The 60,948-nt window shown below is 42.5% G+C and overlaps 1 protein-coding gene across 1 annotated transcript; it reads left to right on the forward strand.

Annotated features, from left to right (window-relative positions):
- The first annotated feature begins 32,676 nt into the window (after positions 1–32,676).
- Positions 32,677–48,213, forward strand: LOC139275553 (uncharacterized). Its single transcript, XM_070892722.1, has 7 exons — positions 32,677–32,762; positions 32,899–33,044; positions 34,250–34,330; positions 41,121–41,210; positions 41,906–41,995; positions 47,385–47,474; positions 48,068–48,213. The coding sequence occupies exons 1-7, from the start codon at positions 32,677–32,679 to the stop codon at positions 48,211–48,213; spliced, it is 729 nt and encodes a 242-aa protein (XP_070748823.1).
- Positions 48,214–60,948: the final 12,735 nt, after the last annotated feature.

Consider the following 60,948-nt stretch of genomic DNA (forward strand, 5'->3'; position numbering starts at 1 on the left):
CTGATTATAGCTTGTTGCTCTGCTAAAGTCAGGGGTTGAATCTCAGCCACGATCCTCACAGTTTCTGTTGCATTTCTGATATTATTAGGTGGGTTATTCTGCAGAAAAAGAACATAATTTTGCCAATAGAATTTTAAGTGCACATTCAAAATGTAGAATATTTCACTTGGACTTTGGAGGGAGATTGCCACTTCTTCAGATAGTTCATGGCATCATTTTTCGCGACTAGTTAACCAGGTAGTTCATCTAATAAGACAATTTTCAATCTGACAATTGCCCTTTGATACAGAATCTTTGGCTGTTAGAAGGGGGGAATTTTAACTCCACCACAATTGGAGGGAGAAAGGCAGGTACTGGGGGGGGGCGGTGGTGAGGTGGTTAAAATTTCAAAAATCGGAAACCCGATCCCAACCTGCCTCCAACACAACTCCAACGCACCTACTTGTGGTTTTAACAGAGGCAGGTGTCTATCTCCGCCTTAAATATATTCAATGACCCAGCCTCCACAGCTCTCTCGGGCAGAACATTCCATAGATTTACAACCCTCTGAGAGAAGAAATTCCTCCTTATCTCAGTTTTAAATGGGCGGCTGCTTATTCTGAGACTATGCCCTCTAGTTTTAGTTTCCCCTGTGTGTGGAAATATCCTCTCTGCATCCAACTTGTCGAGCCCTCTCATTATCTTATATATTTCAATAAGTTCACCTCTCATTCTTCTGAACTCCAATGAATGTAGTCCCAACCTACTCAACCGATTTTCATAAGTCAACTCCCTCATCTCCAGAAACAACATAGAAAATAGGTGCAGGAGTAGGCCATTCGGCCCTTTGAGCCTGCATCACCATTCAATAAGATCATGGCTGATCATTCCCTCAGTACCCCTTTCCTGCTTTCTCTCCATACCCCTTGATCGCTTTAGAGTAAGGGCCATATCTAATTCCCTCTTGAATATATCCAATGAACTTGCATCAACAACTGTCTGCGGTAGGGAATTCCACAGGTTAACAACTCTGAGTGAACAACTCCTCATCTCAGTCCTAAATGGCCTACCCCTTATCCTAAGACTGTGTCCCCTGGTTCTGGACTTCCCCAACATTGGGAACATTCTTCCCACATCTAACCTGTCCAGTCCCATCAGAATTTTATATGCTTCTATGAGATCCCCTCTCATCCTTCTAAACTCCAGTGTATAAAGGCCCAGTTGATCCAGTCTCTCCTCATATGTCAGTCCTGTCATCCCGGGAATCAGTCGGTGAACCTTCGCTGCACTCCCACAATAGCAGGAACGTCCTTCCTCAGACTAGGAGACCAAAACTGAACACAATATTCTAGGTGAGGCCTCACCAAGGCCCTGTACAACTGCAGTAAGACCTCCCTGCTCCTATACTCAAATCCCCTAGCTATGAAGGCCAACATACTATTTGCCTTCTTCACCACCTGCTGTACCTGCATGCCAACTTTCAATGACTGATGTACCATGACACCCAGGTCTCGTTGCACCCCCCCTTTTTCTTAATCTGCTGCCATTCAGCTAATATTCTGCCTTCCTATTTTTGCCCCCAAAGTGGATAACCTCACATTTAACCACATTATACTGCATCTGCCATGTATTTGCCCACTCACTTAACCTGTCCAATTCACCCTGCAGCCTCTTAGCGTCCTCCTCACAGCTCACACCGCCACCCAGTTTAGTGTCATCTGCAAACTTGGTTATATTACACTCAATTCCTTCATCTAAATCATTAATGTATGTTGCAAAGATCTGGGGTCCCAGCACTGAGCCCTGCGGCACCCACTAATCACTGCCTGCCATTCTGAAAAGGACCCGTATATCCCGACTCTCTGCTTCCTGTCTGCCAACCAGTTCTCTATCCACATCAGTACATTACCCCCAATACCATGTGCTTTGATTTTGCACACCAATCTCTTGTGTGGGACCTTGTCAAAAGTCTTTTGAAAGTCCAAATACAACACATCCACTGGTTCTCCCTTGTCCACTCTACTAGTTACATCCTCAAAAAATTCCAGAAGATTTGTCAAACATGATTTCTGTCAAGTATTCAACTATAATTGTAACCCATGTATAAGCTGACCTAAGTTATACACCTTGAGAGCATTGACCATAAGGGGCAAACTCGTCGGAGACACTCCAAATCTGGACTTTCAGGGATAAAAGGGGAAGCTCCACCCAACTTCATCACTTGAGGTCTTGGTAATAAAGGTAACTGGTATCAGAGTGAACTTCTCTCAAGTGTGGGCCTCGAGTGCTTTTGTATTGTATAGCAATGACATATCATTGGCGACGAGAAACTTGGATTTAAACCACGCAAGCATGGCCACTGGCAGCACAGAAGAGAGATACTGTGTTGGTGATAGAAACACAGAAACATAGAAAATAGGTGCAGGAGTAGGCCATCCGGCCCTTCGAGCCCGCACCACCATTCAATAAGATCATGGCTGATCATTCCTTCAGTATCCCGTTCCTGCATTCTCGCCATACCCTTGATCCCTTTAGCCGCAAGGGCCATATCTAACTCCCTCTTGAATATATCCAATGAACTGGCATCAACAACTCTCTGCGGTATGGAATTCCATAGGTTAACAACTCTCTGAGTGAAGAAGTTCCTCCTCATCTCAGTCCTAAATGGCTTACCCCTTATCCTAAAACTATGTCCCCTGGTTCTGGACTTCCCCAACATCAGGAACATTCTTCCTGCATCTAACCTGTCCAGTTCCGTCAGAATTTTATATGTTTCTATGAGATCCCCTCTCATCCTTCTAAACTCCAGTGAATAAAGGCCTAGTCGATCCAGTCTCTCCTCATATGTCAGTCCTGCCATTCCAGGAATCAGTCTGGTGAACCTTCGCTGCACTCCCTCAATCGCAAGAACGTCCTTCCTCAGATTAGGAGACCAAAACTGAACACAATATTCCAGGTGGGGCCTCACCAAGGCCCTGTACAACTGCAGTAAGACTTTCCTGCTCCTATACTCAAATCCCCTTGCTATGAAAGCCAACATGCCATTTGCCTTCTTCAGCGCCTACTGTACCTGCATGCCAACCTTCAATGACTGATGAATCATGACACCCAGGTCTCGCTGCACCGCCCCTTTTCCTAATCTGCCACCATTCAGATAATATTCTGCCTTCGTGTTTTTGCCCCCAAAGTGGATAACATCACATTGATCCACATTATACTGCATCTGCCATGTATTTGCCCACTCACCAAACTTATCCAAATCACCCTGCAGCCTCTTAGTGTCCGCCTCACAGCTCACACCGCAACCCAGTTTAGTGTCATCTGCAAACTTGGAGATATTACACTCAATTCCATCATCCAAATCATTAATATATATTGTAAAGAGCTGGGATCCCAGCACTGAGCCCTGCATCACTCCACTAGTCACTACCTGCCATTCTGAAAAGGACCCGTTAATCCCGACTCTCTGCTTCCTGTCTGCCAACCAGTTCTCTATCCACGTCAGTACATTACCCCCAATACCATGTGATTTGATTTTGCACACCAATCTCTTGTGTTGGACCTTATCAAAAGCTTTTTGAAAGTCCAAATACACCACATCCACTGGTTCTCCCCTGTCCACTCTACTAGTTACATCCTCAAAAAATTCCAGAAGATTTGTCAAGCATGATTTCCCCTTCATAAATCCATGCTGACTTGGACCAATCCTATCACTGCTTTCCAAATGTGTTGCTATTTCATCCTTAATGATTGATTCCAACATTTTCTCCACGACTGATGTCAGGCTAACTGGTCTATAATTACCCGTTTTCTCTCTCTCTCCTTTTTTAAAAAGTGGTGTTACATTAGCAACCCATAGGAACTGATCCAGAGTCGATAGACTGTTGGAAAATTATCACCAATGCATCCACTATTTCTAGGGTCACTTCCTTACGTACTCTGGGATGCAGACTATTAGGCCCTAGGGATTTATCGGCCTTCAATCCCGTCAATTTCCCAAACACAATTTCCCGCCTAATAAGGATATCCTTCAGTTCCTCCTTCTCACTAGACCTTCGAACCCCTAGTACATCGGGAAGGTTATTGATGATTGGGATGACTTTATTGAGAGACTACAGCAAAGTTTTGTCACTAAGGAATCTTGGGACAGGATTCGGCCGACAAACGTAGGGCTCATATCCTGACAGTTTGTGGATCCAGAACGTACTCCCTGATCTTTTAGCGCCAGAGAAGCCGGTGGACAAGACGTTCGAAGGGCTCAGTAAGTTGATCGGGGAACACCTTAAAAAGCGAGCAGCATGCACATGGCAAGGCTCTGGTTTTACACGCACCGACGGCGAGAAGGGCAAAACGTTCCAGTCTTCGTGGCCGATCTGGCGAGCCTATGTAAGTTCCCAGATGCATGCAGAGCGGAGATGCTGCGAGACTTTTTTATTGAGGGCATCGGGCACGCTGGGGTTTTCAGGAAGCTGATTGAGACCAAAGACTTGACCTTGGAAACGGCGGCTCTGATAGCCCAGACAATTATCTCAGGGAGGAAGAGACCAGAATGATTTATGGCAAAAATCTTGGTTCAAATGCGGCAAATGACCAGGGAGTCAACATTGTTAACGCGGCACACAGTTCTCTAGGCAGACAAGGGCAATCGGACATGCCCCAGCATGCAGTCGAACCCAAAGGGGGAATTCAACAGAGACAATGGCTAGCTGAATGGCAATTCATGCCATCGCAATGGACAATGCGGCCAGTAATGGAGCCATCAACACCTGTTAATGGTGCGCTTAAGGACAGTTACAAAGACAGTCAGAGGCGATCGACTGGTAATGGACCTTTTGTTTCCAACAACGGGCCCTCAAGCTCATGCTGGAGGTGTGGAGGCAAACACCCATCCAGAGCTTGCAGGTATCAGCAATATACCTGCAGAAACTGCAACGTCAGCGGTCACTTGGCGCATTTGTGCAGGAAGCCTGCAGCCAGGTTGATGTACGAAGAGGACGGGCCTGATGTAAGCCCTATGAGGCCAAATGAATACTGGGGGAAATCGCTGGAAGCTGAAGTTCAGCGAGTTCATGTGGAGCACATATACAGTTCATATACCAGGACGTCACCGATAATGATGAAAGTGCTCCTCAATGGCATCCCAGTATTAATGGAGCTAGACATGGGGGCCAGCCAGTCCCCGATGAGTTTCAAACAGTTCGAAAGATTGTGGGTGCCAAGGCCAAGTGGCCAAAATTATTGCCGATTGACGCACAGCTATGGATATATACAAAGGAGATCATTCCGGGGCTCGGCAGCGCCACTGTAGTCGTGACCCACAAAGATTCGGAGAAAAGTTGCCACTCTGGATTGTCCCAGGGGACGGTCCCGCACTACTGGGGAGGAGTTGGCTAGCTGTCATGAACTGGAAATGGAGCGATATCAATGCTATTTCTTCTGTGGAGCGAGTATCATGCTCACAGGTCCTGGACAAATTTGACTCATTATTTCAACCCGGCATCAGCACTTTCATGGGGGCCAAGGTAGTGATTCACATAAACCCGGATGCCAGGCCAGTACACCACAAGGCCAGAGCGGTGCCATACGTGATGCGGGAAAAGATAGAATGCGAATTGGACCGCCTGCTGAGGGAAGGCATCATCTCACCAGTCCAATTCAGTGACTGGGCGATCCCGATCGTGCCGGTGCTCAAGGCGGATGGGTCAGTCAGGATATGTGGCGATTACAAGGCCACCATCAATCGGGTGTCACTCCAAGACCAGTACTCGCTACAGAGAGCAGAGGACCTATTTGCGACGCTATCCGGCGGTAAACTTTTTTCAAAATTGGACCTGACCTCAGCTTACGTGACCCAGGAGCTGGCGAGTGAGTCAAAGAAGCTGACCACCATCACGACACACAAGGGGTTGTTTGAGTATAACAGATGTCCGTTCGGGATTCGTTCGGCTGCCGCGATCTTTCAGCGAAATATGGAAAGCCTCCTCAAGTCGATTCCAAGGACGGTGGTTTTTAAGACGACATTCTCATCACGGGTCGCAATAATGAAGAACACCTCCACAACCTGGAGGAGGTGCTATGCAGACTGGACCAGGTAGAGCTGCGACTGAAAAAGGCGAAGTGCGTCTTCCTAGCTCCAGAGGTAGAATTCCTGGGGATGAGGATAGCAGCAGACGGGATCAGCCCTACTACATTCAAGACGGAAGCGATCCAGAGAGCCCCCAGACCCCGTAACACGATGGAGCTGCGTTCGTTCCTGGAGCTCCTGAACTATTTTGGTAACTTTCTTCCCAAATTGAGCATGCTGTTAGAGCCGCTACATGTGCTCCTATGCAAAGGGTCGCGATTGGGTCTGGGGGGACAGCCAGGAAAGGGCTTTTGATCGAGCATGCAATTTGTCATGCTCCAACAAACTGTTAACATAGAAACATAGAAACATAGAAAATAGGTGCAGGAGTAGGCCATTCGGCCCTTCAAGCCTGCACCGCCATTCAATGAGTTCAAGGCTGAACGTGCAACTTCAGTACCCCATTCCTGCTTTCTCGCCATACCCCTTGATCCCCCTAGTAGTAAGAACTACATCTAACTCCTTTTTGAATATATTTAGTGAATTGGCCTCAACAACTTTCTGTGGTAAATAATTCCACAGGTTCACCGCTCTCTGGGTGAAGAAGTTTCTCCTCATCTCGGTCCTAAATGGCTTACCCCTTATCCTTAGACTGTGACCCCTGGTTCTGGACTTCTCCAACATTGGGAACATTCTTCCTGCAGTTATATGACCCGTGTAAGAAACTTGTTTTAACGTGCGATGCGTCGTCCTATGTTGTCGGGTGTGTGTTGCAGCATGTGTATGCCAATGGTCAGTTACAGCCGGTAGCTTCTGCCTCCAGAAGTCTGTCCCAGGCAGAAAGGGGCTACGGGATGGTAGAAAAAGAAGCGGTAGCACGTGTACATGCAGTAAAAAAAATGCACCAGTACCTGTTTGGCAGGAAATTTGAGCTGGAGACAGGTCACAAACCCCTAACGTCCCTTTTGGCCGACAACAAGGCCATAAATGCGAATGCATCGGCCCGCATACAGAGGTGGACACTCGTGTTAGCCGCCTATGACGACACAATTCGGCACAGACCTGGCACTGAAAACTGCGCCGATGCACTCAACAGGCTCCCACTAGCCACCACTGAGGGGGCAACTGAGCATGATGCTGAGATGGTCATGGCTGTTGAAGCTTTCGAAAGCAAAGGCTCACCTGTGACAGCCCGTCAGATTAAAGTCTGGAAAAATAAAGACCCACTACTGTCTTTAGTCAAGAAATGTGTCCTGAATGGGGACTGGGCAGCCACTTACGGGGCATGCCCTGAGGAATTTTAACCGTTTCATAGGCGCAAGGATGAACTCTCGATTCAGGCCGATTGCCTACCTTGGGGAAACCGAGTAGTCATGCCCCAGATGGACAGAGAGGTGTTTATCAGAGAACTTCACAATGAGCACCCAGGCATTGTCATGATGAAGGCAATTGCCAGGTCACACGTTTGGTGGCCAGGGATAGATGCAGACCTGGAACTTTGTGTTCACAGGTGCAACATGTATGCTCAGCTGGGCAACGCACCCAGGGAAGCCCCCCTTTAGCACCTGGTCCTGGCCCGCCAAGCGATGGTCACGCATCCATGTGGACTACGCAGGTCCTTTCACGGGAAAAATGTTTTTGGTTGTAGTAGACGCCTACTCCAAATGGATTGAGTGTGCCATTTTAAATTCAAGCACATCCTCTACCACAGTAGAAAGTCTACGGGCAATGTTCGCCGCCCATGGTCTACCGCATGTCTTGGTCAGCAACAGTGGCCTGTGCTTCATGGCAGGCAATGGAATCAACCATGTCAGAACGGCACCATTCAAGCCGGCCTCAAACAGCCAGGTGGAATGAGCAGTGCAGATAATCAAATAGGGGATGCTTAGAATCCAAGGGGGTTCCCTACAAAGCCGCTTATCACGCCTCCTGTTGGCCAATAGATCCCGACCACACTCGCTCACAGGGGTTGCACCTGCAGAGCTGCTAATGAAAGGGACGCTCAAAACCAGGTTATCCCTTATACACCCTACTATGAAAGAAATTGTTGAGAGCAGGCGTCAGTCACAATGTGACTACAATGCGAGGGCGCAATGTATTGATGTCAATGACCCTGTTTTTGTCCTTAATTACGCTGCAGGGCCCAAATGGCTTGCAGGCACTGTGATTGCCAAAGAGGGGAATAGGGTTTTGGTAGTTAAACTTACCAATGAACAAATCTGCCGCAAACACGTGGATCAAACCAAACGAAGGTTCAGCAACCCCATATAAGAAGCAGAGGAAGAACACGACGTAGAGTTTACTCCACCACAAGTGACCGAACACCGGAACCAAGTGGAGGAGAGCCCAGTCACTGTGGGCAGTCCGGACAGGCCTGAGGCACTGCAAACAGCAGACACTCAGGCCAGCGCCCAACAACCGGAGCCCCAACTCTTGCGCTCTGCAAGGGAGCGTAAACCACCAGAGAGACTTAACCTGTGATCCCAATAAGACTTTGCGGGGGGGAGGTGATGTGATGTATTCAACTATTATTGTAACCCATGTATAAGTTGACCTAAGTTGTACACCTTGAGAACATTGACCACAAGGGGGCGAACTTGTGGGAGACACTCCTAACCTGGACTTTCAGGTATAAAAGGGGAAGCTCCACCCACCTTCATCACTTGAGATCTTGGTAATAAAGGTAACTATACACAGAGTGACCTCCTTTCAAGTATGGGCCTCGTGTGCATTTATACTGTATAGTAAGGACATATCAATTTCCCTTTCATAAATCCATGCTGACTTGGACCGATCCGGTCACTGCTTTCCAAATACGCTGCTATTTCATCTTTAATAATTGATTCCAACATTTTCCCCACTACTGATGTCAGGCTAACCAGTCTATAATAACCTGTTTTCTCTCTCCCTCCTTTTTTAAAAAGTGTTGTTACATTAGCTACCCTCCAGTCCATAGGAACTGATCCAGAGTCGATAGACCTAGTGAAAATTCTCTGAACAGCTTCCAATGCAATATATCCTTCCTTAAATACGGAGGCCAAAACTGAACGCAGTACTCCAGGTGTGGCCTCACCAATACCCTTTGCAATTGTAGCAGGACTTCTCTGCTTTTATACTCTATCCCTCTTGCAATAAAGGCCAACATTCCATTTGCCTTCCTGATGACTAGCTGTACCTGCATACCTAACTTTTTGTGTTTCATGCACAAGGACCCCCAGGTCCTTCTGTACTGAAGCACTTTGCAATTTTTCTCCATTTAAATTATAATTTGCTTTACTATTATTTCTGCCAAAGTGGAGAAGCTTACATTTTCCTACATTACACTTCATCTGCCAAATGTTAGCTGACTCATTTAGCCTGTCTATATCCCTTTGCAGATTTTTTGCGTCCTCCTCACAATTTGCTTTCCCACCCATCTTTGTATCATCAGAAAACTTGGCTACATTACACTCGGTCCCTTCATCCAAGTCATTAATATAGATTGTAAATGGTTGAGGCCCCAGCACTGATCCCTGCGGCACCCCACTAGTTACTGTTTGCCAACCGGAAAATTACCCATTTATCCCAACTCTCTGTTTTCTGTTAGTTAGCCAATCCTCTATCCATGCTAATATATTACCCCAACCCCGTGAACTTTTATCTTATGCAGTAACCTTTTAAGTGGCACCATATCGAATGCCTTCTGGAAATCCAAATACACCATATCCACTGGTTCCTTTTATCCACCCTGCTCGTTACATCTTCAAAGAACTCCAGAAAATTTGTCACACATGATTTTCCTTTCATAAAACCATGCTGACTCTGGTGGTGGTGGTGATGAAGGGGTGGGTGGAGGCAGTGGATGACTAGCTTGCTTTCCAGAGGCAGGTCCATAATTTTAATATTTTAATGAGGTTTTGCGCCTCAAGTTTTACCACAAATTTAAATTCAATGGCTGGGGGCTGGGTTTCCCAGGGCTCAGGAAACCCAGCAGCTGAAGGGACACCAGATCCAACAGGTGAATTTTTTCAGCACCGCTAGTGAGCCAGGAGGAGCAGGAGTGCATAAGGGACAGGTTCCTTGAGCAGTATGTAATGGAACCAACTAGGGGGCAAGCTATCTTAGATCAGGTCCTGTGTATTGAGACAGGATTAATAAACAATCTCCTCGTAAAAGATCCCCTTGGAATGAGTGATCATAGCATGATTGAATTTCAAATTCAGATGGCGGGTGAGAAAGTTGGATCTCTAACCAGCGTACTAAGCTTAAATAAAGAAGACTATGAAGGTATGAAGGTAGAGTTGGCTAAAGTCTGGTAAAATAGATTAAAGTGTAGGACGGTTGATGAACAGTGGTGTACGTTTAAGGAGATACTTCACAACTCTCAAGAAAAATATATTCCAGTGAGGAGGAAAGGGTGTAAGAGAAAAGAGAGCCCCTATGGCTAACTAAAGAAATAAAGGATGGTATCCAATTAAAAACAAGGGCATACAAAGTGGCTAAAACTAGTGGGAAGACAGAAGACTGGGAAGCTTTTAAAAGCCAGCAAAGAATGACTAAAAAAATGATTACGAAAGGGAAGATAGACTATTAAAGTAAACTAGCACAAAATATAAAAACAGTAAGAGTTTTTATAGGTATATAAAAAGAAAAAGAATGGCTAAAGTAAATGTTGGTCCCTTAGAGGACGAGACCGGGGGATTAGTAATGGGGAACATGGAGATGGCAGAAACTCTGAACAAATATTTTGTATCAGTCTTTACGGTAGAGGACACAAACAATATCCCAACAGTGGATAGTCAAGGTGCTATAACGGGGGGAGGAACTTAACACAATCACAATCACTAAGGAGGTGGTACTCAGTAAGATAATGGGACTAAAGGCAGATAAATCCCCTAGACCTGATGGCTGGCATCCCAGAATCATAAGAGAAGTAGCGGCAGGGATTGTGGATGCATTGGTTGTAATTTACTAAAATTTCCTGGATTCTGGGCAGGCCCCAGCAGATTGGAAAACTGCAAATATAACGCCCCTATTTAAAAACGGAGACAGACAAAAAGCAGGAAACTATAGACCAGTTAACCTAACATCTGTGGTTGGGAAAATGTTGGAGTCCATTATTAAAGAAGCAGTAGTAGGACATTTGGAAAAGCAAAATTCGGTCAGGCCATGTCGGCATGTATTTATAAAGGGGAAGTCATGTTTGACAAATTTGCTGGAATTCTTTGAAGATGTAACGAACAGGGTGGATAAAGAGGAACCAGTGGACGTGGTGTATTTAGACTTTCAGAAGGCATTTGACAAGATGTCACATAAAAGGTTACTGCACAAGATAAAAGTTCAAGGGTTGGGGGGTAATATATTAGCATGGATAGAGGATTGGCAAACTAACAGAAAACAAAGGATAAATGGTTCATTCTCTGGTTGGCAACCAGTAACGAGTGGGATGCCGCAGAGATCAATGCTGGGACCCCAATCTATATTAACGACTTGGAAGAAGGGACTGAGTGTAATGTAGCCAAGCTTGCTGATGATACAAAGATGGGAGGAAAAGCAATGTGTGAGGAGGACATAAAAAATTTGCAAAAGGACATAGACAGGCTAAGTGAGTGGGCAAAACTTTGGCAGATGGAGTATAATGTTGGAAAATGTGAGGTCATGCACTTTGACAGAAAGAATCAAAGAACAAGTTATTATTTAAATGGAGAAAGATTGCAAAGTGCTGCAGTACAGTGGAACCTGGGGGTACTTGTGTATGAAACACAAAAAGATAGTATGCAGTTACAGCAAGTGATCAAGAAGGCCAATGGAATCTTGGCCTTTATTGAAAGGGGATGGAGTATAAAAGCAAGGAAGTCTTGATACAGCTATACAGGGTATTGGTGATGTCATACCTGGAATACTGCGTGCAGTTTTGGTTTCCATATTTATGAAAGCATATACTTGCTGTGAAGGCAGGTCAGAGAAGGTTCACTCAGTTGATTCCGGAGGTGAGGGGGCTGACTTATGAGGAAAGATTGAGTAGGTTGGGCCTCTACTCATTGGACTTCAGAAGAATGAGAGGTGATCTTATCGAAACGTATAAGATTATGAGGGGGCTTGACAAGGTGGGAGCAGAGAGGATGTTTCCATTGATGGGGGAGACTAGAACTAGAGGGCGTGATCTTAGAATAAGGGTCCGCCCATTTAAAACTGAGATGAGGAGAAATTTCTGCTCAGATGGTTGTAAATCTGTGGAATTCGCTGCCTCCAAGAGCTGTGGAAGATGGGACAGTGAATAAATTTAAGACAGAAATAGACAGTTTCTTAAACGATAAAGGGATAAGGCATTATGGGGAGCGGGCAGGGAAGTGGAGCTGCGTCCATGATAAGATCAGCCATGGTCTTATTGAATGGCGGAGCAGGCTCGAGGGGCCATATGGCCTACTCCTGTTCCTATTTCTTATGTTCTCATGTTCCTGTGAGTGCTTCCCCACAGCTCCTACAGCTAACCTGTTTCCCTCCACATGATCGGACCCTGCTCCCAGCCCTCCATGGTCTGCTGAACTTCGCGCCCGAGCCCCCGCTATCCAATGGCCCCTGATCTCCCTCTAGCCAATGACCTCTCCTGACCTTCCATCCATGATCTCAACCCTGACCTTGCATCCGCGATCTCACTTCGACTTTGCATCCATTATCTAGCCCTCTCTTTCCCGCTCCCCGACTGAGGCCTACCAGCACAGGCTTTTTCGCCCAACAGCCAGCCAGCCAGCCAGCCAGTCTCTCAATCTGTCTGTCCCCTAGCCAAGGAACGGACATTTTTTTTTTAAATAAGGTCCTGCCGCTAAATTCGTCAGGATCTCTGCGTTACCCACATTTATGGGTTTCCCAACCGCCATGACCTTCACCCATGCCCTCCCCACCTTCCTGTAAATAACGGGGCCAATATTTTCACTCAAATAATTTTCAATTAAAAACAATCTTTCACAGGGTTAATGCAGATTATTTATTGTTTTTATCCCGTTTGCTACAGAACACACTCCTACTCAGGTGCATGACAAGGAAGACATAAATAAATTGAAAAATAAAGGTAAGAGGAATGGAGGAATAAGAGTTTGTAGCACTGTCTATTTTCCTCCAGAACCAGCAGCCAGACCAGACATATAAAGGAGGAAATTTATAAGTTCACATTCTAATATGGAGTCTTGCCTGCCAGGAGCACATTTTGGGAATTTGGCCTTGTATCCCATGCAATGTTATATTCATTAATATAAATGTACCAACGGCTAAGACGGAAAGAATAAGTCCAAATTTCCAATAAGTATCTCTGTTGAGACAACTTAAAACTGAAATTTCCATGAATATGACAGCCTCACTCAAAGCCAGTGAGCATAGACAGTTTCAAAAATGGAAAAATAATACCCTGGCAGAAGACAGGTACAGTTCTGAGACTGGGATTTAGCCACGTTGCCAAGGAAAAGATCAGCATTTCATCTGATCTACGCTATAAATAAATTGCAAGGAAGCACTTAATGTTGGCATTATGTGCAGAGTAGAAATGTTCCATTCCCCAGTTCATCTCTCACCTTAATGAATACCAATACAATAAAAGGTTCTGTTTAATTCTAAATTTAAGCAGGAGTGTCAGCTTGAATGACTTAAAGATGAAGGATTTAAAAAAGTTGTAATGATAATTGATACATGTTGCAGATAGGATTTTGTTTTTTTGATTTTAAATCTTGGGACATCACAGCTTAATTCTTAAATGATGTCAGCCTGCAGCATTGGGACCAGATTACTTTATCATGGATATCAACTTTTTGAAGCTATGAGATTTTCTGACGACTGTTAGTTAATGTCATTGGTTAATAATGAATATTAAAGTAACTCCAAAGCCACTGGGCTTTAACAATAACTTTTGTAATTTGTCATCTTATTTCTGTAATAATTTACAGAGACTTCAAATACTGTTACTAAACCAACATTGAAAAAAAGCAAGACAGAAAAAATGAAAGAGAAAGGAGTGATGAAACCATTAACAACAAAAGGTAATATTCTGACCTCTCAGTACTCTGATGAACATCCTTAATACAACAGCTCATGGAAACAAATGTGTGCCTGATTAGAAGTCACATGCTGCTTTACTAAACTTCTCTTTGACAAATTTCAGATCAGAAGCACTGTTTAAAGGAGCAATGCCATTCGACTCTGGGGTCTCCTGCTTTACTTTGTCTCAGTAAATTTTGCACCTCTATAAGTTGTAACAGGGGACATTGGTGTCCTGACCTCAAAAATTCTGACATCAGCTGAACTGTTCCAAAATTTAGGAAGAGTCAAATCCTTCAAGTTACGTAGAATTACATAGAATGTGGAGCACAGAAACAGGCTATTTGGCTCAATTGGTCCATGTTATTGTTTATGCTCCACATGAGCCTCCTCCCACTCTGTTTCATCCAGCCCTATATAACCTTCTATTCCTTTCTCCCTCATGTGTCTATCTAGCTTCCCCTTAAATGCATCTATGCTATTTGCCTCAACTACTCCACATGGTAGCGGGTTCCACATTCTTACCACTCTCTGGGTAAAGAAGTTTATCCTGAATTTTCTATTGGATTTATTTAAGGCCCTTAGTTTTGATATCCCCACAAGTGGAAACATCTTCACTATATCTATCTTTCATTATCTTCAAGACCTCTATCAGGTCACCTCTCAGTCTTCTCTTTTCTAGGTAAAAGAGCTGCAGCTTGTTTAATGTTTCCTGATAGGTATTACCTCTCAGTTCTGGTATCATCCTTGTAAATTTTTTTTGCACCTTCTCCAGTGTCTCAATATTATTTTTATAATACATAGACCAGAACTGTGCACAGTACTCTGAGTGTGGTCTAACCAAAGTTCAATGCAAGTTTAACATAATTTCTTTGCTTTTCAATTCTATCCCTCTAGAAATGAACCCAAGCACTTTATTTGCTTTTTTATGGCCGTATTAACCCCCATCACTAATACTAGATACCTTTGATTCTCTATCCTGCTTAGACTGTTATTTTCGAAGGAGTAGGTGGCCTCCTTATTTTTCCTACCAAAATGCACCACCTCACACTTATCTAAATTGAAATTAATTTACCAATTACATGCCCATTCTGCAATTTTATTCATGTTTTCTTGTTTTTTCCTGCACTCTTCCTCAATATTAACGATACCCCCCAATCTGGTGTCATCCACAAATTTTGAAATTGTACTTCGAATTGCTGAATCCAGATTGTTTATGTAAATGTAAAGAAAGACTTGCATTTATGTAGCGCCTTTCATGACTACTGGATGTCTCAAAGCACTTTACAGCTAATGAAGTACTTTCTGGTGAAATGGTGAACAACAGATCCTTGTGCAACACCACTTCCCTCCTTTTGCCAGTCTGAGTAACTACCCTTAGCCCCATCACTTTGTTTTCTGTTTTGTAGCCAGCTTGCTATCCCCTGACTCTACATTCTCTGAGTCTACTATACGATACCTTATTGAGGGTCTTGTGAAAATTCAAATGTATTGCATCTACTGCATTAACCTTGTCAACTCTTTCCGTAACTTCTTCAAAGAATTCAATAAGGTTGGTCAAGCATGACCATGCCGTTTGAAATCTGTGCTGACTACTCATTATTATATTTTCAGTTTCTAGATGTTTTTCTGTTAAAACTTTGAATAAGAATTCCATTATCTTTTCTATCACCGACATTATGCTAATTGTTCTATAGTTCCCTGGACCTGTTCTATCTCCCCTTTTAAAAATAGGAATCACATTAGCTGTCCGCCAGGCCTCTGGCACTATTCCCTTTTCTAATGATTTTTTATATAAATGTAATAGTGCCTCTACTATCTCTTCCCTAGCTTCTTTTAATATATGTGGTTGTAAAACCAGGATCCTCTCTAAGCTTGCTTAGTTTATCAATTATCTCCCCCCATTCTATCTTAAAAGTCTTTGCGCTAGAAATCTGCCACCGTAACGATCGATTTAGCTCCATTTTTTGCCGTTAAAAGTTTTTTATTGGTGCTAAATAAATTTAAGGCCATTTTGCTAGTATCACCAGTGGTGTAACACCGTCGTTAAAAAAATAAGGGCCGATTTTTTTTGGAACCATTTTTGTGACGTCACTCGGCGTCAAAGCCAATGATAACATCGTTTTTGAGAGTTTCCCAATAAGGAAATTTTTAAGGACAGTGCTAAATACCGATTTTGAAAAAGCTTGTCTTACCTGGCTGAGTCCAATCGAAATCGGCGTTAACGGTGCCATTTCGGGAAACGGACCTTCTGCAGAAATGTACTGAACAAACTCCCGTGGTTTTGAAAAATCATTGTTTTTTTTTAAACACACATTTCCAACAACCCTAAGGTAGGCCCCACATGAAACGCATATTCGCCTTTTTAAAATAAAATCTTGAAATCATTGGAAGAGGAAGGCAAGACTTACCCAAGTGCCCGTACACCGAGACTGGGGAGGAGAGGTACTTGCCCGGGGGGAGGTGGGAGCCGAGCGCAGAGCTCATTGTCCGGCCGAGGGAGCGATCCTGCCGGCCGGCACGCCTACCCTGTGTGCCTCCATGCCGAGCCCGGTGAGCAGCGGAGACGGGATGTGAACAGGTCGGTAGTGACCAAAACCTGCCATCCATAATCGGGTCAGTGGGAATCCTTTCACCGCGGGGTTTTCTGAAGTAATTCCACAGATAGAACTTCTCGTTTTGAGGCAAATGCTTCTCAAATGAAAAATAAGAATATAATCACAGCGACTAAGGAAATTAGTGAACCAATTGAGGAGACTGTATTTCAAAGGGCATATGTGTCTGGGTAATCGGAATATCGTCGTGGTATTCCAGTTAAGCCCAGAAAATGTTGAGGGAAGAAGGTTAAATTTACTCCAATAAATATTACTAAGAATTGGATTTTTGTTCAAGTAGAGTGAAGAGTAGATCCTGAGAATAGTGGAAATCAATGAATAAAGGCAGCTATGAAAGCAATTAGTGCTCCTGTCGGTAATACATAGTGGAAGTAGGCTAATACATAATAAGTGTCGTGAAGAACAATGTCTAAGAAAGAATTAGCTAAGACAATTCCTGACAGTCCCAAGATTTACAAACGTGTGACCGGGCTTTCTCTAAGGCATTCTGAACGGCATCTGTGCAGGAGGGAGAGAGAAACATTGCTTGTTTTAAAACAATTCTTAAGGAAAATTATACTATAACCCAACACAGCCACCAGCATCAAAGCAGAAAATAAGGAATTTTTTGGTCAGAGTAAGGCCTGCATGTTAACTTTTAAAGAGACTCAAGTAAATGCTTCGAGTGTTGGGCATGCGCAGAACAGGCGTTATTTTTAACGCAAAAAAATCTATCTCCGTTTTTTAAAACGGTGGTATTTTAACGCTACGCCAACATTTAAAAAAACTTTTGGTGAAACTTAAGCCTTTATTTTTTGGACGTTATTTCAGCATAAAAAAATATTCGTTAATCGCAAATAACATCAAAAATGTTGAATTTCTAGCCCTATAGCTTTTTTTATCAACTTCTTCTAATGTCCATCACGTTAGTCTCCCTGGTAAATACTGAGGCACAGTAACTATTTTGTATTTCTGCCATTTCGCTGTCATTTCCTGTGAGTTTATCATGTGTATCCCTTAGTGACCCTTTCCCTATCCTTATTTTTCATTTGTTACTTATGTGTCTGTGGAATACTTTACTATTTTTATATTTCTTCATAATTTAATTTTGTACTTCCTCTTTACTTTCCTAATGGCTTTTTTTAAACTTATTTTCTAACCTTTTTGTACACTTCTCATTTATTGTCTGTGTACTTAGTATATGCCTTTTTCTTTAGTTTCAATTTTACCCTTATCTCTTTATTCATCCATGATGTTTCATTATTGTGCAGTTTGCTCTTGTTTTTTGATGGAATATATTTCTCCTGAACTCTTTTGATCACTGTTTTAAATATTTTTCACTGCTGTTCTATCTTGTTGTCTGTTAACATTTCTTTTCCAGTTTACCTTCCCAAGTTCCAATGTCATCCGCTCAATATTAGCTTTTTTCCAATCTATTACTTTTGTATTTTCTTATGTCTTTCTCAATCTTTATCTTAAAACTTATTATATTGTGATTGCTATTCCCATCACTGATGTTCCCCATCAATTACTTTTCTTATCTGCTCTGGATCATTTCTCATTATTGCAGATAATAGTTATGCTAGTTACTACATTATTCATTGTATCTTCTTTACTCATTGTAGCTTGATTACACATTTCATCTTACACACATTGCTCCATTTAAATGTGAAAAATGTTTTTTTACTAAGCATCTAGAAGCAATATGTGAACAGTAAAATGGCCCTCATTATACCAGAGTATTAGTGGTATGGATGTTATGGCGGAGCAGTTAAAGACTTGTTGTACCAAATGTACTATAAAATGATTTCTGTTTTAGGTCTATAGTTCTAAGATTTTGTGCAATGTAGTCTCAAGACTATATAGGCCCAGATTTTGCCGTGGTAATGAGGGCAAAACTGTCAGCGTTCATCGTCATTACCCCTCTGAAACTGACTGTACCGTCAGGATTTAGCACATGTGCAGATAACTGCGGACATCCTGAAGTTGTGACCAGTCATTTCCTGCTCCGCCACAGGCTGCGCTGTGGAACTCTGGCAATCAGTGAAGTCAGTTGAACTGATGAAAAATTCCCCTTTTCTGCTCTAATATCGCAGTTAAACACAATCAAAAGTTAAGTCTTGTTGAACTAAGTCTAAGTCGGGTTTTAGCAGTGTATTAAACTGCTGAACAACTGTTCTGGCCCTAAAAAACTAATTTTATATTTGTGGAATGTCAGGTTTCTCCATTATGATAAAAATTACTATTTAAAATAATTTTAAAAATATTTTTAAACATTTTTTAAAGGTTGTTTATGATATTTCACCTTCTACCTTAACCTCATGTGTATGTCCCAATATTTATTTTGCTTTCTGTAATTTTTTTTTTAATTGATTGATAATCAGTGATTTTTATTTCCTGGTTTGCTGTTTGTGAGAAATCTTCAATGTGCTGCATAGACAGCTTGATGACATCACTGCTAATGTGTATTCAATAAGATCATGGCTGATCATCGACGTCAACTCCATTTTCCCACCCGCTCTCCGTATTCCTTGATTCCCCTAGACCCCCAAATATCTATCTATCTCAGCCTTGAATATGTTCACAGACTCAGCATCCACAGCCCTCTGGGGCAGAGAATTCCAAAGAGTCACAACCCTCTGAGTGAAGAAATTCCTCCTCATCTGTTTTAAATGGCCTACCCCTTATCCTGAGACTGTGCCCCCTAGTTCTGGACACTTCAGGCAGGGGAAACAATCTCCCACCATCTACCCTGTCAATTCCCTTCAGAACCTTGTATGTTTCATTGAGATCACCTCTCATTCTTCTAAACTCCAGAGAGTATAGGCCCATTCTACACAATCTCTCATCATAAAACAGCCCTCTTATCCCAGGAATCAACCTCGTGAATCTCGGTTGCACCGCCTCCAATGCAAGTATATCCTTCCTTAGATATGGAGATAAAACTGTGCACAGTACTCCAGGTGTGGTCTCATAAAGGCCCTATACAATTGTAGCAAGACATCCTTACTCTTATACTCCAACCGCCTTGCAATAAAGGACAACATACCATTTGCCTTTCTTATCGCTTGCTGTACCTGCATGCTAGATTTCTGTGTTTCTCACCATTTAAAAAATATTCTGTACACCATTATATTCCATCCCACCTTACTGCCCACTCACTTAGTCTATCTATATCCCTTTGTAGACGCTTTGTGTTCTCCTCACAGCTTACTGTCCCACCTAGACTATTAAAGTAAACTAGCACAAAATATAAAAACAGATAGCAAGAGTTTCTATAGGTATAGAAAAAGAGTGGCTAAAGTAAATGTTGGTCCCTTAGCGGACGAGACCAGGGAATTAGTAATGGGGAACATGGAGATGGCAGAAACTCTAAACAAGTATTTTGTATTAGTCTTTACGGTAGAGGACACTAACAATATTCCAACAGTGGATAGTCAAGGGCCTAGAAGGGGGAGGAACTTAACACAATCACAATCACTAAGAAGGTGGTACTCAGTAAAATAATGGGACTAAAGGTAGATAAATCCTCTGGAACCGATGGCTTGCATCCAAGGGTCTTAAGAGAAGTAGCGGCAGGGATTGTGGATGTATTGGTTATAATTTACCAAAATTCCTTGCATTCTGGGGAGATCCCAGAAGATTGGAAAACTGCAAATGTAATGCCCCTATTCAAAAAAGGAGGCAGACAAAAAGCAGGAAACTACAGATCAGTTAGGCTAACATCTGTGGTTGGGAAAATGTTGGAGTCCATTATTAAAGAAGCAGTAACAGGACATTTGGAAAAGCAAAATTCGGTCAGGCAGAGTCAGTATTGATTTATGAAGGGGAAGTCATGTTTGACAAATTTGCTGGAATTCTTTGATGATGTAACGAACAGGGTGGATAAAGGGGAACCAGTGGATGTAGTGTATTTGGACTTCCAGAAGGCATGGTGCCACACAACAGGTTACTGCACAAGATAAACGTTCATGGGGTTGGGGGTAATATATTAGCATGAATAGAAGATTGGCTAACAAACAAAAAACAGAGAGTCGGGATAAATGGTTCATTCTCTGGTTGGCAATCAGTAACGAGTGGGTTGCCGCAGGGATCAGTGCTGGGACCCCAACTATTTACAATCTATATTAACAACTTGGAAGAAGGGACTGAGTGTAACGTAGGCAGGTTTGCTGACGATACAAAGATAGGAGGAAAAGTAATGTGTGAGGAGGACGTAAAAAATCTGCAAAAGGACATAGACAGGCTAAGTGATTGGGCAAAAATTTGTCAGATGGAGTATAATGTTGGAAAGTTTGAGGTCATGCACTTTGGCACTTTGGCAGAAAGATTGAAAAGTGCTGCAGTACAGTGCGACCTGGGGGTGCTTGTGCATGAAACACAAAAGAATAGTATGCAGTTACAGCAAGTGATCAGGAAGGCCAATGGAATCTTGGCCTTTATTGTAAAGGGGATGAAGTATAAAAGCAGGGAAGTCTTGCTACAGCTATACAGGGTATTGGTGAGGCCACACCTGGAATACTGCGTGCAGCTTTGGTTTCCATATTTATGAAGGGATGTGCTTGCTTTGGAGGCAGTTCAGAGAAGGTTTACTAGGTTGATTCCAGGGATGAGGGGGTTGACTTATGAGGAAAAGTTGAGTAGGTTGGGGCTCTACTCATTGGAATTCAGAAGAATGAGAGGTGATCTTATCGAAATGTATAAGATTATGAGGGGGCTTGACAAGGTGGATGCAGAAAGGATGTTTCCACTGGTGGGGGAGACTAGAACTAGGGGGCATGATCTTAGAATAAGGGGCTGCCCATTTAGAACTGAGATGAGGAGAAATTTCTTCTCTTTGAGGGTTGTGAATCTGTGGAATTCGCTGCCTCAGAGAGCTGTGGAAGCTGGGACATTGAATAAATTTAAGACAGAAATAGACAGTTTCTTAAACGATAAGGGGATAAGGGGTTATGGGGAGTGGGCAGAGAAGTGGAGCTGAGTCCATGATCAGATTATCCATGATCTTATTGAATGGCGGAGCAGGCTTGAGGGGCCGTATGTCCTACTCCTGCTCCTATTTCTTATGTTCTTATGTTTTTATGTATCATCAGCAAACTCAGTCCCTTCATCTAGGTCATTAATATAGATTGTAAAAGCTAAGGCCCCAGTACTGATCCTTGTAGAACCCCACTAGTTACAGCCTGCTAACCTGAAAAAGACCCGTTCATCCCTACTCTCTGTTTTCTTTTCATAACCAATCCTCTAGTCATGCTAATACATTACCTACAATCCCATGAGCTCTTAATTTGTGTAATAATCTTTTATGTGGCACTTTATTGAATGCCTTTTGGAAATCCAAATATACTACATCTACTGGTTCCCTTTTATCTACCCTGCTAGTTACATCCTCAAAAAACTCTAATAAATTTGTCAAACACAATTTCCCTTTCGTAAAACCATGTTGACTCTGCTTAATCATGTTAAGATTTTCTAAGTGCCCTGAAACCACTTCAGTACAAGTCATGTTAAAAACTTAAAAACATTCCATGATTACATGTTTTTAAATATGCTGTGACTATTGTGCTTGAATGGTAGTTGTATGGCTTTAAACTTTAATATCCATTCTTAAAAACGGAATATATGCTCTGAGTTTGGCTCTTTCCTCGGTTTCCGCTTGAGTACCCTGACATTTATGTTCCAGCATGTGTTAATGTGATTGCTAGGAAATTTGGTTGTAAATAGACATCAGCAAAATAGGCACACGAATGGCTGTAATTTCAGCTGTAACTTCCCAATTATGCCCTCAAAGGAATTCCACCCCCGCGCCAATGTTTTGTCTGGTCAGACACGATGGGCCGAAATGGCCTCCTTCCGTGCTGTAAATTTCTATGGTCAATACCATTCCCAAAGGATTCGTACAAACACACTTTGTAAACTCTACATACAGAACTATGGGGGTGATTGTCTGCAGAGGTTCTACAGCTTGTCCGCTGTAACTCGGATAAAGAGCTTCTTTCAGCGGCATTCTGCCAAAGTTACAGCGGACAAACAGCTGAACCCCTGCGGAAATTCACCCCCCCCATGCCTCCAGTGAAGTCTGAACAAGTATACTTGCATGAAATGTCCGATTACATGTCAGTAGACATGTGTCTGTACTTTATTCATTCCATATGTTATATTACATGGAGAATAAGTGAGTAAATAGGAAATATCAATAGCTACAAAAGAAAATATCAATTGCCCCGAATAGATTTTGGCCTTTAATCACGCCAGGATATTTGATCATTTTTATAGTACATATACTGCTGAATTGAATGGTGGCTTTGTTCAATTTTGGATTCATTTTTGAGCTAATATTGATTGCCAGTGCAAACATCTGTCACAGAAAGGTGTCAATGCATAATAATGATTATGCTGTAATGTTAGAAATTCGTTTCAATTTTCTTGCCAAATTTATCTGCCATTTTCCTCCCTCTATTTTCCTGAAGGCCTTAACTCTTTTCTGGAATTCCACAGATGCCATTTGTCCTCTGTTATTCCCCCAAGTAACTATTATGTGTGAGGCATAATAATAAGTGTCTTCTCTTCTTAGGCAGTCCCTCGGAGTCGAGGATGATTTGCTTCCACACTAATATGAGTTATCAGGTGACTGATGAGTCCAATGCGGGACCTACAGTCTCTGTCACAGGTGGGGCAGATGGTGGTTGGAGGGACGGGTGGGTGGGGTGCTTGGGTTGTCATGCACTCCTTCCACTGTTTGCACTTGGCTTTCACAAGAGACCCGAGGTATTCGGTGCCTTCCCGGATGCTTCTCCTCCATTTTGAGTGTTCTTGGACCAGGGATTCCCAGGTGTCGGTGGGGATGTTGCACTTTTTCAAGGAGGCTTTGAGGGTGTCTTTGAAGCGTTTTCTCTGCCCATCTGGGGCTTGCTTGCCATGTCGTAGCTCTAGAGTGCTTGTTTTTGGAGTCTAGTATCGGGCACATGGACGATGTGGCCTGTCCATCGAAGCTGATTGAACGTGGTCAATGCTTTGATCCTGGGGATGTTGGCCTGAGCGAGAACACTGACTGACGTTGGTGCACCTATCCTGCCAATGGATTTGCAGGAACTTGCGGAGGCAGCGTTGGTGGTACTTCTCCAGTGCTTTGCGGTGCCTGCTGTACATAGTCCATGTCTCTGAAGCATATAGGAGGGTGGGTATCACTACTGGTCTGTAGACCATGAGCTTGGTGCCGAGTTTGATGCCCTGGTCTTCAAATACCCTCTTCCTCAGGTGACCGAAGGCTGCACTGGCACACTGAAGGCGGTGTTGGACTTCGTCATCAACGTTTACCCTTGTTGACAGTAGGCTCCCAAGGTATGGACAATGGTCCACGTTGTCCAAGGCCTCATCATGGATCTTGATAATCGGGGGCAGTACTGTGTGGCGGGGGCAGGTTGGTAGAGAGTTTGTCTTACGGATGTTTAGTGTAAGGCCCATACTCTCGTAAGCTTTGGTGAAGGTGTTGACGATGGTTTGGAATTCGACCTCCGAGTGTGCGCAAGCATCATCTGTGTACTATAATTCTATGACAGAGGATGGGATGACCTTGGATCTGGACTGGAGGCGACGGAGGTTGAACAGTTTCCCGTTTGTTCTCTAGATTAGTTCCACACCAGCGGGGAGCTTATTGAGGGCGAGATGGAGCATTGCAGCATGGAAGATTAAGAAGAGCGTTGGTGCAATGTCAGCCTTGCTTTACCCCAGTCCACATGTGTATTGGTTGTCATGAGGCCAGTCAGTCACAGGAGGTATAACATTCAAGCCAGATCCTGTCCCGGCCTGATGTTTACCTATGTGCGAATCAAGAGAGTTGCTAGTTACCAATCAGGAATAGGATCCCTGCCAATTTTCCGCTTCCTAATCCAGGATAACTGATGCTACTTGTAGCAATTATACAGCTATTCCAGCTGAGATCAATAAATTCAGATTGAACTGGGGATCAAACCTGAGACCTTCTTGGTGTATATGATTTAGCCAATTTAGCATCCACCGATCTATTCACCCTATTCAATTTCGGCAAGGGTGCCTAAAGCAGTCATTGGACCCCTTATTTACATATGTAAGGGTCCTAACGCCATTTTAGGCGGCCACCTGGGCTGCATGTAAAGTAGCCCAACTCAATATTGGGTCAGATATGCTTTGGGTGTGGGATGCTGGTCCCCGAAATTGGCACTCATTGCACCCTCACTGATGAATAGCAGTAGCCATCTGCTCAAGATTATTGTACACATGTTTTAGTCTGTATGGTTAGATATCATTTTTTTAAATTATTACTCCAATTTATTCAATATCTTTCTATTCAGTAATTCAATTAGTCCATGTACTGTGCCTTGTATTACCTGGATTAAATCTTCTTATGAGTAATGCATTTTAGCAATACATATGGGCTGAAATTGCCCTCAGCGGGAAATTGGGGAGGGCACTTTGAATTAATCGGAAATTTACCGCCCGGCGGGAGTCAGAGGGAAGAGCCAGAAAATTGGGCTCTTTAATTCTGACACCCAGTGCTTTGCGAGGGAGCGGGGCCATGTCCATCAGTCAGCGCGGCACTGATGATGTCAGCATGACGTGGATGTGCTGCGCCGTGCTGACGCGAGGCCATCATGGAGCCTACTGGGCCACCAGGGAGGGGTTCAGATGGGCCAGCGGTCCGGCACCCAAAGGTTGGGTGGCCTGGCCGAACCAAAGGCCGGCATTGGCGGACTGACTCAGGAGTCGGACGTCAATTAAAATAAAATGACGGCTGCACCTTTAAGAGTGGCCGCACCACCCAGCCACTGGCAGCTTCCCACCGCGCGAAGCTGTCAGGGGCAATGATCGGCAGCAGCTGCGCTCTCACGGGGCAATTTCCCCCTGTGGGGCAGTAAGGTGTCAGCGCGTGGGGTGGAAACATGGGCCACGGCGGAAACCTGTTCCTGCCGCTCCCGGCTAGTGAACAATTGCAGATGGGTCAGCCCCGCCACCTGCCCCAGGATGGAAAGGCCTTACCGCCCCGTTAGAGGCGGTAACAGGCCTTAAAGAAGGGGGCAATTTCTCCCCATAGTATACTTGCATGAAGTGCAACATGATTAAGTATAATCTAAATGCTAATGTATTTTGTTATTATCTTATAAATAGAAAATCTCTCAAATGGAATTTAATGACACTTTTGTGAAACAGATGTTGCCTAGCTAATAGATTACTTTTGGAATTTATTTTGGTTCCATGAAAGTTTTGGGACAGTATTGCCCTCACTGAAAAAAAATGGCGTCTGCTCCCATTTCAATCTGTTTTTTTGTTGTCAAGGCATTTTACTCTTATAAGCCACCTGTACAATGATCCTGAAATTCTGTGAGGGTGGTTCCAGTCTCCTATTGTAACACCATAAGAGGACCGATGGAAACCTGGACACCAAGTTTTCGCCATTTTATTTGGGCGGGTGGGGGGGTGGCATTTCTGCTGGTATCCTGCTATAGTTATAGTGGGACATCAGGACAAACCCCCACAGAATTTCAGGGCCAATCTATTTGTAAAGGAGTAGAATCAGAGCTTACTGTTTTAATAGTGTACTCTGCTATAAATTACAGCATCCAAGTTGCCATCTTCAGTCAATCCATCTTTCCCATCAAAACCTGTACCCAAACCTGATGCACCAGGCAAGTTCCTAAGTATTTTTCAAATATTTAACACTGATATAAATGTTTTCATCAGGATTATGGCTCAAAGTGCATATACTATTGCTCATTATATATACATATATGTATGGACAGGCATTCAAATAAAATTCTGAATAATCTCTTCAAATATTTGGAATTGCTCCAAATCATTGTATAAACATTTTAATTTGAATTGATATGCCTTCTATAACTTCAGAATATGAACTGCTGATTAAAAGAACTTTCAATGATTTTCCTCATGGCAGAAAACACAGAAAATTTACAAAAACATATTTTTAACCACAAACTTCTGCACCAGAGCCATTATCTGATTTCCTCATTTACCTTATTCCAATTGTCCTCATGAGTAATGGTACACTATGTGCAATGCAAAGCTTTAGATGTTCTTTAACCTTTGGCTGTGTAGCATGGAGTTCATGCACATGACTATGCGGTTATGTTTGGATCTTGCCGAAATAGATTAATAATTGTGTTTATGTGAAGTTTATTAACTTGCCAGAGCCTTGTACCTCATTACATTAACTGAGTGAATTGATGTCACTCTAAACATTGATTGTGAATGTTAAAAGCAAGAATAGTTTTGCTGCATCTTTGCAGTAAATAGGACATGTGGCAATTTGATGTTTGCATGGAGTCTATAGTGCAGCTAACACCCAACACCACTTGGCAGAAGATAGTTTCTGTTTCTTAATTGTTGTGAAATCATAACTGTTCTTTATCCTCGTACTTACAATGCCAGCACAAATAGCTAACAAAGGAAATGTCACCTAACTGTAACTTCTATGGACTTATTTTTCAGTGTGCTTTGTGGTGCTTTTTGGAAACATGTATTCTCTCGTCAGTCTACTTGTGATGTTTGCATGAAGTTCGTTTTCTGGTCGGCACACAATGTTTGATGTCAATAGTTAGCAAACTTTTATTAAGCATATTGTTTGGTTATGACCTTCCCCATTCACCAAGGAAACAGGGATCTGGAGTGCCACCTTGCAGAGATCTGTGGGCTGGATTTTCTGCTGCTGTCTGCCTCTGTTTTCGCCCCGGAGGGGTGGTAATGGCGGCGGTGAACTCTTCTGGGCAGGCGACCAGCTTCCAGTGCCCCGGCGGGGTTTTCAAGGGCCGGTTTCGGCGGGGCGCGGAGCATTTCTGCTCGGAAGAGGCGAGCCGGTGTGCAATGCCCGTGGTTGCGACACCAGCTCAATTTTTGACTCCCACCTGACCCGTAGCGCCCTGCAGCATGCCTTAGTGGGAACGCCTGTGAAAGGACACAGTTGCCCAATTTTGCTGATTGAAGAGCAAACTTTCTCCAGGTGGTATAAGCACTGCCCATCATCATTAACGCCCCGAAATCCTAAAAGCCGAAAATCCAGCCTATCTCCCAGTGTAATGTTGCATGGCTTTGTACAGTAACATGGTGTGTATGCAATATGGCATTCTTTTTTTTGTTATCATTGTTTTGTGCCATGATTTCTCTGATAATAGCCAGAGGTTCTGTTCTAATTTGTTATGGCCAAGCAATGAGAATATGCATCTGTTACTGTCAAACTTAAGTTCTCACATATGTGGACGAGCCACCAGCATTCTAAACATTACTGCTTCATTCTAAGTAATTGCTGTCTCGTATAACTTTATGCTTTTTCCTGAAAAACATTGCAGAAATTCAGATACCAGTTTCCTTCACTCCAAGTACAACTTCTGAACTTGATACCATGGATAAGCAGCAATCCACAGGTAGTCTCAATAATTGGAATAGCATAGGCGTATGTTATTTCATTGAAGGTGATGTGCATTGTCGTCCTGCATTATGTCTATAAATACATGTCATCAGTCCTAATGCTTTTGCATGGCTGAAGGATTGAGATCTGACACACTGAATTTGGAAGTGTAAAATATATTGCTTGGTACTTATTTCAACATGAACCAACAAATCTGGGTGCTTTTGCAAGCTAAGTTGCCTGTTCAGTAAACTATCTCCATGCTAATTAGATGTGATATCTTTAAACTTTTTGTGAGGATGCAAACTGTCCTTTTTCTAGTTCTTTTTCCCTGATTTTATCAGGCCGTAGTGTGACCTGTGGTTGAAAGGATGGATGAGTAATCAGTATCAAGGGTTCCATAGGTGCGGTTTTGGATTGACTGCAGGGAGGTTTGAGAGAATGACCTAGCGATGATTCTTTACTCTCACTTTTCCCTCACCGTGTTGGTAGGTACCTAGTCCACGCTCAATATATCCATAGAAACTCAACTAGGATCAGAAACTCGGCTGTGTGGAGGATCACACATTTGAACTCACATCCCACCGTCCCATGATGCTTCAAAAGTATTAACATCATAAAGACTCGGGTCCCGTGTACGAAATTCTAGCTGTTCACTTGCATGAAGTGCATTACAACTCAAGAATTACAAAATTTTGCATGGAATTAAATTCAGAATTCTTTTATTAAGCACATGGGCTGATTTGCAAACTGCAACATCAGAATTGTGTGCAGCTGGACCAATATGCTATTGTTATGCTCATCAGTACATGGTTTCTGTTTGAATGTTGAACTGCAAATGAGGTTCATTGGAAGTGGAAGCTATGATTTACCCCATTTCCAATGATATGAGTTTCTCTACTTGATCAGCAAAATGTTTCAACTTATTTTCTCTAAAATGCATTACAGAACCTGAGACACCACCTTCTACTATTTTGCCATTCATTATATTAAGTACAACTTCTGACCACGCTGCTGTGGACAAGCAGCATCTCCCAGGTAGTTTCAATAATAAAATTATGGAATAGACGAGTTTATGTGTAGAAGATGAATTATTTATGACCTGTAACACATGTACAGGTTATTAGTATGATAAGTCCTAATGATTGACATGTCATAATGTCATTGCTTATGGCTCAAATGCTTTGAACTATGATGTCTGATCAGTCCACCATAATGCATGTTGGTAAGTCAGGATTCAAATAATTGGCCAAAAAAGTGTGTATATTGTTGAAAAATTGTTCACTTGTGGTTTAGTATTTTTAAAATAAGTTGTAGAGTTTATTAGCACAATGTCTAGTAAGTGAACATGCATCATTGAAACTTGTTATCTGGTTGCTAAATTTCATCTCAGTTAAAGAATATTTTGGGGCCAATTTAAAATACAAATGTCCCACCAGGCCTGAAGCAGTCCTGACTCAAATTTTGAGCAGGCCTCAAAATGGGTGTCCAGCACTCCCACCTGAAACAGGCAGGCACATCATGCCAGTTGTAGAACCCTGACTGCATTTTTGTGTACCAATATGTGCACTGCGTAGGCTTTCCCATTGGTACGAGGCACTGAGCGGCCTAACGAGCGGTCCTAAACAGCACCATGGTAGGTCACTTAAAGAACACCTATTGACACCACAAAAATGTATCAGCCATGGCTCAGTAGGTAGCACTCTCGCCTCTGAGTCAGAAGGTCATAGATTCAAGTCCCATTCCAGAGACTTGAAGATATAATCAAGGCTGACACTCCAGTACAGTACTGAGGGAGCGCTGCACTGTCAGAGGTGCCGTCTTTTGGATGAGACATTAAACCAAGGCCCCGTCTATTCTCTCAGGTGGACGTAAAAGATCCCATTACACTATTTTGAAGAAGAGCAGGGGAGTTATCCCCGGTGTCCTGGCCAATATTTATCCCTCAATCAACATCATAAAAAGCAGATTATTTGATCATCATCACATTGCTGTTTGTGGGAGCTTGTTGTGTGCAAATTGACTGCTGCGTTTCCTACATTACAACAGTGACTACACTTCAAAAGTACTTAATTGGCTGTAAAGAGCTTTGGGAAGTCCTGAGGTCATGAAAGGCGCTATATAAATGCAAGTCTTCTTTTCCGGCTCAAAGGTTGCTCGCCTGCATACTGCACAAAGGCTCACCATAAAAATTGATTGGGCCTTGGACTAATTCCATCAGGTGGGTGGAGGTGATTTGTACCATCTGACTCCTGCTCAATGGAACTGGTCACCAAAAAATGACTGTGCCTTACTTGGTAGTTTACAAGCGAAATAAAAAATGAATGGGTTTCCTTGAAAGAGGGCATTGATAAAGTAATAGAATGCTGTGATGGTGCGCTACATCTTAGTTAGAAAAGAGTGCATTGATTGTTCAGTGCACTATAGCTTATTTGTCTTCTACGCTTCATCTAACCAACATTGAAATCATCATGCTTGGAAGAATTTTGTTCCTTAGTCCATATACTTGGTCAGTTAACTGCATATTACTATCAAAACACAGCAAGGCTCTATCATTTGGAGATTAATAAATTATATTCCATGGCCAAAATACTATGTCGCTGAATGTTTCATTGGTCCTTTTCCCTTTACATTTGTAGACAGAGTATTGCTTGGTTAATAAGTTTACACTTTGAGGTATGGAGTTTATTCCGTACAGATGGAAAAAGCATTTTGCTTGGCCAGTTGTCATCACCATTTCCACTGCTTATAAGAAGTGCATTGCTCACTTAGGAGATTGTACCTTATCTAACATTTCTGTACTTGTCTCATTCATCAGTCATTCCTCTTTAGCCACTGTGTTAGAATTTATTCAATGGATTTAGATGAGCCATTTTCCTGATGCAGTTAAATAACATTTATTGGGCTGTCTCTATCTACCCGACGTTTAATATTTGTAGTATGTTTTTGAAAACTTATTCCAAGTCAATTCACCGCATCCTGTGTAAAGTTTAATTATTGCAACTCTAAGAGGCGGTAATGGGGCAGTAAGGCCTTTCCGACTGGGGGCAGGCAGATGGTCTGACCCATCCGAAAAATTGCCTGCGAGCTAGGGGTGGTAAAAACGCTGTGCCCTGTGTTCCCACCCTGTCGGGCACGCGCCGACCCCTTACCACCTGGCGGCGACCGCTTTCTGCTCCGTGAGGAAAATTGCCCCGCGGGAACAGAGGTGCTGCCACCCGGTGCCCCGACAGCTTTTCCCGACAGTGGCTGGGCGGCGCGTCCGCCCTTAAAGGGGAGCGTGCAACGCGGAAGCCGCCATTTTATTTTAATTGTCGGCCGACTCTGAAGTCGGCCTGACAATGGCGGCCACAGGTTTGGCCGGACTGCCAACAGGCAGCCTGGCACCCCCCTCTTGGGTACCGGGCTGCTGGCCCAGCTGAAGCCCTCCCACTAGAGTGGCTGCAGAGCTCGCAGCGGCACTCCCCTTTAAGGGAGGGAAGGAGCATCGGGTCACAGCAGCGCTGAACCACCACTGCCCCGCCTGTGCCCTTTAGTGCTCCAGGAAAGAAGTGCAGCATTGGATTTAGCGCTTCACTTCTTTCCTGGAGTGCTAACACTGGATTTAGAGAAAGCTGAGAATCATTAGCGCCTGACGCTAATTTTTCCAACTTTCAAATTTAGCGCCCCAAATGGGGCGCTTCCGGATTTCTCCCCCACTGTCTTTGATTTGTTTTCATATTTGAATCAATGCATTTACTCAAAGATAGCTGTGTGGTCAATTAACCATATTGATAGTAACATTTAATGTTGTCTATTTACTAAATCTTACTTAGTCAGAATACAACTTGAAGTAGCTTTGGGCAGATTTATGTTGATTGGGTTGTTGTGTATTGGCTATGTTGGCTATGACTTTTTTCTCTACCAAATTTGCTGTGTTAGTTTATTTAAATAATCATGAAAGTTGTTTGTTTTCTCCTATATATCACACAGAAATTGAGGTACCATCCTCCAGCAATGCATTTTTATTCACTTCAGGCACAGCATCTGCATTAGATCCCGTGGAAACCGAGCAATTCTCAGGTAGTTAGAATAAGAGCTAACATGGATGTGAGATTTTTCTTGGACAGTTGCAGCAAGTTGCATGTTATATATTTGTTTATATGTCATTCGTTGTCAGTTCTAATGCTTTTAAGGATTGGGCTATCATGCACTGAGTGTTCCAGCACCTGATGTGTTGCATGTCCAGTACACAATAATATATAAAAGATGCTTTTGCAGAGCAAGTCACCGTGTCACTATAAGTGTCTGTGTTAAGAATTAATCTGATGTAATGTTTTGAAACCAATAAACAATATGATTGTCTCACATTATTTAATCAGTGCACTTGCATGAAGTTTATCACATGATCACTAAAATCTTGCATGGAAATGAGTCATAATCAACAGATTTGGTGGAGTATTTCAACAAGCAAATTTGCCTGGTGCACATTTACTCCTAAGGTATAAATCTATCCCTCCCATTTTTAGCTAGTTTTGCCACTTTTTAGATTTCTCCATGCCAAGTGACTACCTCATCAAGTGGGTAGGCAAGTGATCTGCTTACACAGTGTGTTAAAGATGTGGAACAAGAAAAGTTCATTGAGCTCATGATACCTAACCATGTACGAACATACAAAATGGACAGGCCGGAAAAGACCAACTGGTCCATCAAGCCTGACCCACAATCATGCTGGCTGGGGCATTGGGTATAGACACTTCCCTCCTTCCCTCCCCCCTCATTCCCACCCCCACAGCCATATAATGTTTGGGAAATGCAAAAATCAAGCGAAAAACCCAGGGACATTGAGAACAAAATAACTCTAGAAAATTCCTCTCTGACAGAAACCAGTCTGGGAGATTACATGGACCAAGTGTTATGTATAAGGACATTTATCTTTTATATGATGTGATCTTTGCCCTAGTCAAGAACTGGTCCAGCTCCTTCTTTCAGGGAGATTTCAGGGAGTCAGCACCCACCACACCAGCTGGCAATGAATTCGAGAGGCTCATTACTCTCTGGGAAAAGAAGAACCGCCTAACATCCAGTCTATTCCTACTCTTACATAGTTTAAACTCGTGTCCCCTGGTCCACCCCAATCTGTTAATCAATACGCTCGCTTTCTCGCCCTTTAATTATTTTATAGACCTCTATCAAGTCACCTCTAAGTCTATGCTGTTCTAAAGTAAATAGACCAAGGTCCTTCAGCCTATCTCAGCAGCTGAGGCTCTTTAAGCTAGGAATCATTCTTGTAGCTCTCCTCTGGAGCTTTTCCAAGGCCACGACATCACCCACCAATGTGGGGGGACCAAAACTGGGCATAGTATTTCAGCTGTGGTCTGATCAATGACCTGTATAGTGACAGAATGGGGTCCTTTGATTTACACTGAAGGGGTGTATTATGAGAACCAAAGACCCTGTTCGCTTTAGCTACAGCTTCACTACATTGGTCACAAACAAATGATAGCTGTATAATCTACCCTACTGTGGAATCTTTTCAGGGATTAGGTATGCGAACCAAAGATTCTGTAAAATTTCTTCCTGACTCCAAAATGTAATTCAGCAAAACTCTGAGTTGTCTATCCACCACACCATCTACTATTCAATCCTGACTGATGACATTCCACTGAGGAGATTTCAATTTTTGTAGCAGTACATGGATTATCATATTCCATGCAGTACTTCATTATCTATTTTCATATTTATTTCTATAAATCTTCAATCTCATTCCTAACCAACAGGGTTGATTTACCCAAGTTGCTTTGTGTAGCGACATTGTAAACAGAATGTGGGAAGATTTCTTCTGGTCAATGTTTCTGGTGACCTTGTAAATTCTTTTTGACTCGAGGAAATCATGCCCACAGATATTGGTCCAATTCTTTATCAAAAGCATTATTATTCAACTCCACTTTAATATTTTTACTGGAAGTCTATTTCACATATCCGCTACTCTGTGGGGATAAAAATGTCTTCCCTAATCTCATTTCACGCTCGTTAGTATTGCACTTTTGACCACGTGTTCTTTGTTCATAGTCCAGATTAGTCTGCTTGTGTTGCGCCAATTCACTACACCAATATGTGGCATTGCCAATTCACTCAAAGCTGTTCTATCTGATTTTTACCATAGTTGTCGTGCATCAGTTAATATGCATGATCACAGAGTGTTTTATTTGCTTTCTCTGAAATAAATTACAGAACCTGAGATACCATCTTCCAGCAGCGCACCTTTCCATCCAACTTCTGAACCTGATGCCATGGACACGCAGAAATTCACAGGTAGTTCAATAATGCATAAAGATTTAGGATATGTTTTTCAGTGTGAGTAATGAATGCAGTTTCAGTGTACTATGTGTATGTTTGTACAGCACGAGTCCTTAGTATAATTTTTATCGTGTTATAATACATTCATACCCATGATAGATTTCAATGTCAGCATGAAGTGTTAGTATGATGCAATATGCAAAGAGACTCTGGGAGTGTTTGCATATGAGGTATTTGGTCAACAATTCTCTAAAGATTGTTCTATTATGGAGTCAATATAGCATGGAAATAAGTCAAGGGCCCAGAATATGCACCAGCGGAGAAGTGACGGTGATTGCTGCTTACCTTGAAGAAAGCTGCCCACAAAGATCTTATCTCTATGGTGAAAACATTAACTTTCTTGACCTTAATTTGATCGTAGCGCTGTCAAAAGGAGATCCCCAGCGTACAGCAGCAGTGATGTCATCAAGCTGTCAAAGCAGTTAACCATTGAAAATTTTTCACAGGCAGCAAACCAGGAAATAAAAGGCAGCATTTATCTACTCACTTTTCAAAAGTTTTACAGAGAGTGAAATAAAGATTTGGACATGCACATGGGATTAAGGTGAAAGCTGAAATAGCATAAACAAATACTACGCAAACATATATGTTTTTATTATTTTAAAAATCTAATACTTTTTGTTATAAATGGCTGGCTGGCCATCCTAGACTGGGTGATGTGTAATGAGAAAGGACGAATTAGCAATCTTGTTGTGCGAGGCCCTTTGGGGAAGACTGACCATAATATGGTAGAATTCCTTATTAAGATGGAGAGTGACACAGTTAATTCAGAGACTGGGGTCCTGAACTTAAGGAAAGGTAACTTCGATGATATGAGACGTGAATTGGCTAGAATAGACTGGAAAATGATACTTAGAGGGTTGACGGTGGATAGGCAATGGCAAATATTTAAGGATCACATGGATGAACTTCAACAATTGTACATCCCTATCTGGAGTAAAAATAAAACGGGGAAGGTGGCTCAACCGTGGCTAACAAGGGAAATTAAGGATAGTGTTAAATCCAAGGAAGAGGCATATAAGTTGGCCAGAAAAAGCAGCAAACCTGAGGACTGGGAGAAATTTAGAATTCAGCAGAGGAGAACAAAGGGTTTAATTAGGAGGGAGAAAATAGAGTATGAGAGAAAGCTTGTCGGGAACATAAAAACTGACTGCAAAAGCTTCTATAGATATATGAAGAAAAAAAGACTAGTGAAGACAAATTCAAGTGAATTTATAATGGGGAACAAAGAAATGGCAGACCAGTTGAACAAATACTTTGGTTCTTTGTGTCTTCACGAAGGAAGACCCAAAAAACCTTCCGGAAGTACTAGGGGACCAAGGGTCTAGTGAGAAGGAGGAACTGAAGGATATCCTTATTAGGCGGGAAATTGTGTTAGGGAAATTGATGGGATTGAAAGCCGATAAATCCCCGGGGCTTGATAGTCTGCATCCCCAGAGTATTTAAGGGAGTGGCCCTAGAAATAGTGGATGCATTGGTGATAATTTTCCAACAGTCTATCAACTCTGGATCAGTTCCTATGGACTGGAGGGTAGCTAATGTAACACCACTTTTTTAAAAAGGAGGGAGAGAGAAAACGGGTAATTATAGACCAGTTAGCCTGACATCAGTAGTGGGGAAAATGTTGGAATCAATTATTAAAGATGAGATAAAGGTGACTTAGACAGGTTAGGTGAGTGGGCAAATGCATGGCAGATGCAGTATAATGTGGATAAATGTGAGGTTATCCACTTTTGGGGCAAAAACACAAAGGCAGAATATTATCTGAATGGCAGCAGATTAGAAAAAGGGGAGGTGCAATGAGACCTGGGTGTCATGGTACAGCAGTCATTGAAAGTTGGCATGCAGGTACAGCAGGCGGTGAAAAAGGCAAATGGTATGTTGGCCTTCATAGCTAGGGGTTTTGAGTATAGGAGCAGGGAGGTCTTACTGCAGTTGTACAGGGCCTTGAAATATTGTGTTCAGTTTTGGTCTCCTAATCTGAGGAAGGACGTGCTTGCTATTGAGGGAGTGCAGCGAAGGTTCACCAGACTGATTCCCGGGATGGCTGGACTGACATATGAGGAGAGACTGGATCGACTAGGCCTGTATTCACTGGAGTTTAGAAGGATGAGAGGGGATCTCATAGAAATGTATAAGATTCTGACAGGACTGGACAGGTTAAATACAGGAAGAATGTTCCCAATGTTGGGGAAGTCCAGAACCAGGGGACATAGTCTAAGGATAAGGGGTAAGCCATTTAGGACTGAGATGAGGAGAAACTTCTTCACTCAGAGAGTTGTGAACCTATGGAATTCCCTACCGCAGAGAGTTGTTGATGCCAGTTCATTGGATATATTCAAAAGGGAGTTTGATGTGGCCCTTACGGATAAAGGGATCAAGGGGTATGGAGAGAAAGCAGGAAAGGGGTACTGAGGTGAATGATCAGCCATGATCTTATTGAATGGTGGTGCAGGCTCGAAAGGCCGAATGGCCTACTCCTGCAACTATTTTCTATGTTTCTATGATGGATAAATTTGACACTCCACAAATAGAAAATTCATTTCTCAGGTCCAGAACGGTTGTTCAGCAATCAATATGCTGCTAAAACCCAGTCACACCTCCTTCAACAAGGCTTAACTGTTTATGGGGTAATTAACAGCAATATTAGAGTGTAAAAGCGAGCATTTCCGTCAGCTCAACTGATTTCACTGATTGCCGGCTATGGGAAGGTATACAGTGCAACCTGTGGCAGAGCAGTGAACGATTAACCGCAACTTCAGGATTTCTTTATTTATCTGCGCATGTGCTAAATCCTGAAGTTACAGTCAGTTTCGGAGGAGTAATGATAGCGAAACCTGAGAGTTTCACCGTCATTACACACCGCAAAATCCAGGCCATTTTTTTTTTAACAATTGGCTGGTCCATAAACTTTGCTTGTGATGCAGTATATTGAAAGACTTTCTTGCATGGCCAATGCATTTCACGTTATTTGTTCTATATACAACATCTATTTTCACTCCAAAATATAAATCACAGAAACCATATTTTCATTCCCTTTTTAAAAACTAATGTTAATTCCCTTCTTTAAGTATCCCCATTCTATGCATTATTCCTTCAGAAAATGTGCAGACAAGTGACCTGTTCTCAGCCATTTGTCTGTGGACTATTTTGAACATGTTCCTTGGAGATGCAGAAGAGAGCTGGGTGATTTTCCTTGCCTATGAGGTGGGGGCTTTTTCCTTGTTGAACTTGGGACTGCATTGCATGCAAAATCATGAACACAGACTGCTTTTGCTGTTTGTACAGGGTATTGTTGCACCAGTGCACTACAGAGTATATCAGTGTGGTGTATCACCAAATAATTTGCTGCTGCAATGGTTACATTTGTGGCCATTGAAAAATATTATTTGCAATGTCTGTACTAAATTATGGAACCTGAGGTATCATCTGTTATTCAGAATTCAATAGCAGATATCCTTCTCCTGTAAAATGGTACGTGCATTTCTACTATATCTCATGTGCGTGTGTATATGTATATATTTATTTTTATATACATGTCAATAATGCCACTATTAGAATGTTGTAATGTTTTTACTCATTTTAAGCAACAACATCAACTTTTATTTATATAGTGCCTTTAACAGCAGTGTTGTAAGCCAAAACAGATAAATTTGAAACTGAGCCACATAAGAAGAAATTACGGCAGATGACCAAAAGCTTGGTTAAAGAGGTAGGTTTTAAGGAGCGTCTTGAAGGAGGAAAGAGAGGTAGGTAGAGAGGCGGAGAGGTTTAGGGAGGGAGTTCCAGAGCTTAGGGCCCAGGCAGCTGAAGGCACAGTCACCGATAGTTGAGCGGTTGTAATCAGGGATACTCAAGAGGGCAGAATTTGAGGATTTAAATACCAAGGTCTGAGCAATGCAGCTTTAGGAGTATTTCCTGGTTAATCAATTGTAATAGGTGATCTAAATGAGAATTCTTTTGCAAATCTAATTTGTGGTCATTAAAGAATCATTCCCACAAATAATTTAATACTCGCTAATGCATACAATGGCCCCAAGTTTCCGCTCTCTGGAAAAACTGCACATCTCCATAAGGTGCGCCGACTTTCTGGAATAAGAAGGCCGCCGAAAACTTACCATGTGATTCTCTGGTCTCCTCAGGGCGTCTTGGTGCAGCACAAGGGGTCATGGGCGGAGCCAGGTCCTGGCGCTGAAAACAGTGCCTGGACCTCTGCACATGCGCGTTAGAGTGCCCGCGCATGTGCAGTAGCTGATCATTCAACCTCAGTACCCCACCCCAGCCTTCTCTCCATACCCCCTGATCCCTTTAGCCGTAAGGGCCACATCTAACTCCCTTTTGAATATGTCCAACGAACTGGACTCAACAACTTTCTGTGGCAGAGAATTCCACAGGTTCACAACTCTCTGGATGAAAAAGTTTCTCCTCATCTTGGTACTATATGGCTTACCCCTTATCCTTAGACTGTGTCCCCTGGTTCTGGACATCCCCAACATCGGGAACATTCTTCCTGCATCTAACCTGTCCAGTCCCGCCAGAATTTTATATGTTTCTATGAGATCCCCTCTCCTTCTTCTAAATTCCAGTGAGTATAAGCCTAGCCAATCCAGTCTTTCCTCATATGTCAGTCCTGCCATTCTGGGAATCAGTCTGGTGAACCTTCGCTGCACTCCCTCAATAGCAAGCATGTCCTTCCTCAGATTAGGAGACCAAGGTATGGTCTCACCAAGGTCATGTACAACTGCAGCGAGACCTCCCTGCTCCTATCCTCACATCCCCTCGCTGTGAAGGCCAGCATGCCATTTGCTTTCTTTACTGCCTGCTGTACCAATATGCCTACCTTCAATGACTGTTGTACCATGACACCCAGGTCTCGTTGCGCCTCCCCTTTTACTAATCTGTCATCATTCAGATAATAATCTGCCTTTCTGTTTTTGCCACCAAAGTGGATAACCTCACATTTATCCACATTATACTGCATCTGCCATGCATTTGCCCATTCACCTAACCTGTCCATGTTCCCCTGCAGCCGCTTAGCATCCTCCTCGCAGCTCGCACTGCCACCCAGCTTAGTGTTATCTGCAAACTCTTGTTGGAACCAACACTGATTTATTTGTCAGATATCCAGAAAATTAAACTCTAGCCCAGTTACAGGGGAAACACAGCCCAACTGTCAGAATGAACATGGTTCAGTCCCGATGTGATTCACAGCAGAATCCAACCCCTGCAATCACTTGTGAACTCGCTGGTGTGTCAGCAGGTTGGATGAACAAGTGAATCCCTTCCTACACTCAGAGCAGGTGAACGGTCTCTCCCCAGTGTGAGTGCATTGGTGCATCATTCGACTATTTCTGCTTTTAAAGCTCTTCTCACAGTCAGAACATTTAAAAGACCTTTTATTGGTGTGAACAAGTTGATGTGCAGTGAGATGGCATGACTGAGTGAAACCCTTCCCACACTCTGATCTGAGTACCTTGGCTTCAAATGCATTGCCAGGTCAGTGTACTGCAATATGCAAAGTAAGTGAAGATGCTCTTGCAAAGTAAATTTTATGATCAGTAGAACTTTAAGGAAGCATTTAAGTTCTGCCAACATTTACCAGAAATGTGTTTCTTGGTGAATGTCACAAATGATTCCTGTTATAAGCCATGCAGCCTGGACATTAAACTATATCCTGGTTAATTATTTCAAACAGGAGGATTGCTTAGCCAATGCACTGTATCTAAATAAAAAAAATAATCGCTGCACATAGGAAGAATTTTCATTTCTTGTCAGTGGGCTGTATCTTAGTCTTTTGGTAAATTGCGCCTATTTATTATTGGTGGTTTTGGATAGGATATGTTTCTGGGTCAAATATGTTGATTTAATATCTTGGATCTCAATTAGAGAAGAATAATTGTACTTTTGAAAGAGCGTGTATTGTTTCATGTTTATATTTTTAAATCTTATTTCCCACCTCCTGTTCCTGTTTCATTGTATTTGTGTGTTTGGATGAGTTATGTTTGTTATTAGACAATAGAAGTTAATGGATTTAAAAATTAATGCAGCTTAAATAGATGCCTTTGCCTTAAAAATATTTTATACTTTTTATGTAAAATGGTGTTGTCCTGCATGCAGTATTTTGCAATCGAATGAAGCTTTGAGTACTCCATCTCTTAGGTGCTTTTTTCATCCCTTTCTTCCTTATTCTGAATTCTATGCACATAGTTAATGTGCATTGTCTCAAAAATAAAGTAAATTTGTAGTAGACTCTGACGCATCACATTTTTCATAATCAAATGAAATATTCACAATTGATATTAAGCAATTAAAATATGAATCTGTTAGGAATTTCTTGAACGCTAATTGGTGATATTTGTCTTTTGTTTCTCTCTGGGGCGGAGATCACCTTTAAAAAGGTTGGTACTGCAAGGAATTCCGGGCCAGATTGACCGCCTGGACTAGTTTTGATCGTTATGGTCGTTGGGGGGGGGGAGGGATTTCCCAGATTTTTTTCCCCCAAATTACTCTCGATTTTTAGTGTTTTTTACCCTCTCCCACAGGAGATCATTTTGGGTGGGGTATAGTGTATATATTGTGATATACAAAGTATCACAATTGCGTGGGACAGGCTGGATGACCAGAGGGTCTTTTCCTGAAGGTCACTTTTTGTCTGTTCATATGTTCATTCTTCACAGTTAATATGGCATCAATTAATATTAGTAGTCACAGCCATTTCCCTTTGTTTCTGTGAACAACATTGCAGAACTTGAGGTTCCTTCCACTACTAGTTCATTTTCATCCAGTTCAAACATGGCTTCCAAACTTGATGTCATGGACAAGGAACAGTTCACAGGTAGTGTAACAGATATAGCATGGAAAGCTATTTTGCTGTGAATACTGAAATGAGCATCATCACTCTGCATATTATATTCAAATACATATATCATCAATACCATATATTCTATAGCTTATTTATTCACCGCTGAAGGATTCATTCACTTGTCACATATGAGCATGCACTAGCACAAAATGTATTGTCTGGTCAACGGCTTTTATTAATGTGGTGTTAAATCAGGATGCTTTTGCAAATTACACTGACTGGTCATCAAACTGCATGCAAGTAGAGCATTTATAAGCAATGTATTCAATGATAAAGCCTATCTTGCTTGGGCACTACACATTATTTAAATGATGAATCATTGCTTAGAAGGAGGACATTGTTTGTCCATGTTGTGTCTTATTCGGCTGGATACCTCCATCATGCAGATTATTACGTGTACTTTCTATTTCCACACCTTCTGCTTTAATCACAGAAGTTATGCAGAATACTTTACTTTGTGTTGCAGCATGGATTTTATGCACTGTGCTTAATGATGTATATTGGTGTAGTTGCGACCGGTAATTTAGTCTGTCTACTGTTTGCATGAATTGTGCTCCTTTGGCCATATGAAGCTTTTCTATGGACATTGAGCGAACGACATTGTCCCCTCTATGAAGAACATTTTTCAGATTTGTTACAAGGTGTGTTTTTATCTGGAAAAAAAGCAGAGCTCGAGGAACCATCCTCCAAAGACTCATTTTACTTCAATTCACACACAACTTCTGAACCTGATACTATGGATAATCAACAATTAACAGGTAGTGCCATTAATAGATTATGGGGTTGATGTATCTGTTTTCATCAACAATGTGTTGTATCATAGTGCAATATCTGTATAAGTACTAAATGTTCCATTAACATCATCAGTCATAATTCCTTAACTCACTTTGTAAACTCCATCTCAGTTAGTAATTAACAAGAGTACTTGGTTAATATACCTTTTTTGAATATTAAACAGTTTTTTCTTTATTGTTGAACTTTTAACAAGTGTTTTGCTTGGACAACATACCTTGCCCTGGGGCTTCTGTTCGATTGCGCTGTTTTTTTTGGCGCAATTCCCCAATGTCTCTCCTGACACCCTAACAGGATGGATTTTTTCATTCTCTGTCATTCCTTCCCTCTGCCCCCCCCCCCCCCCCCCCCTCCCACCCCGCAACTGTTTCTGAAGAAGATCTCTTTCTCTTCATTACCTCTGCTAGCTAATCTCACCGTGGCATTGGTTGTGATATTAGCTGCGAAGATGAAGCTGTTGTTCAGCTACTTCCTATGGGGAAGTGGCCACCTGTTTTGAATTTGCTGGCATCTCCTGGGGGAGAAATGCCAGGTTATCACGGTCAGAAGGAACCAGCAGGAAATTCCTGGCTTTCTTTCTTTTTTTTTTAAAGATTATTAAGTTGTGATTTGTTTCTGACTTGTGAATATGACATTTGAGGAATCAAATGTAAACATGCTTTGCTTGTAACAAAGTGTGAAATTTTCAAGAGCGACATCTTGAGGATGATGCAAGCATGCTAAACTTTCATACATAAAGATGTTTGAACATCATTATTATTTTCTAAGGATGAAGGAGAAAATAACAGGTTTGAAAACAGGCCCACCTGAAGTTTACCTCAGAGACCATTTTACCTGATCAAAACCTAAATTTATTAACATTTCTGGCCCTTTTAGAAAACAAACCTGCATGCAACTCCCTCTGCAGACCTCGAACAAAGGCATTTTTTTAAAAAGGGGACAACAACAGTGTAACTAATTTTGAGGAAATTCTAGGTTGTATCTCATATAGCATCCATCTTTGAAAATGGTCATTGGCATAGGATATGGTGTGTTAGCAGGGGCAGTGAGATTCATAAGAGACTTGCAATGCAATTAGATAGCAAGGTCATTGTCATTCTGGGAGAAGACTGGAGAGTGGGCCAATAATTATTCCAAAGAATGCTACAAGCATTGAGTAGAAAGATTGCATTTACTGTTGGAAGAAGCCAGGATATCTGTTGAGAAACATGCTTTGGTGACGCAGGGTCCTACATCATTTGCTGAGGAATGTAAGTCCAAGAAGAAAGCATCCATAGAGGGAAAATGTAGTGTCCTGCGATGGAATTTAAAAGCCATTAAAGTTGTCTACTTAGGGATTGGGTGTCCACCAATTTTTATTTAGATTAAGTTAATAAAGGCGGATGCTTTGAAGCTATTGAAGGAAGCTGCAACAGTGCATGAATTGTGGTTAAAAAGCAAATTTTAGACTTTATTTTGATTTATTTTGACTGAGACTAAGCCAAAGCTTCAATATTACGCTTGTTCAATCAGGCCTTTTGCTATTTGGATAATATGTAATAAAATTATTTTTTTTACGAATCAACTACAACAACAGCATCTTGTATATAGCACCTTTAATGTAGACAAACATCCCAATGCGCTTCCCAGGAGCGTTATTAAATAAAATTTGATGGAATTGTCTTCTACTATAATATCAGTTAATATTCACAGTCACAGAAATGTTGCTTACTTTGCTCCAGCTAGTCCTAATTGAGCATTTCAGTTACTTCATTCTTAAAAAGTAGCTTCAAGTCATTTTAATTCACCCTTCCTCTGCTCTTAATACCACATATAAGCTATGACTCACGAATAGTTTCAGCAATTGCTTTACCATGTGCATGAATCTTGTGGTGAAAGCTGTTCATGTGGTGAAATGACATTGCTATCAATTGGAATGCTTTCACAACAGTCAAAGTTTAGGATGTCAGTGTAAAACACTTTACCTGGTCATGCCCAGAAGTACATAGACTAAATAAGGATACTTCAAAAGTGCAAAAAACCTTGTTGCAAAATTATATTTATATTGAAAGTACATTAGATGTAATGTTTCCAAAGCTATGAGATGCAGATCCCATTTATAATTTAATTTGTAGACTTGTATAAAATGTACAGCATTCAATTATATTGTACTTGTTTTGGAAGTCAAATCATGATGGTTTATTCAAGGAGGTTCATTAGTTAAATTTCAACATAGACCACTTTTACAGACTCAATTCTGTGGTTACTATACTGCACCTGTTTCCACTCCAGAAAAATTAATCCGATCTATTGAAAGTGGATGATATCAATTGCTGATGTCATTTATCCCACATGGTCAAAGAACTTACTTATTTAATTTTTCCAAAATACATTTCAGAATATGGGGTAATATCCTCCATCAGATCAAATATTATCACTTTACATATGACTTCCGAACCTGATGCCATGGACAAGCAGAAATTCACAGGTAGTTGTAGTGATAGATATAACATGGTTGTGAGCTTATCAGTAGAAAAGCATCATTTGCATCATTGGATAACCTTTTTTACTGAGTCAATATGCTCTCTTTTGCATCAAGTACGCCAACTAGGATTGAATAAATAAACTTTGATGGAATATATGGTAAGGTGTCAATCCACTGTCTGGATTAATGTATTTTTTTATCTTGTCTCATTTTGTCTTTATCAACTCTTTCCTTTTAGTAATTACATTTGTATTGTTTAGTGGGAAAGTAAGCTGTGAGGAGGACGCACAGAGTCTGCAAAAGGATATAGACAGGTTAAGTGAGTGGGCAGATGGAGTATAATGTGGGGAAATGTGAGGTTATTCACTTTGGTAGGAAGAATAGGAAAACAGAATATTTTTTAAATGGTGAGAAACTGTTAAATGTTGGTGTTCAGAGAGATTTAGGTGTCCTCATACATGAACCACAAAGAGTTAGGCTACAGATACAACAAACTATAAGGAAGGCAAATAGCATGTTGACTTTTATTGCAAGGGAGTTGGAGTACAAGAGTAAGGAAGTCTTGCTACAGTTGTGCAGGGCTCTGGTGAGTCCACACCTGGATACTGTATACAGTATTTGGTCTCCTCTGAGAAAGGACATAACATGTCTTAAAGGCAGTGCAACGAAGGTTCATTAGATTGATTCCTGGAATGAGATGATTGTCCTATGAGGAGAGTTTAAGTAAATTGGGCCTATACTCCCTGGAGTTTAGCAGAATGAGAGGTGATCTCATTGACACATATAAGATTCTGAGGGGGATTGACAGGGTAGGTGCTGAAAGGTTGTTCCCCTGGCTGGAGAGTCTAGAACTAGGGGGCATAGTCTCAGGATAAGGGTCGGCCTTTTAAGACTGATACGAGGAGAAATTTCTTCACTCAGAGGGTTGCGAATCTCAGAAGAGCTGTGGATGCTCAGTCGTTGAGTATATTCAAGGCTGAGATAGATAGATTTGTGGACTCTAGAGGAATCAAGTGATATATGGATCGGGTAGGTAAGTTGAATTGAGGTCAAAGATCAGCCATGAACGTTGAATAGCGGAGCAGGCTCGATGGGCCATATGGCCTATTCCTGCTCCTAATTCTTATGTTTTTATGTTCTTATATTCTTTTGCTTTTATTCAGTGTGTTTCCATGAAGTATACCCTTTTGCCAATAAAACTATTTGTTGTCATCCTCTTGTCTTTACATTGATTGTATTGTCTTGATCTTCTTAAAGTTAGCGTGTGATGCTTCTTTGTGTGAATGCAGGCATCTTGTGCATCAAGTTTAATTTACAAAGTTGGGTGAATTGTCTTGTAAATTTCTATCTCCTTTATCTTAATTTGTGCACCAGTTTCTTTCATTTTCTACTTGAATCAATTTGTTTACTTAGATTGTACTGTGATCAATAAGTTTATGTGAGGAGAATTTAATTTTGTACCATGTGCCACCCAATTAGTGGACAATTGAAGAAATTACGTTTGTTTAATTTAGTAGTTTAGCTCAACTTAATTATGATGTCTGGCTGGGATACAGTAAGGTGATCATTACTTGATTGTTAAAATATTTCCGTTAATAGAACAGTGCAGTAAAATATGTTCAATATTCTCTGGAGCATATAACACTATTTCTCTGAGTGTACAGATTTTGTCTTGGCACCAGATGGCTTCCTTCCTAAACTGCAGTTGCTATATTATTATGCAATCAAAAAATATTGATTAATAATATGTATCAGAGTACTGCTTGAGATATGCGAGAACATCTTTATTATAATAAAATTAGGTCATAAAGCAATACAATAAAAAATAGTAATAAAAATAAATAATTATTTTTGTACTGTATGCCATAATGAACAACTGCAAGTGTGATTGCTATTGTCTCATATGGCCAATATGAAATCAAGTTCAAATATTTAGTGTTTTCATTTCTGAAGCATAGACTTGTGATGTTGAAGAATGACACTTAACTTCTGTCAATTTGTCAAGATGTAAGTTAGTATTTTAGATCATTATATAGGGCTTTGGGTGAGACCACACCTGGAGTACTGTGTACAGATTTGGTCTCCATACCGAAGGAAGTATATACTTGCCTTAGAGTGGGTGCAACATAGATTCACTAGATTCATTCCTGGGATGAGAGGGCTGTCCTATGAGGAAAGATTGAGTAGAATGGGCCTACATGCTCTGGAGTTTAGAAAAAGGAGAGGTGATCTCATTGAAGGATGTAAAATTCTTTGACAGGGTATGTCAAGTCCTGTCCCCTCAGTACAGATTCACACGAGGCATGTAGTGAAGTCAAGGTCACTCTGGACCTGCACCTTTATTTCACAGCTCTAGAATGCTGCACTTGCCTGAGACCTGTCCTTATATACCTGTCTCTTGCAAGTGCACCCCTGGTGGTAAGGTATGCTGGTGGTTACACGTCATATTTTATTACAGTCATGTATAGCATGATAGGATACAGTTATATATAATAATGTAAGATACATGACGAGGTAGACACTGAGAGGTTGTTTCCCCTGGCTGGAGAGTCGAGAACTGGGGGTCACAGTCTCAAAATAAGGGGTTGGTTAGTTAGGATTGAGATGAGGTATTTCTTCACTCAGATGGTTGTGAATCTCAGGAATTCTCTAACCCAAAGGGCTGTGCGTGCTCAGTTGATGAGTATATTGAAGACTGAGATTGGTAGAATTTTGGGCCCTAAGTGAATCATGGAATATGGGGATAGTGCAGGAAACTGTTTATATAGAAGTTCAGCCATGATCTTATTGAATGGCGGAGCAAGCTCGAGGGTCCGTATGGCCTACTCCTGCTCCGATTTCTTATGTTCTTATCACAGAATTTGATTTTGTTTTCTCTGACTGAATTACAGCACATGAGGTTCAATCCACCATCAAATCACTTTTCACCACATCAAATAAAATTTATGAATTTGATTCTACGCAAAGGAAGAAGATTTCAGGTAGTACCTAGAAATGATATAGCATGGATGTGCACCTTCTTCACAGATGACATGTGCATCACTGGAATGCAGCACAGACACATCGCCAATATAAATTAGTCTTTATGCTTTCATGCCCTTGAAAGATAGAATTGCCATGCTGTGTGTGCCAGTACAAAGTGTATTACTCGGTCAATATACAGCAACAGGGAGAAAAAAAATCAGGATAATTTTGTTACGTCAATTTGCTTAAATGGTATCTTCAAGAACAATCAGTTCTGATGTTTTGGAACTTCAGAAAGAATTAGGCTTTACACAGGATTCGATGCTCACATTTGCATGAATCATATTAATAAGTCACGATTGTGCATGGAAATTAGAATTCTTTTGTCCAACCAGTAAATTGCAATAAGTAGATTACTTCAGAGGACTGCTTGGCTTGATCCATATATTCTATCATGCTTGGCCACTGTACTGCATCTGTTTTCATGGTTGATATGTAAATTAGATATGCTGTAAGCTATAACATTTGTCTTCTACCTTATGTGCTATTGTGCAAAGTAATCCAGTTGATCACAGAAATGTTTTGTTTGTATTCTATGAATAAACTCCAGAATTTGAGGTACCATTCTCCAGCAATTCGCCTGTCAACACTTTAAAAACATCTAAACTTGATGGTATGGACACAAAGCAATCCAAAGGTATTCTCAATAAGAGACATGAACTGAATTTGAGTTTTTCAACATACATAAGTCTGTAATTCTCTTGAATTATTTACATATGTAAGGGAAACCATTATTATCAGTTCTCATTTTCTTGGCTTGAATTACAAGTCAATAGATCAGAATGCCTTGATAAGAAAATTGCCTACTCAGAAATTAGCATCCTTAACCTCAGAAAATCTGATTGCCCGGCAGAGAATTTACATGCAGTTAATTCCTATCAATACAAAATTGGATAGAAGTAAATTAAGATTTTTTGTGAAACTTACTTCCTGATCAGTCTTGGAATATATGAGAGGAATAAATTGCAAGGTGAATATTGTATGGCTCTAGGATGGAACATTGTACTTAGGATGGATTCTATACTGTTGTCAATACACCATTGATCAGTGTACCTCTCCTCTTGAATGGACTGAATTATTCGGGGATAAAGAGGAATTTTCCAGAATGTTTTCCTAAATTAGCCTCAGGATTTGTCCCTGAACCTTGCCTCTCAAAGCAGATTGCATAGCTGGTGAGTGGATGGAGGACGGTGTTGATGGGATCATGGTGTGCAGAAATTACACCATGACCATATAGAGCAGGCTCCATGGACCAGCTAAGTGCTCTGTATGACTAAGTACATTTGAAGCATTGTTTTGAATGGTCATCACATTGGCTGGATTTTTGGCTCTTCAGCTCCTCTGTTTGCGCCCCGGTGGGGTGGGAAATGCTGTTTCTGGACGTAATGCCGGGCGTCCAGGATTTACCACCTAGCCGGTAGATTCGGCTACTGGTCAGCGCCAGTGCAAAAACTTACTGTCCCGCCGTCCATTTTTAGTGTCATGTTGATGTCAATCATTGTGAAATGCTGCGCTAACGCCCCGATGGAACTTTCAGCCTTAACCCCTCATTTAATGCCCGCCCCAGGAAATGGCTGAAAAAAACAGTCGGTGCCAGGCGGTATTGGTGGCATATTGAAATGGAGGCTGAAGGGTGTTATATCGCAGTTGTCAGTGACTACGATGGTTGCGCACAGCACACTGTGTGAGGCAAACGGCACTTTTATGTGCCATGACAGCTTCCTTACAAGTCAGTGAGAGATTTGAATGGGGGCAATACTAGTTCGTCAACGTATCCTGCTGGTTGCTATTGGCAGGAGGTTTCAATCTGGAAGAAAGGTTCTCGGCCATGTCGGGCCACGGATTAGAAGAGGTCGCAGCTGTCTGGGGAGGAGGCCTTATACCTCCAGTTCTCTGAGGCACAGTGCATTAGAAGGCTGCGCTTCTGAAAGGAAGTGCTGACAGAGATATGCCAGCTTCTACGTTAAGACCTACAGACTATCAGCGTTAACAGGACTGCGCTATCCGTCGAGGTGACGACGGCTTTCTATGCCTCCGGCTTCTTCAAGGCAGCAGCAGGGGACATATGCAGCATCTCTCAACATGTTGCACGTAGCTGCATTCGCCAGATTACAAGGGCTCTGTATGTCCGTAAAATGGACTTCATAAAGTTCCCAATGAGCAGGGACTGCCAGAATGAGAGGGCTTTTTGGTTTGGAAGAATTGCAGGCTTCTTGAAGGTTCATGGAACCATTGATTGTACGCACGTCGCATTGCGAGCACCATTACACAACGCAGAGGTATTCAGAAACTGTAAGGGTTACCACTTCCTAAATGTCCAACTGGTGTGTGACCACACGCAATGCATTCTCACATGAATGTCCGCTATCCAGGGAGCACACATGATGCTTTCATCTTGTCTCACGAATGTTTCAGCGACAAAGGCAAGGGCAGGGCTAGTTGATTGGGGACAAAGGTTACAGCCTAGCCACCTGGCTCATGACAACCCGCCCCACCACTGCAACCCCACCACAGAAGCCGAGCAGTGCTACAATGACAGCCATACAGCCACCCGCAACATCATCGAACAGACAATTGGCGCACTCGAGCAGCGCTTCCGATGCCTGGACCGCTCTGGAGGCAGCCTTCAATACTCCCCTCAACAGGTCTCTGAATTCATAATGGTGTGCTGTATGTTGCACAACTTGGCCATCATGAGGGGCCAAGCATTGCCAGTGGGGATTGCAGGCCCACCTCAGGAGGAGCAGGACAGCAAAGACGAGCCTGGCGAGGAACCGATTGCAGAGCCACACTATCCACAGGGGAGCCGCGTGGAGATGCTGCCGCAGCAAGTGCCGCACATCGCCAGCCGATAATTGACTGGTTTGCTCGAATGGGGAAAGTGGGGATGCAGATAAGGCTCGTGACTCAGTGCCACCATAAAGGCTCATCTATAGCGAATTCTGGAATGAGACACACAACACCAACTCACCCTCCGGTCAAAGAAATATTTTTATAAAAATGAATAAGAATCAATGTCCCCCCAACAACCCCAAATGATACAATGATCAAACAAGACCAAACTAAACAATAAACTGTGTTCTACAGCAAGTCATTCCAAAAGACGTAAATTGTTAAGAGACAACTAGTTACACGTCTACTCATTGTACAGCTATGCGTTAGTGCAAGTTTTGACAGACATTTCCCCACCCGCCCCCCTCCCTTTATCCCCTTCCCATGCCTGCTGCTCCTTCTCAATGAGGCCTTAGTGCCTACAGCAAGGATGTTTGAGGGCTGCTGTGTTAGGGGACAGACAGTGAGGACTGCGTATGAGGATGTCCCGGACCAGCTCTTGGTCTGGAAGGCCCGGCTGCAGACTGTTGTGCCTCATCATCAGTGGAAGCAGTCACTGGTGGCTGGGGTGTGCATTGTGTATGGTACATTGTTGGCGAGTCAGTGGTGTGAGCTGGAATTCTGTCATCCTGAGGAAGGACAGCACCTTCCATTTCCTGGGAGCCACTGACACTCTGATGGGTCTGGAGCCTCAGCATCCGGAGCACGATGAGTCCCCACCGCTTGCTGGTTTGCTTCGGCACCGTCCCTTCCCCGTTAGACAGTGGGGAATGCAGAGAGGATGGCAGCAGTCATGGACTGCATCACATCACTAAGCTGCAGCGTAGTTTGTGCCTGCGATGTGCCCGAGGCTGCGCCATGATCTAGGGCATGTGCCACACACTCTGGAACACCACTGTCGCTGCTGGAGACCACCAGCCTCTGTGTGTGGGCAATGATGGCCTTGCTGGAGTCCTGAGTTGCATTGACAATCTGTGTCCCTGCCTCCGCAACAGTCGCAGAAAGCTTGTCGATGACCTCTGGGATCTGATCCAAAGTATCCATGAGCTCACGGTGCATGTCTGTGTTGTCCCTGGGCATATCCACCAAGTCCAGTTCCATGTGTGCCTGTCGTTGAGCAGGTCTACTTTGCCGACTCACCCTCCGGAGAGTTATCCTGTGAGATTCCCCTCTCGCACTGTGTTGCTGTAGGCGACTGGGCTGGAGCCTCCAAAGTCTCAAACCCCGTAAAAATGTTATTGCCCCCAGATGTCGTGTCTTGAGTTGGGCAACTGGTGGGCTCCATGGCTCAGTCAACTGAGTTGTCTCGGCAGCCTCGTCATCACCACCATGGCTAGATGTCGATGCATCACGGGAAGGTTGCTGCGATTGTGACTGTTCTTCTGCAAGCACAAAAGAACATACATGTGATTAGCAGCAAGGGAGGGGGGGGCGCGGCAGGGTGACAGGAGGAAGGTGGCATTGCACATGTTCATTTGAAGGCCCGCCACCACTTCATAATCTCTCTCAATGCAGTCTCTCCAGTCGCGCAATCCATATTCTCACTACCCAAAAGGGGCTCAGCATCGCTGGTGCTCCAAAAGTGCCGACACACGTTCCTCAACATCAGTGGTGGCAGAATTTGAGACGGCCCCCCACCTGTGAGCAGCTGCTCCCATCTGTTGTGAGAGTGCTTCGACTGCAAAGAGACAAATAGTAAGGGTTCAGAAAGGGTTCCTCTCCTGTTGTGCCACATATGCCTAACATACTTCATTCATCATCATCATCATAGGCAGTCCCTCGGAGTTGAGGATGACTTGCTTCCACATTAGAAATTAGCTCTCAGGTGACGGAAGAGTCCATTCTGGGACCTACAGTCTCTGTCACAGGTGGGGCAAATGGTGGTTGAAGGAACAGATGGGTGGGGTGCCTGGGTTGCCGCGCGCTCCTTCTGCTGTCGACGCTTGACTTCAGCTTGCTCACATCCTGGATGCTGCCCAGAAATTGAGCATTCACTGCCAGTATAATTTGCTGATGGTCGACAACCAGTTGGACATTCAGGGAGTGGAATCTCTTGCGGTTCCTGAAAATCTCTGCATCCTGAAAAGGTGCCTGCATCGTGATGTGCGAACAGTCTATTGCTCCCTGCACCTTGGGGAAGTTTGCAATTCTGGAGAAACCTAGAGCCCTCTCACTCTGTGCCTCCCTGGTCATAGGGAAGCTGATCAAATCCCTCCTGCGTGTGTACAGGGCTTCAGTGACCTGTCTAATGCAGCGATGTGTGGCATGCTGAGAAAGTCCGCAAATGTCGCCAGCGGTGGCCTGAAAAGAACCCGAGGCATAGAATAACAGTGCCACGGTGACTTTGACCTCGACGGACAGTGCAGTTTTGATGGTGCTGACAGGCTGCAGATCTGCCCTTATCAGCTGGCATAGATCAGTGATAACCTCTTTGTGGAAGCGCAGTCTCCCAAAGCAGGTGGTGTCGGGCAAGTCGAGGTAAGAATGCTTCAACTTATACTTGCGAGGGGTGTAACGTCTGGTCCTCCTCATCAATCTGTCACTTCATACATTGGACGCAATGCAGTGCAGCGTTCCTTCAGCGATGTCAAGTCTGCTGCATGTATTTGATCACCGAGAGGATGAGAAAAGGCAGGCCCCATTGCAGTAGTTGTTTGTTTTCCACCAATTGCACACAAACAAGGAATATTCCGACGAACACACCTCTTCAATTCCAATCGGTCACAGTGTGGTCAAGATATTTTTAGAGATGTTCATATCAACTCCAACGACGTACAGAGTACATCCGAACTCCACCGAAGCTGAAGCACAGCAGCCTTTTAAAGGACGCGACATGTGATCTACAACATGGCGTCCATAACGCTGTGATTCGATCCGGTTAGTTCCACTTTTTGTGGCCGGTTTTTTGAGCGAGCGATATTGTGGGCGAAATGTGTGCGAGGTGGTGAAACTGATGATGGCCGATCTCCATGGCCGCTAGTTTGGGTAAATATGCTCTTTACGACAAAAAACAGTGAGCGGTTGTTAATATTGAATCTCGGCGTTAATTCCGTGGGGAAAGTAACGCTTGGTGATAAGTTTGTGAAAAATGCTCACCGGTTTCCATTTTGTGCCAAAATGGGCAACATATGGGCATTATATGTCATTTCAGCGGTAAAATGGGCATTAAGTGGGTGTTAAGCAGGCAAAAAAAGTGGAAGTTCTAGTCCATACAGTTTTTTCTGGCCAGTTTATACTGTGCAAACCTTCATGCTTTCTCCAGTTCTTGTTTTTTATCTAAAGCTTCCTTTAACTATTAACCCTTATGAATACATATTTGGACTGAAAATCATAAACTGATATGTTTCTCTGAGGTAATTGTGGTTCCAGATTTGATTCACAATAAAAAGAATGATCCTTCATTGCATCAGCTCTCCTATTCAAGATGAGTAAGTCATAACCAGGACTTGGCCAATATGTTGTGTTACGTAAATAAAATTATTACATGTTTTTTAATGTGGTCTCCATCAAAATGTATTTTATGAATTTGGTACTGTGACTGGAATTAAGTTGAGCTTTCACAAATCTGTGGTGGCTTTTCAATGCATCATATGTGTCAATTTATTGGAACTCATTTTGTCCATTTGATCTTCTTTCTATTGATTCTGTGCACTTGCTTCAAGTGTATTGTTTGGCCAACTTATTCTAGAGGTGTGAAGTACATTACTCAGTCAAAACGTAATTGGCGTTCAAATATTCGAGATTAGTTCACTTTTTGATGTTGAGCACGAGTGCCCAGACTCTGCCTGTTGTGTTCTACCACAGTTACAATAGTATCAATTAATATTTTCAATCACAGAACTCTATTTTTTATTTGATACATTGCAGAATTTGAGATACCTTCCTCCAACAATTTATTTATCTTCACTTCTGAACCTAACGCTGTGGACAATCAGCAATTCACAGGTAGTTTCAACAGTAGCTAAAGCATGACATGCATTTGTTCATTCTCATTATCATTTGCACTTCAGTGTACATTGTGTACATTCTGTACATATTCACTTGTCATCCATATCATTAATAATTATGCTTCTATATATTGTGAAAACATTGGGTTGCTACACTTTGAATGGAATTGTATTTCTGGCCACTGTTTCATAAGAGATCTGAATCTAGATGCTTTTGTAAAGCAAATTTCTTGGGCCATAAATTGTGTCTAATTGAACACATGCAAGAACTGTACAGCATGACACTCACAGTTAACTTCACTTTGAGACAGTATCTAAATTAGAGATTAATCAATATGCTTGAACAGATTGCTTTACTATATCAGTTTGCTGCTCCTTTCTTTACTGGTCCTATCCCACACCCTTTTAATTGTGGTATTTGTCTGAGTTGTCAATATATTGTGTTCTCGCTGTAAATCGTGTTGTTTGTTTGCATGAAGCACAGTGCTTGGTTACTAGCTATTATGTTTGGGGTTTACCAATGTGTTAAAGTGAAGCATATTTATTTGGGCACAGCACCTGTTGGCCTTAACTTGACCATTTCTATCTCTGGTCACTTTAACAATCAGGATCGACTGTAAATCAATCTGGTGGGTATATTGTGTTTAATCAGAGTTTACGACGGAATATAACATATTAGTTATACGACCGTAACAGAAGAATATTCGACCAGCTCAACATCTGCTTCACTCTCCCCTCACACTGGTTGTGTGGACAATCTTGATTAGGCTACTTTTATTCTCTTTTTAGGGGTGGGCCTGACATTGGATATTGACAAGAACTTTGACCTATAGAGATTCCCCATAAAACTTGCTATCCAATACCGTATTGTGTTCTTTGTCTCGATTCTTGTGTCAAGACTCCGCCCTAAAGATGTCTTACGATTTTGGCCACATGTCTTTCTTGTTTATATTTCCCAGGACTCGTTCTTCCTTTGGAAATCGTTTTATCTCTCTTTCGTTGTATCCTGTGTTTAATGCCATGAAGCCAAATCAGAAAATTGCTCACTTTAGAGTCGTTATCTCCTTTATGACATAGCAACATGTTTACATTAACTCTCACAACTTAGAAACATAGAAAATAGGTGCAGGAGTAGGCCATTCAGCCCTTCGAGCCTGCACCACCATTCAATATGATCATGGCTGATCATGCAACTTCAGTACCCCATTCCTGCTTTCTCTCCATACCCCTTGATCCATTTAGCCGTAAGGGCCACATCTAATTCCCTCTTGAATATATCTAACGAACTGGCCTCAACAACTTTCTGTGGTAGAGAATTGCACAGGTTCACAATTCTCTGAGTGAAGAAATTTCTCCTCATCTCGGACCTAAATGGCTTACCCCTTATCCTTAGACTGTGACGCCAGGTTCTGGATTTCCCCAACATCGGGAACATTCTTCCTGCATCTAAACTGTCCAATCCAGTCAAAATTGTATATGTTTCTATGAGATCCCCTCTCATTCTTCTAAATTCAAGTGAATATAAGCCTAGTCGATCCAGTCTTTCTTCGTATGTCAGTCCTGCCATCCCAGGAATCAGTCTGATGAACCTTCGATGCAGTCCCTCAATAGCAAGAATGTCCTTGCTCAGATTAGGAGACCAAAACTGCACACAATATTCAAGGTGTGGTCTCACCAATGCCCTGTACAACTGCAGTAAGACCTCCCTGCTCCTATACTCAAATCCTCTCGCTTTGAAGGCCAGCATGCCATTTGCTTTCTTTGCTGCCTGCTGTACCTGCATGTCGACCTTCAATGACTGATGTACCATGACACCTAGGTCTCGTTGCACCTCCCCTTTTACTAATCTGTCACCATTCAGATAATATTCTGCCTTCCTGTTTGTGCCACCAAAGTGGATAACCTCACACTTATCCACATTATACTGCATCTGCCATGCATTTGCCCATTCATCTAACCTGTCCAAGTCCCCCTGCAGTCTCCTAGCATCCTCCTCGCAGCTCGCACTGCCACCCAGCTTAGTGTCATCTGCAAACTTGGAGATATTACCTTCAATTCCTTTGTCTAAATCATTAATGTATATTGTAAATAGCTGGGATCCCAGCACTAAACCCTGCGGCACCCCACTAGTCACTGCCTGCCATTCTGAAAAGGACCCGTTTATTCCCATTCTTTGCTTCCTGTCTGCCAACCAGTTCTCTATCCACGTCAATACATTACCTGCAATACCATGTGCCCTAATTTTGCACATGAATCTCTTGTGTGGGACCTTGTCAAAAGCCTTTTGAAAGTCCAAATACACCTCATTCACTGGTTCTCCCTTATTCACTCTATTAGTTACATCCTCAAAAAACTCTAGAAGATTTGTCAAGTATGATTTCCCTTTCATTAATCCATGTCACCAATCCTGTCACTGCTTTCCAAATGCGCTGCTATTACATCTTTAATAATTGATTCCAACATTTTCCCCACTACTGATGTCAGGCTAACCGGTCTATAATTACCCATTTTCGCTCTCCCTTTTTTAAAAAGTGGGGTTACATTAGCTACCCTCCAATCCATAGGAACTGAACCAAAGTCCATGGAATAGAAACATAGAAACATAGAAAATAGGTGCAGGAGTAGGCCATTCAGCCCTTCGAGCCTGCACCACCATTCAATAAGATCATGGCTGATCATTCACCTCAGTACCCCTTTCCCGCTTACTCTCCATACCCCTTGATCCCTTTAGCCGTAAGGGCCATATCTAACTCCCCCTTGAATATATCCAATGAACTGGCATCAACAACTCTCTGTGGTAGAGAATTCCACAGGTTAACAACTCTCTCAGTGAAGAAGTTTCTCCTCATCTCAGTCCTAAATGGCTTATCTCTTATCCTTAGACTGTGTCCCCTGGTTTTGGACTACCCCATCATCGGGAACATTCTTCCTGCAGCTAACCTGTCCAGTACCGTCAGAATTTTATATGTTTCTATGAGATCCCCTCTCATCCTTCTAAACTCCAGTGAATACAGGCCCAGTCGATCCAGTATCTCCTCATATGTCAATCCTGTCATCCTGGGAATCAGTCTGGTGAATCTTCACTACACTCCCTCAATAGCAAGAACATCCTTCCTCAGATTAGGAGACCAAAACTGAACACAATATTCCAGTGAGGCCTCACCAAGGCCCTGTGCAACTGCAATAAGACCTCTCTGCTCCTATACTCAAATCCCCTAGCTGTGAAGGTCAACATACCATTTGCCTTCTTCACCGCCTGCTGTACCTGCATGCCAACTTTCAATGACTGATGTACCATGAACCTCAGGTCTCGTTGCTCCTCCCCTTTTCCTAATCTGCCACCATTCAGATAATATTCTGTGATAATATTCTACCTTCGTGTTTCTGCCACCAAAGTGGATAACCTCACATTTATCCACATTATACTGCATCTGCCATGCATTTGCCCACTTACCCAACCTGTCCAAGTCACCCTGCAGCCTCGTAGCGTCCTACTCAGAGCTCAGGCCAGCTTAGTGTCATTTGCAAACTTGGAGATATTACACTCAATTACTTCATCTAAATCATTAATGTATATTGTAAATAGCTGGGGTCCCAGCATTGAGCCCTGCGGCACCCCACTAGTCACTGCCTGCCATTCTGAAAAGGACCTGTTTATCCCGACTCTCTGCTTCCTGTCTGCCAACCAGTTCTCTATCCACGTCAGTACATTACCCCCAATACCATGTGCTTTAATTTTGCACACCAATCTCTTGTGTAGGACCTTGTCAAAAGCCTTTTGAATGTCAAATACACCACATCCACTGTTTCTCCCTTGTCCACTCTATTAGTTACATCCTCAAAAAATTCCAGAAGATTTGTCAAGCATGATTTCCCCTTCATAAATCCATGCTGACTTGGACCGATCCTGTCACTGCTTTCCAAATGCGCTGCTATTTCATCTTTAATAATTGATTCCAACATTTTCCCCACTACTGATGTCAGGCTAACCGGTTTATAATTCCCCATTTTCTCTCTCCCTCCTTTTTTAAAAAGTGGTTTACATTAGCTACCCTCCAGTCCATACGAACTGATCCAGAGTCGATAGAATGTTGCAAAATGATCACCAATGCATCCACTATTTCTAGGGCCACTTCCTTACGTACTCTGGGATGCAGACTATCAGGCCCCAGGGATTTATCGGCCTTCAATCCCATCAATTTCCCGAACACAATTTCCCACCAAATAAGGATTTCCTTCAGTTCCTCCTTCTCACTAGACCCTCGGTCCCCTAGTATTTCTGGAAGGTGATTTGTGTCTTCCTTCGTGAAGACAGAACCAAGGTATATGTTCAACTGGTCTGCCATTTCTTTGTTCCCAATTATAAATTCACCTGAATCTGACTGCAAGGGACCTATGTTTGTCTTCACTAATCTTTTTCTCTTTACGTATTTGCAGTCAGTTTTTATGTTCACAGCAAGCTTCCTCTCATACTCTATTTTCCCTCTCCTAATTAAACCCTTTGTTCTCCTCTGCTGAATTAAAATTTCTCCCAGTCCTCAGGTTTTCTGCTTTTTCTGGCCAATTTATATGCCTCTTCCTGGGATTTAACACTATCCTTAATTTCCCTTGTTAGCCACGGTTGAGCCACCTTCCCCGTTTTATTTTTACTCCAGACAGGGATGTACAATTGTTGAAGTTCATCCGTGTGATCTTTAATTATTTACCATTGCCTATCCACCGTCAATCCTTTAAGTATCATTCGCCAGTCTATTCTAGCCAATTCACGTCTCATACCATCAAAGTTACCTTTCCTTAAGTTTAGGACCCTGGTCTCTGAATTAACTGTGTCACTCTCCATCTTAATAAAGAACTCTACCATGTTGTGGTCACTCTTCCCCAAGGGGCTTCGCACAACAAGATTTTAAATTTTTCCTTTCTCATTACACATCACCCAGTCTAGGATGGCCAGATCTCTATTTGGTTCCTTGACATATTGGTCTAGAAAATCATCCCTAATACACTCCAGGAAATCCTCCTCCACCATATTGCTACCAGTTTGGTTAGTCGAATCTATATGTAGATTAAAGTCACCCATGATAACTGTTGTACCTTTATTGCACATGTCCCTAATTTCTTGTTTGATGCTGTCCCCAACCTCACTACTACTGCTTGGTGGTCTGTATACAACTCCCACGAGCGTTTTCTGCCCTCCTTTGGTATTCCGTGGCTCCACCCATACAGATTCCACATCATCCAAGCTAATGTCCTTCCTTACTAATGTCAGAATTGAAGATTTCCCCCTTTCTTACCATCCCTTCCTTTGAGCAATCTCTTGACCCCTTTCTCAAATTCAATTCCCTGTTCCGGTATTGCAATTCTGCCCCACCTGGGGTCTCCTCTGTTTCTTGAATCTTTCCTGATCTTACCCTACCTGGGGTCTCCTCTACGTTGCTTCAGATCTTCTATTTCGATATGTTCAGTTAATTATTTTTTTTAGTGCTGGCTAGTCATAGACATTGGCTTATGCATCAAAGTTTTGCTACACGGGCTACATGTATCAAAGGCACTGGGCTGGATTTTAGGCTTTTCTGTTTTTGGGGTGAAAACTGAGGCAGGACGGGAAAGTTATCGGCTGGGAATAGGTTGCGCTTTAGTAAGGAATTTTCGCCATCTGGGCCCTGCGTCAGGGTTCGCAGCGCAAAGGGAGGCATTGTACAACTTTCGAGGTGCTAAAATGGGAAACTCATGAACTAAAGTGCCGGGCTGTGTGCGCTCCAAGAGAGGCCTGTGGAGGGAGAGCAGGGAGGGAAAACCTTAAAAAATAAACACAAAAACATTCCCAAAACATTGCCCATGCCACCACAATACAAATCACTAAAAAATGTAAAAGAACAAACACACGCACTTACCTTTACAGCACTTTACCTCCATCACCGCCACTGGCATAAGAACATAAGAAGTAGGAGTAGGCCATATGGCCCCTCGAGCCTGCTCCGCCATTTATTACTGGCTGGACCGTTCTAGTTTCCCAGGCAGTCATTGCAAGGTGTAACTCCAGGCGTACAGGTCGGGTTCGAGTCAAAGCTTGGACGGTGTCGCAACGAGAGGCGCTGCACACCCGGCGCAGCTCTTCCTGGCGGTGCTGCTAAGTGCGCCGCAAAACCCGACCCAAAGCTCGCAACAGGATGTAGGAGACCTCTCTGCTCCATTTCACGCCGCTCCTGGGTGAGACCAGAGCGCAAAGGACCAGAAAATCTACAATTTGGAAAACTACCAGAGCATGTGAAATAATTCAAACATAACGATGTGCTGATATATTGAGCACAATATCCCACCAGTGTGAATGTTGTACCAATTGTGCCACATAATTGTGTAGCTTATACTTAAATATCTCATTTACTGTCGTTTTCACTTGAGCATAGGTTTTGAGACAGGTTCTGTTAGACCTGTAAAACATGTTGCAGGAGGTACCATCAAAACCACCATACTGGATTCGTACTCGCTTTTCTCACGCTCTGTTACATACAAAGCACAATTACAGTTAAAGTTATAATTCAGTCTTATAATCACTAGCACATTGACTAAGACTTTGAGCAAAAATGATGCAGACAAAGAAAACAGACATTGTAAAGAAAGCTGAATCTAACATCTAATCAACGTCATGGACTTA

Source organism: Pristiophorus japonicus, chromosome 11, assembly GCF_044704955.1.
Source record: "Pristiophorus japonicus isolate sPriJap1 chromosome 11, sPriJap1.hap1, whole genome shotgun sequence".
In the NCBI taxonomy this organism is placed as follows: domain Eukaryota; kingdom Metazoa; phylum Chordata; class Chondrichthyes; family Pristiophoridae; genus Pristiophorus; species Pristiophorus japonicus.

Excerpts from the sequence above, each read along its gene's own strand:
- LOC139275553 (XM_070892722.1), top strand. The coding sequence starts at position 32,677 with ATGTACGAACATACAAAATGGACAGGCCGGAAAAGACCAACTGGTCCA. Across the intron at positions 41,996-47,384 it reads GGATAATCAACAATTAACAG|CACATGAGGTTCAATCCACC; the intron begins GTAGTGCCATTA and ends ACTGAATTACAG. Across the intron at positions 47,475-48,067 it reads GCAAAGGAAGAAGATTTCAG|AATTTGAGGTACCATTCTCC; the intron begins GTAGTACCTAGA and ends AATAAACTCCAG.